Raw genomic sequence first — 72,089 nt, 5'->3', positions numbered from 1 at the left:
AAAAGGTAAAATTACCGATCAAAGTTGGTCGGTTTTTTTAAATGACCCGCCGAATTAACCGACCAATTTTGGTCGGTTTTTTAATATTAATTTTTATTTATATTAATTAAAAAACCGACCAAAGTTGGTCGGTTTCTTGAAACATAAATTTCGCGGGACTCAAAAATAGTTTCCCGCATTTTTGCGCCAAAGAAAACCGACCAAAGTAGGTCGGTTTCGTAAAAAAATAAAAAAAATAAAAAATATTTTGAAAAACCGACCAACTTTGGTCAGTTTTTTGGTCGGTTTTTTTACCGACCAAAATTGGTCGGTCGACCTTGGTCGGTTTTTGCCGAATTTCTAGTAGTGAGCTACTTTAAAAAAAACATTCCCTTCTTATTCGAAGCTTTTCAAGTCCGCAAAATGAAGAAAAATAAATTTGGAATTCAAAATTTTTATGCAGTTCTCTAGCTATGATGGCCACTACCAGGTTAATTTCTGGAATTTTTTGGTTGTTGGGATTTAGTAGGCATAATTATTTTAACAGAAAAGAAAAGAGAAAAAAGAAGTGCCCGCAAAAATTGAGAAAAACCCCAACACAATTGTGAAGAAGATGGCCAGAGAGTTACACCAGTTTAATGCTGTACGTCCTTTTTCCAATCTTGGAGGATGGAACAACCCTCCTCTCTTTACACAACTCACCCAGAACCTAACCCTTCTCATGCGATTCAACAGCTCTTAAGTTTTTTTTCAAATCCCCCCAACTTAACTAACTGTATAACATTGCCATAACTAAACCTATCAACCCTTATACCCTAATTCATTGCTTCAGGAAGAACTTCATGTTGAGGTTTTTGTTATTTAAGATGAAATAGTCTTAAAATGAGGGTGAATGAGAAATGGAGGGAAAAATAAAATTTTTGAGTAAAATTTTAAGTTTCCCTCTCTTGACAATGAAACATTGTCCCATATTGGAAGAGGAAAAGATTTTTGGTGGGTATATATATAATTGCTCTTCTTGTAGCTCTTAAAGAGTTAAGAAGAAAGCAAGCCTCGCGCCGTCGTCGTCGTCGATCGCTCTGCTCGGCTTCGGCTTCGGCATTGATTGATTAATTTTTTGGACCAAATTTATTTGTTAATAGTAAATATTAACGTAAGATTATCCGTATTTGTAACGGATATGTTCCAATCCGTGTATTGACCACCAGCTGCAATAGCAGCCGCCTAATGCTCTTCCCACCATGGCCAAGTGCTTGCTCCACAAACAAGCTAGTGCATGCTCCACCATGAAGGGTGGAGGGTCGTTCATCTTCAAAGCTGACTGCTATAAATATGTGCAGCAGTTGTTGAAGAAAGATACACCAAAACTGAAAACGCTCAACTTTGGCTATACATTGCACTCCTTCCTCTCAGTATTTTCATACGATTTTCTAAGTTTCTACTCCTTTGTTCTGCATTGTTTTAACTTCAAACAAAGCAACTGTAAGTGTGATTTGCTACCGAACTTTGTATTCGCTGAAACACTGGGGTTTGAAGTACCGCTATACCAGTGTGTGATTCGTTCTATCCTGGGAGAAAATAATCCATAACCTTGGGTACTAGGAGGGGATTAAATTTCTTAAAGAAACACTGTGAATTCAGTGGGCTCGAATTAATTACTGTTTTATTACGATAACTTATATTTCCCAGAATTATTATTTACAAATACAGCAATATTGGCGGGACTAACAATCTTAAGGAATTTAATATTTATTTCTGTATTTGTATTATTCTTATTATTCTGCAAACTAAAACCTTTGTGGTTTTGTGTACTCCCGTTTTGGAGAGTAAAGCCTTCGTGGCGTTTTATTGGAGATTAAAATCTACGTGATTTTTACTCCAATTTGAAAACGTTTATTAAACGTTTGTTTGTGTCATTCCTTTACAGAAAAAATGATGACTGAAAGCGAAAACCAAGCTGTTCCGATGGTGACTGCCAACGCATCGACAAGCCGAACACCAGCGTTGGCACGGGCAGAAAAGCCCAAAAATTTTTCCGGGATTGATTTCAAGCGCTGGCAACAGAAGATGTTCTTCTACTTAACTACGTTATGTCTACAGAAGTTCATCAAGGAAGATGTTCCTGATCTGCCATATAAAACTCCAGAGAATGAACGCTTTGTCGTGATTGAAACGTGGAAGCTTTCTGATTTTTCATGCAAGAATTATATTCTTAGTGGACTGGATGATAATCTGTATAATGTATACAGTGGCGTGGAGACGTCAAAAGAATTGTGGAATGCGCTTGAAAACAAATATAAAACTGAAGATGCCGGGATGAAAAAATTCATTGCCGCAAAATATTTGGACTACAAAATGGTAGATAGCAAGTCTGTTATTACCCAAGTCCAAGAATTGCAAGTGATTATTCATGATCTACTTGCTGAAGATCTTGTCATCAATGAAGCATTCCAAGTAGCAGCAATGATTGAGAAGTTGCCTCCGTTGTGGAAGGACTTCAAAAATTATTTGAAACACAAACAAAAGGAAATGTCCCTTGAAGATCTCATTGTTCGGTTGAGAATCGAAGAGGACAATAAAGCTGCTGAAAGGAGAGGCCGTGGAAATTCAACAATAATGGGAGCAAATATTGTTGAAGATAACAAAAAGAGGAAGAAGGCTTCTGTTCCGAAATACAACCCAAGCAAGAAGGGGTTCAGTGGAAACTGCTACAACTGTGGGAAAATCGGACACAAATCTACGGAGTGTCGTGCTCCGAAGAAAGACAAGAAAAGGGGTCAAGCAAACATGGTAGTAAAGCATGATGATGTTGATAACTTGTGTGACATGCTTTCTGAATGTAACTTGGTGGGAAATCCTAAATAGTGGTGGTTTGATTCTGGAGCCACTTGCCATATTTGTGCAGTTAGAGAAGCTTTTGCTACTTATGCTCCTGCTGGACCCGGAGAGACAGTTTATATGGGAAATGCTTCAACAGCTAAAGTTGAAGGATATGGGAAGATATTTCTGAAAATGACTTCTGGCAAGGTCAAGACTTTGAACAATGTCCTTCATGTTCCCGAAATGAGAAAGAATTTAGTCTCTACTGGACTTCTTGTTAAGCACGGTTTTAAGTGCGTTTTTGTATCCAACAAGGTTGTAATTAGTAAGAATGAAATATTTGTGGGAAAAGGTTACCTCACCGAGGGCCTTTTCAACCTAAATGTAATGGTTGTTGAAAATAATAATAATATTTCAGCTTCTTCTTACTTACTTGAGTCAAATGATTTATGGCATGTACGTTTGGGTCATGTCAATTATAAAACCTTGCGGAAAATGATTAACTTGGAAGTACTGCCCAAGTTTGAATGCGAAAAATCAAAATGTCAAACATGTGTGGAATCTAAGTATGTTAAACATCCTTATAAGTCAGTTGAAAGGAATTCAAATCCTTTAGACTTAATTCACACAGATATTTGTGACATGAAGTCAATACCATCTCGCGGTGGAAAGAAGTATTTCATAACTTTTATTGACGATGGTACTCGATATTGCTATGTTTACTTACTGAATAGTAAAGATGAAGCAATAGACGCATTCAGGCAATACAAAAATGAAGTTGAAACGCAACTTAACAAGAAAGTAAAAATGATAAGAAGTGATAGGGGTGGTGAATATGAATCTCCTTTTGAAGAAATATGTTTAGAATATGGAATTATTCATCAAACAACAGCCCCTTACACGCCCCAATCTAATGGGATTGCGGAAAGAAAGAATCGCACATTAAAGGAGATGATGAATGCGTTGTTGATAAGTTCTGGTTTGCCACAGAACTTGTGGGGGGAAGCCATTCTTACGGCTAATCGAATATTAAATCGAGTGCCCCATAGCAAAACACAATCCATTCCATATGAAAAATGGAAAGGAAGGAAGCCCAACTTGAATTATTTTAAAGTGTGGGGGTGTTTGGCAAAAGTGCAAGTTCCTAAACCCAAAAGGGTAAAGATAGGACCGAAAACCGTTGATTGTGTTTTCATAGGATATGCGACAAATAGTAAAACATATCGATTTCTGGTTCATAAATCAGAAAATCCCGACATTCATAATAATACGGTTATAGAATCAGATAATGCTGAGTTCTTTAAAAATATATATCCGTATAAAAAGGAATGTGAGTCGTTTGGTGAAGGATCTAAATGACCTCGGGAAGAAACAAAAGAAAGTACGTGTAATCAGGAGGATCCAAGACGTAGTAAACGTCAAAGAACTTCTACTTCATTTGGACCAGATTTTGTGACTTTCTTATTGGAGAATGTGCCTCAAACATTTAAAGAAGCTATGACTTCTTCGGAATCATTGTTTTGGAAAGAGGCAGTCAATAGTGAAATAGAATCCATATTGAACAACCATACATGGAAATTGGTTGATCTTCCTCCTGGAAATAAACCTTTGGGTTCTAAATGGATTTTTAAGAGAAAAATCAAAAATGATGGCACTATTGATAAATTCAAGGCAAGACTCGTAGTCAAAGGGTATAGACAACGAGAAGGTCTAGACTACTTTGATACATACTCTCCAGTTATAAGAATTACGTCCATACGGATGTTAGTAGCATTAGTTGCAGTGTATGGTCTTGAAATTCATCAAATGGATGTTAAGACGGCCTTCTTAAATGGAGAGTTGGAGGAAGAAATTTACATGGAACAACCTGAAGGGTTTGTGGTTCCAGGTAAAGAAAAGAAGGTATGTAGACTTGTTAAGTCTCTTTACGGACTAAAACAAGCACCCAAACAATGGCATGCGAAATTTGACCAAACAATATTGTCAAATGGTTTTAAGATAAATGAATGTGATAAATGTGTGTACATTAAAAATGTTCCAAATCACATAGTCATTGTTTGCCTATATGTAGATGATATACTGATAATGAGTAATGACATTGCCAACATAAATGCTACTAAGCGTATGCTCAATAGCAAGTTTGATATGAAAGACTTGGGAGTTGCTGATTTAATTCTGGGAATTAAGATCCATAAGACTCCTCAAGGTCTGGCATTGTCACAATCTCATTATATTAAGACAGTACTTGAAAAATTCAAGCACTTGGGCTTTAAAGTTGCAAAGACTCCAATTGACGTGAATCTTGCATTAGCAAAGAATAAAGGCCAAAGCATATCACAATTGGATTATGCTCGTGTGTTGGGATGCTTAATGTATATCATGAATTGTACACGACCAGATATAGCTTGTGCTATAAGTAAACTGAGTCGATATACGAGCAATCCAGGCCAATCTCATTGGATGGCAATGAAACGAGTTTTGGGATATTTAGAACATACCCAGAACTTTGAATTGCACTACAGTAATTTCCCTGCGGTGATTGAGGGATACTGTGATGCAAATTGGATCACCGGTTCAACTGATTCTAAGTCTACGAGTGGATATGTATTCACTATTGGTGGAGGAGCGGTATCTTGGAAGTCGTCCAAACAAACATGTATTGCCCGCTCTACAATGGAGGCTGAATTCATAGCCTTAGATAAAGCCGGTGAAGAAGCTGAATAGCTTCGGAATTTCTTGGAAGACATTTCATTTTGGCCCAAACCGTTGGCACCAATATGCATACATTGTGATAGTCAAGCGGCAATTGGAAGGGCTGGGAGCGTTATGTATAACGGTAAATCTCGTCATATACGACGAAGACATAAAACCATTAGGCAATTACTCTCTAGAGGAATTATCACGATTGACTATGTAAAGTCAAGTGATAATATGTCGGATCCACTTATAAAAGGCCTAACTAGAGAGGTAGTTGAGAAATCATCAAGGGGAATGGGGCTATGGCCGAGAACAAGTCATTGTGGCGGTAACTCTACCAAGAAGACTGGAGATCCCAAGATCTAGTTCAAGGAGATCAAACAAAGTCATTAATGACGGTTCAACATTGTCAAATAAAATTTTAGTCAATTCTCGTGATGAGACAATGTTCAGTACCAAGGATAAAGCATTAAGGCTTTTTAATGATTTCTAAATTTGATACGGGGTATATCAAATAGTGTATCTACAGGATGACACGTTTAGGAATCACCTATGTAAGTGTGAAGTGTTAGCCGCTTCAAGGAGAACTTTGTAAGGCCAGTTCTCTACGCACTTATGAAACCAGGCGGTGTTCATGGCTGAAACGAACACAATAATGAGAACCAAAGACGGTTAAGGGTTGATTGTGTGACTTATGTTTGTCTAGGTATACACCAAAGATCGACGGTTCAAAGATATCAAATCTACCGATTGACCGAGTATATCCGACATAAGTTCACTACAGAAAGTTCAAAGGGAAACCTACTTATCCAGATGCGATTAATCCCTGCTTGCAAATCACACAGTTTTTCCATGCATACTTCCGTGATATAGCCATTCCCCATTCATGTGGGGGATTGTTGAGGTTTTTGTTATTTAAGATGAAATAGTCTTAAAATGAGGGTGAATGGAAAATGGAGGGAAAAATAAAATTTTTGAGTAAAATTTTAAGTTTTTCCCTCTTGACAATGAGACATTGTCCCATATTGGAAGAGGAAAAGATTTTTGGTGGGTATATATATAATTGCTCTTGTTCTAGCTCTTAAAGAGTTAAGAAGAAAGCAAGCCTCGCGCTGTCGTCGTCGTCGCTCGCTCTGCTCGGCTCGGCTTCGGCTTCGGCTTCGGCTTCAGCTTCGGATTTGGATTTGGATTTGGATTTGGTCAAATGATCGATTGATTTATTAATTTTTTGGACCAAATTTATTTGTTAATAGTAAATATTAACGTAAGATTATCCGTATTTGTAACGGATATGTTTCAATCCGTGTATTGACCACCAGCTGCAATAGTATCCGCCTAATGCTCTTCCCACCATGGCCAAGTGCTTGCTCCACAAACAAGCTAGTGCATGCTCCACCATGGAGGGTGGAGGGTCGTTCATCTTCAAAGCTAACTGCTATAAATATGTGAAGCAGCTGTTGAAGAAAGATACACCAAAACTGAAAACGCTCAACTTTGGCTATACATTGCACTCCTTCCTCTTAGCATGTCCATATGATTTTCTGAGTTTCTACTCCTTTGTTCTGCATTGTTTTAACTTCAAACAAAGCAACTATAAGTGTGATTTGCTACCGAACTTTGTGTTCGCTGAAACACTGGGGTTTGAAGTACCGCTACACCAGCGTGTGATTCGTTCTATCCTGGGAGAAAATAATCCATAACCTTGGGTACTATGAGGGGATTAAATTTCTTAAAGAAATACTGTGAATTCAGTGGGCTCGAATTAATTACTGTTTTATTACAATAACTTATATTTTCCAGAATTATTATTTACAAATACAGCAATATTGGCGGGACTAACAATCTTAAGGAATTTAATATTTATTTCTGTATTTGTGTTATTCTTATTATTCTGCAAGCTAAAACCTTTGTGGTTTTGTGTACTCCCGTTTTGGAGAATAAAGCCTTCGTGGCGTTTTGTTGGAGATTAAAATCTACGTGATTTTTACTCAAGTTTGAAAATATTTATTAAACGTTTGATTTTGTCATTCTTTTACAGAAAAAATGACGACTCAAAGCGAAAACCAAGTTGTTCCGACGGTGACTGCCAACGCATCGACAAGCAGAACACCGGCGTTGGCACCGACAGAAAAACCCGAAAAATTTTCCGGGATTGATTTCAAGCACTGGCAGCAGAAGATGTTCTTCTATTTAACTACGTTATGTCTACAGAAGTTCATCAAGGAAGATGTTCCTGATCTGCCAGATAAAACTCCAGAGAATGAACACTTTGTCGTGATTGAAGCGTGGAAGCATTCTGATTTTTCATGCAAGAATTATATTCTTAGCGGACTGGATGATAATATGTATAATGTGTATAGTGGCGTGGAGATGTCAAAAGAATTGTGGAATGCGCTTGAAAAGAAATATAAAACTAAAGATGCCGGGATGAAGAAATTCGTTGCCGCGAAATTTTTGGACTATAAAATGGTAGATAGCAAGTCTGTTATTACCCAAGTCCAGGAATTACAAGTGATTATACATGATCTACTTGCTGAAGGTCTTGTCATCAATGAAGCATTCCAAGTAGCAGCAATGATTGAGAAGTTGCCTCCGTTATAGAAGGACTTCAAAAATTATTTGAAACACAAACGAAAGGAAATGTCCCTTGAAGATCTCATTGTTCGGTTGAGAATCGAAGAGGACAATAAAGCTGCTGAAAGGAGAGGCCGTGGAAATTTAACAATAATAGGAGCAAATATTGTTGAAGATAACAAAAAGAGGAAGAAGGCTTCTATTCCGAAATACAACCCAAGCAAGAAGCAGTTCAGTGGAAACTGCTACAACTGTGGGAAAATCGGACACAAATCTACGGAGTGTCGTGCTCCGAAGAAAGACAAGAAAAGTGGTCAAGCAAACATGATAGTAAAGCATGATGATGTTGATAACTTGTGTGCCATGCTTTCTGAATGTAACTTGGTGGGAAATCCTAAACAGTGGTGGTTTGATTCTGGAGCCACTCGCCATATTTGTGCAGTTAGAGAAGCTTTTGCTACTTATACTCCTGCTGGACCCGGAGAGACAGTTCATATGGGAAATGCTTCAATAGCTAAAGTTGAAGGATATAGGAAGATATTTCTGAAAATGACTTCTGGCAAGGTCATGACTTTGAACAATGTCCTTCATGTTCCCGAAATGAGAAAGAATTTAGTCTCTACTGGACTTCTTGTTAAGCACGGTTTTAAGTGTTTTTGTGTCCGACAAGCTTGTCATAACTAAGAATAAAATATTTGTAGGAAAAGGTTACCTCACCGAGGGCCTTTTCAATCTAAATGTAATGGTTGTGGAAAACAATAATAATATTTCAGCTTCTTCTTACTTACTTGAGTCAAATGATTTATGGCATGTACGTTTGGGTCATGTCAATTATAAAACCTTGCGGAAAATGATTAACTTGGAAGTACTGCCTAAGTTTGAATGCGAAAAATCAAAATGTCAAACATGTGTGGAATCTAAGTATGTTAAACATCCTTATAAGTCAGTTGAAAGGAATTCAAATCCTTTAGACTTAATTCACACAGATATTTGTGACATGAAGTCAATACCATCTCGCGGTGGAAAGAAGTATTTCATAACTTTTATTGACGATGGTACTCGATATTGCTATGTTTACTTACTGAATAGTAAAGATGAAGCAATAGACGCATTCAGGCAATACAAAAATGAAGTTGAAACGTAACTTAACAAGAAAGTAAAAATGATAAGAAGTGATAGGGGTGGTGAATATAAATCTCCTTTTGAAGAAATATATTTGGAATATGAAATTATTCATCAAATAACAGCCCCTTACACGCCCCAATCTAATGGGATTGCGGAAAGAAAGAATCGCACATTAAAGGAGATGATGAACGCGTTGTTGATAAGTTCTGGTTTGCCACAGAACTTGTGAGGGGAAGCCATTCTTACGGCTAATCGAATATTAAATCGAGTGCCCCATAGCAAAAGACAATCCATTCCATATGAAAAATGGAAAGGAAGGAAGCCCAACTTGAATTATTTTAAAGTGTGGGGGTGTTTGGCAAAAGTGCAAGTTCCTAAACCCAAAAGGGTAAAGATAGGACCGAAAACCGTTGATTGTGTTTTCATAAGATATGCGACAAATAGTAAAGCATATCGATTTCTGGTTCATAAATCAGAGAATCCCGACATTCATAATAATACGGTTATAGAATCAGATAATGCTGAGTTCTTTAAAAATATATATCCGTATAAAAAGGAATGTGAGTCATTTGGTGAAGGATCTAAACGACCTCGGGAAGAAACAAAAGAAAGTACATGTAATCAGGAGGATCCAAGACGTAGTAAACGTCAAAGAACTTCTACTTCATTTGGGCCAGATTTTGTGACTTTCTTATTGGAAAATGAGCCTCAAACATTTAAAGAAGCTATGACTTCTTCGGAATCATTGTTTTGGAAAGAGGCAGTCAATAGTGAAATAGAATCCATATTGAACAACCATACATGGGAATTGGTTGATCTTCCTCGTGGAAATAAACTTTTGGGTTCTAAATGGATTTTTAAGAGAAAAATCAAAAATGATGGCACTATTGATAAATTCAAGGCAAGACTCGTAGTCAAAGGGTATAGACAACGAGAAGGTCTAGACTACTTTGATACATACTCTCCAGTTACAAGAATTACGTCCATACGGATGTTAGTAGCATTAGCTGCAGTGTATGGTCTTGAAATTCATCAAATGGATGTTAAGACGGCCTTCTTAAATGGAGAGTTGGAGGAAGAAATTTACATGGAACAACCTGAAGGGTTTGTGGTTCCAGGTAAAGAAAAGAAGGTATGTAGACTTGTTAAGTCTCTTTACGGACTAAAACAAGCACCCAAACAATGGCATGCGAAATTTGACCAAACAATGTTGTCAAATGGTTTTAAGATAAATGAATGTGATAAATGTGTGTACATTAAAAATGTTCCAAATCACATAGTCATTGTTTGCCTATATGTGGATGATATGCTGATAATGAGTAATGACATTGCCAACATAAATGCTACTAAGCGTATGCTCAATAGCAAGTTTGATATGAAAGACTTGGGAGTTGCTGATTTAATTCTGGGAATTAAGATCCATAAGACTCCTCAAGGTCTGGCATTGTCACAATCTCATTATATTAAGACAGTACTTGAAAAATTCAAGCACTTGGGCTTTAAAGTTGCAAAGACTCCAATTGACGTGAATCTTGCATTAGCAAAGAATAAAGGCCAAAGCATATCACAATTGGATTATGCTCGTGTGTTGGGATGCTTAATGTATATCATGAATTGTACACGACCAGATATAGCTTGTGCTATAAGTAAACTGAGTCGATATACGAGCAATCCAGGCCAATCTCATTGGATGGCAATGAAACGAGTTTCGGGATATTTAGAACATACCCAGAACTTTGACTTGCACTACAATAAATTCCCTGCGGTGATTGAGGGATACTGTGATGCAAATTGGATCACCAGTTCAACTGATTCTAAGTCCACGAGTGGATATGTATTCACTATTGGTGGAGGAGCGGTATCTTGGAAGTCGTCCAAACAAACATGTATTGCCTGCTCTACAATGGAGGCTGAATTTATAGCCTTAGATAAAGCCGGTGAAGAAGCTGAATGGCTTCGAAATTTCTTGGAAGACATTCCATTTTGGCCCAAACTGTTGGCACCAATATGCATACATTGTGATAGTCAAGCGGCAATTGGAAGGGCTGGGAGCGTTATGTATAACGGTAAATCTCGTCATATACGACGAAGACATAAAACCATTAGGCAATTACTCTCTAGAGGAATTATCACGATTGACTATGTAAAGTCAAGTGATAATGTATCGGATCCACTTACAAAAGGCCTAACTAGAGAGGTAGTTGAGAAATCATCAAGGGGAATGGGGCTATGGCCGAGAACAAGTCATTGTGGCGGTAACTCTACCTAGAAGACTGGAGATCCCAAGATCTAGGTTCAAGGAGATCAAACAAAGTCATTAATGACGGTTCAACATTGTCAAATAAAATTTTAGTCCATTCTCGTGATGAGACAATGTTCAGTACCAAGGATAAAGCATTAAGGCTTTTTAATGATTTCTAAATTTGATACGGGGTATATCAAATAGTGTATCTACAGGATGACACGTTTAGGAATCACCTATGTAAGTGTGAAGTGTTAGCCGCTTCAAGGAGAACTTTGTAAGGCCAGTTCTCTACGCACTTATGAAACCAGGCGGTGTTCATGGCTGAAACGAACACAATAATGAGAACCAAAGACGGTTAAGGGTTGATTGTGTGACTTATGTTTGTCTAGGTATACACCAAAGATCGACGGTTCAAAGATATCAAATCTACCGATTGACCGAGTATATCCGACATAAGTTCACTACAGAAAGTTCAAAGGGAAACCTACTTATCCAGATGCGATTAATCCCTGCTTGCAAATCACACAGTTTTTCCATGCATACTTCCGTGATATAGCCATTCCCCATTCATGTGGGGGATTGTTGAGGTTTTTGTTATTTAAGATGAAATAGTCTTAAAATGAGGGTGAATGAAAAATGGAGGGAAAAATTAAATTTTTGAGTAAAATTTTAAGTTTCTCCCTCTTGACAATGAGATATTGTCCTATATTGGAAGAGAAAAAGATTTTTGGTGGGTATATATATAATTGCTCTTCTTGTAGCTCTTAAAGAGTTAAGAAGAAAGCAAGCCTCGCGCCGTCGTCGTCGTCGCTCGCTCTGCTCGGCTCGGCTTCGGATTTGGATTTGGATTTGGATTTAGATTTGGTCAAATGATTCGGATTTGGATTTGGATTTGGTCAAATGATCGATTGATTGATTAATTTTTTGGACCAAATTTATTTTTTAATAGTAAATATTAACGTAAGATTATTCGCATTTATAACGGATATATTCCAATCCGTGTATTGACCACCATCTGCAATAGCAGCCGTCTAATGCTCTTCCCACCATGGCCAAGTGCTTGCTCCACAAACAAGCTAGTGCATGCTCCACCATGGAGGGTGGAGGGTCGTTCATCTTCAAAGCTGACTGCTATAAATATGTGCAGCAGCTGTTGAAGAAAGATACACCAAAACTGAAAACGCTCAACTTTGGCTATACATTGCACTCCTTACTCTCAGCATTTCTATATGATTTTCTGAGTTTCTACTCCTTTGTTCTGTATTGTTTTAACTTCAAATAAAGCAACTGTAAGTGTGATTTGCTACCGAACTTTGTGTTCGCTGAAACACTGGAGTTTGAAGTACCGCTACACCAGTGTGTGATTCGTTCTATCCTGGAAGGAAATAATCCATAACCTTGGGTACTAGGAGGGGATTAAATTTCTTAAAGAAACACTGTGAATTCAGTGGGCTCGAATTAATTACTGTTTTATTACGATAACTTATATTTCCCAGAATTATTATTTACAAATACAGCAATATTGGCGGGACTAACACTTCAAGGGTCTCTTTGTACTGTCTTAAGCTATTTAAAAACTCAAGAAACACGTAATAATACATAAATTGATGTAATATATAATACTATGTCAAATTTGATAACAGAATAACCAACAAACTGGGAATGCAAAATGTAGAGGATTTTGATTTACTGAAATGAGTCCGAAATAATTAACCAGATAAGTAACTGTATGGCTTATCGTTAATGTACTCAACTTGTGTTAGCTTCGCTACTTATATATGCTTCCTGTTTCAGTGACCGGTAAGACTTATTTGACTGCAAGCATTCTCCTATATATGTGTAACACCCTTTACCCTTAAGTGGCCGGTGTAGCGAAAATATTTACTAACTTATGATCGAGTAGTGGGAATAAAGCTAAGAGAATAATTAGCAAGGCCTTCTTGTGATCACAGAAAGTCTAACACGATGTATTTGGTATGTGCAACACTAGATTCATGGTGATGCGTACAGGACTTAGTTATTACAATTAATATAGAGATATAGGCATGATGGAATCAACATACAACTCAAATATAACTAGTTGAGTAAGCCAAAGCACATATAATTGAAACACTTAATGTTTCAAACTATTTGTCCAGCCATCTATATGATGTAAACACAGCAACATCACAACTTATAAGAGGCAAGAAAATAGCAGCATGCACCAAGGAAGAGATTGAGATAAATTAAATAAAAAAGTTCATGACTGGTTTGATAACAAAGAAATCATGACAAGCAACATTGTGTATAAAGAGGAAAACACAAAGCACATTTATTTTGTGATTCATGAATGTTGAGTATTGAGATTTTGATGATTAACAAAGTTTATTTAGATGCAATGTTCAAAGAACCAGGTCCTCAACGTAGCTGCTTAACTGTTCTAAGGACCAACTCCTCAGGGTGATGATTGAATATCTGTGCAAGATAGTAACTTTATCTCAAAGTTATCCAGGTTCGAGTTTGGTAGAAGAAGGCTGCTACATGTGATAAGGGTTGTTGCCCAAGAAGATACAAATAAATCAGTAAGAGACAAGAGTCCCAAAACTTGTGGAGTACTTGGAACAGTAGGAGTCATATCAAACGAGAAGCTAACTATGCATAGGACTCCTAGAAGATCTTGAAGTCCAGGCGTTTAAATACAATATATTTTGGACTTCTGATATCATCCTTTTACAGATCAACTGAAAAATTACATTTTGTACACTCTAGTCGAGTACCAGTATTATGTTCTTCTTGAGTCAGTCTAGTGAATGTGTTTTAGGAAATTAAGTTATAATCAAAGTGTCACAAACAATTAGTGAGTGGAGTGAGTGTTTGCTTTACAAGTTAGAGTAACTTGTAAATCAAATAGTTGTAGTAGTAGTACTGGAGAGTATTGAATTACCATCTTGTAATTGATACATTTTGGCTCATTGTTCTAGTGGAGTTGAAGTTAAAAATCCTACGCAGTAGGTCGTGGTTTATGTACCTTTTGAGCCGAGTGATTTTTCACGTAGAAATCACTATGTTTACTTTGCTGCTTAGTTTACTTCACGTTTAAGTAACACGGTAAAGAACCAAGTTTTTTAGTAATTCATATGGGCATTCAAACTAGCAATTGGTACTAGAGCAGGTTCTCTCAAACACACGACTAACATCTAGAGAGATCTTGGAAGCAAGATGAGTGCTCCACCCTAAATTAATGAAGGACAATCAACTACCAGACCACCCTTATTTAATGGAAAATATTACAGTTGATGGAAAGCAAGAATGGAAGACTTCCTGACAGCAGAAGACTATGAACTATGGACCATAGTGAACCAAGGTACATTGACTCCTACTAAACAAAATGCACAAAATGAAACAGTTCCTAAGGACCCCTCTGAAATTTTGGCAACAGATTTTAGAATGATGGAGAAGAATGCAAAGGCTAAGAAAATCCTTATCTGTGAACTTGGTCCTGATGAGTACAACAGAATTTCTGCGTGCTCTAATGCCAAGGAGATATAAGATGCACTCCAAACTGCTCATGAAGGAATAAACTAAGTGAAGAGATCAAGGATAGGACTACTTATGAGAAACTATAATCTTTTATCCATGAAGGAGTTCGAGCCCATCCAAGAGATGATGACAAGGTTTACCATAATAAATAATGAACTGAAATCACTTGAAAAGGTGTTTACCTCAGAAGAGTTGTTCAGCAAAGTTCTAAAGATCCTTCCAGCTTCATGGGAATCAAAAGTCACAGCAATCCTGAAAGCCAAGGAGCTGGACAAAATCTCACTTGATGAGTTGGTTGGAAATTTAAAGATTCATGAAATAAGAAAGATATAACTGCGCAAGGAAGAACCAAAAAGGGATAAGGCCTTGGTCCTTAAAGAGTCTCAGGAAGATGAATCTGATAGTGATGATCCTGACCTAGCAATGTTTGCTAAGTTCAAGAGGTTTATGAAGAACTTCAAAAATGTATCTAAGAGAGAGACCAGCGGTAAGCCTAAGCAGATTGACAAAGCTAATTATCATGGGTGTATAAGTGTAGCAAGACGGATCATATGGTCAAGGACTGCCCAATGTGGAAAATTGAGTAGAGGAAAGAACGAGCTGAAAAGGAGAAACAGAAGAAGATAAGAGAAAAAGGTTCCAACAAAGGAAAAATCCTAGGTAAAGAATTCACTGAAGCAATGAAGCAGGCCTTCTTAGAAACATATGAGGATGGTGGAAGTGATAAAGAGGAAGAAAATGAGGATTAGGCTATAAGTCTTTATGCTATAATTGATGAGCATCAGGTAGTGGAGACAGAGCCTCCAGTACAGCTTGGAATGCACATTGGAAGACCTCCTCCATTTGATGGAACTCACTATGGTGAATAGAAGGTACGTATGGAAACGTTCCTTCAGGCCACTAACTTTGACCTATGGGTAATTGTCAGTCATGGACCGATTCTCCCAACCAAAATGGATGGTGAAGGTAACAAGTGCAACAAGATAGAAGAGGAATGCGATGATGAAGATCGTCAGCTAGTCCAGAAAAATGCTAAAGCAAAGGACATGCTTTACAGAAGCTTGCCCAGAAATATTATCTATAAATAGAAATATTATCTATAAAGTGTCCTCTTGTATCTCTGCCCATGATATATGGAGGACCTTGGAAGCTGACTTTGGAGATGAAAACATCGAAGTGGCACTGATAGCGATTGAAGAAAGCCAAACAGAAGAAGAAGTGATTGGAATGATGGTCATGAGTGATTCAGAAAGTGAAGATGAAACAAATCAGGTAAGTATCTCTAACTTAAAAGAAAACATTCATGTTATGTCTAAAAAAATAACTGATGGCCATAATTGTGACCATGATGAGTGAAATGGATAAAATGAGTGCTGGAAATGATCAGTTAATAAGCAATCTTTCATGTGTCAAACTTGATCTCAAAGAGCTTGAATCTAATCTGGAAGGACAGGTCAAAGATCTTAAGAACCATGTTCTTGAGCTCACTTCTAAAAATGAGAAGTCCTCTGATATACATGGTAAGGGAAAAATGAGTGATCTAAAGGATAAGCTTGAAGAAGAATTAAAAAGGGGATAAAGATAATTTTTGTGACGTTGAATGTAGGAATAAAGTCCTGCAAGGAAATCTAGAAAAGACTAATTATGAACTATCTAGATTAAGCAAATGGCATAGATCTTCAGATGCCTTGAATTGGCTTAATAAAAATTGCAGCTCTAACAAATCAGGAATTGGCTTCCCAAGTTTGATCCAAAGTATGTGGGAATTTCTGATAATAAAATGTGCACTCGTTGTGGAAAGGTAGGATACTTTAGAGATACTTGTCCTGCCTTAATTCATGCTCAGTTTAGAAAAACCTTTGGTCTTGCTAAAAATGTGAAGAAGAAAGAGGAACCAAAAGCAAAGCCTTTTATCCATACTAAGTGGATTAAGGTTAATAAGAAAATAGCTTCTAACCTCTTCCCTTTTGAGCAAGAAGAGAATTGATTCATCCTTTTTTCCAATAAAAAGGGACCCAAGCTTGTCTGGGTTTCCAAGACTAACTTGTAATTTTTGGTGCAGGCTAAAGTGAGAGGGAACAATCAAAACTGGTATCTAGACGGTGGATGCTCAAGACATATGACTGGAGAAAAGAAAAACTTCCTCTCACTGACAGCCTTCCAAGGAGGGAGTGTGTCATTTGGAAATGGAAAAAGGGGACAGATAACAGGATAAAGGCTATGACATAGGACTCACTGGTGATGGAGCTCCTAAGGAATCTGAACCTCAATCTGAAGATGGATCCGGAGACCACAAGGAAATTGACAGTGATCATGAGGAACAAGAAGAAGAGAGAACTACTTTGACTGCTAACCAGACTGATGAAGCCATACCTACTGAACCAGTTCATTTGGGTCACTCCTTGGGTGAATCATCTTTGGGTATGTAGATCAGGACATGGAAACGTCAAAGTTCGCATCCTATTGAGAACATCATCTTGAGAACATCATCTCTGATCCAAATGCAGGAGTGCAAACCAGGTCATCTTTGAGAAATCTATGTGCACTCACAGCATTTCTCTCACAGGTTAAACCTAAGACCACCAAGGAAGCTCTAAAGGATCCAGATTGGATTATATCCATGCAAGAGGAGCTAACTTCCTGTTGTGGTGGAGTTCTATGCAAATTTCCAATTTGATGAAAAGTGGTCCAAAGTAAGGTAAGGGGATTTGAAATGGAATTTGATGCTGAGGAGCTGGGAATGCTTCTGAATATTTCCTCTTTAGGATTTGATAATTACTTGAAGAAAAAGTGGTCAGCCATAGACAATGATGTTGACACAGGAATTGTGGTCACAAGAAAGTTCTCCCAAAAGTTTGAACTGGATTCTCCCCAGAAGGTGTACAAGACTGATATGACCCCCTTCCACCAGCTGTTGTTTCACTTTGTCAATTCCTGCATTCTGCAGAGATTTGAGAGAAAGCATGAGGCTACTCTATTAGACATGGATGTAATGGAACTGCTTGAAACTGATAGACCTATCAATCTCCCTAGCCTGATGATTCAGCATATGGCAAGAGCTGCAGACACTTTCAAGCCTAAGCATGCTATGCCTTATAGCTTCATGTTGGCTGAGCTGTTTGACAAACTCAATATTGCCTTGCCTGAGTTTAAGTATGGAAATCACAATGATATTTTTGATGTTGTTACCCTCAAGCAATGTGGTTATGGAGAGATCAAGGCTAGAGGACCAACAGGATTCGCTATTCTACCTGGAAGCAGCAGGGCAGCAGAGCTCAGTAAGAGGTTGGAGTTGGTTGTTGAGAAGAATGCCAAGCTTCGAGAAGACAATAATGAGCTGAGAAAAGAAACCAGGAAGCTTAGGGAAGATCTCAGAAGAGATAGGGAAGCTCATGCCCAACAGATTAGCCACTCTTGTGAAAGCATTGACCACATCTACTTCTCATCATGAACATGTTCCTTCCCAGTGTCCTTAGTCTCTTTTTCTATCCCAGTGATGCTTTAATCTTTTTTCTCTTTCTGTTCTAGTCTGAGTAGGTTGCATTATGTTTGGTGTATTTTGTTCTAATGGTTTAAGACGAGGCCCTGGGCTTATTTTGGCACTACTAAATGACTTCTCTTATTCTATTTTAATTCTTTGTACAGTATTGGATCATCAGCCTAGAGTATTTGCTTTGATAATTTTTGAGCTTGTGATGTAGCCTGTATGGCCTTGAATCTTAAATTAAATGTGCTTAATATATCTAACATCTTTTTTTTTCGATGATGCCAAAAGAGGGAAGATAAGGTTGGGGTATTGTTGTGAATATATTTGTCTATGGTGTAATGTGCATGTTGATTGATTGCGACTTGTTGTGATTACCTGGTTCTAGTGTGTACAAAGTTTTTCATCATCAAAAAGGGGGAATTTGTTGAGTATTGAGATTTTGATGATTAAAAAAGTTTATTTAGATGCAATGTTCAAAGAACCAGGTCCTCAACGTAGCTGCTTAACTGTTCTAAGAACCAGCTCCTCAGGGTAAAGGACTAGCTCCTCAGGTTGATGATTGAACGTCTGTGCAAGACAGTAACTTTATCTCAAAGTTACCCAGGTCTGAGTTTGGTGGAAGAAGGCTGCTACATGTGATAAGAGTTGTTGCCCAAGAAGATACGAATAAATCAATAAGAGACAAGAGTCCCAAAACTTGTGGAGTCCTTGGAACAGTAGGAGCCCTATCAAACGAGAAGTTGACTCTGCATAGGACTCCTAGAAGATCTTGAAGTCCAGACGTTTAAATATTATCTATTTTGGACTTCTGATATCATCTTTTTATAGATCAACTGAAGAACTACATTTTGTACACTCTAGTCGAGTACCAGTGTTGTGTTCTTCTTGAGTCAGTCTAGTGAATGTATTTTGAAAAATTAATTGTAATCAAAGTGTCACAAATAATTAGTGAGCGAAGTGAGTGTTTGCTTTACAAGTTAGAGTAACTTGTAAATCAAATAGTTGTAGTAGGAGTACTGGAGAGTATTGAATTACAGTCTTGTAATTGATACATTTTGGCTCATTGTTCTAGTGGAGTTGAAGTTGAAAATCCTATGTAGTAGGTCGTGATTTTTGCACATTTTGAGCTGGGTGATTTTTCACGTAAAAATCGTTGTGTTTACTTTACTGCTTATTTTACTTCACGTTTAAAGAACACGGTAAAGAACCAAGTTCTTTAGTAATTAATACGGGCACTCAAACTAACAATGAAATTTCAAAATATTAGACCATTATTTACCTTTTCGTTTTTGCTCTACCCAAGTCACACTTAAATGGTTGGAGTCTGCAGAAATCAGAATCCTTGTCACTTCACTTCAATTTATCAATTGTATTTATCATTGGATCAATTAGTAATCTAACGCTTTGTTCTATATTCTTGATAGAAAAACTCAATTTGCTACATTACCTAAAATACCTCAATATAATACTCCCTACTCTTCAGAAGTTTTACCTTCATGCCTTCATTAAAAAAAAATCCTTCTCTAAATTTTAAACGAACAAAAACTAATACTTTCTCATTAGTTAAGCCTAAATATGATATTCTATCTAACAACTGTACTATTCACATTTTTCTTCTCTAAGGACTCAAACTGATATAAATTAAGGTTACATTATATTCATTCAGTTGTTAGATATTTTTTTTTTAATCTAACCACTCTCCTTATTGAGATTTTAGACTATTAGTTAACCACTTATTTAGTTTTAATAAAAAAATCTATCACAACTTCCTTCTCTTAATCACTATCCTAGTCATAAGAGGCAAGTTTTACATGTTTGGAGATTGATATTAAAAAAATGCATAGTAAACCATATCTCACCATTCAACAAACATGCAGAGTTAAGAATTTAGAAGCCAGTTATTCAGTCAACCAAAAATTAGAAAATGAACACAATTATCAACAACAACAACCAAAAACTAAAAAATAGACGTTAGCATTACTGCATTAGCAGTAGCAGTACCAGAATTCTGATTAGAAGAAAATTTATTTAGGCACACCGATATCAGAGAAGCGGTATTGCACTTCATTATAGAGTGTTAGAAAATGTATTGCTGGTTGTGGTTGTGGAAGTCTTGCTATCATCTCCATTCCCTGTTCACTACCTAATATTCAAAAATAAATGTTTGGAGAAGCAAACCAATGTAAGACTAAATCAATACCTTCGGTTCAGAATTATTCCCACAAAGCTTGTTAGAGTTACAACCTCAGAAGAGGAACAAAAGTTAGATTGAGAGGATGGCCGTATGAGGCTCAGATTTTTGCTTATTTAATCAGTAAAATCCGCCACCGTTGCAAACATCTTTAATGTTTTTTCTCCTTCTCCTTCACAGATCATCCATGTTAGACACAAAGTGTTTTTTGCAAACCAGACTTACGAAGCATTGGCTTCTTTTGCCAAGCGTTAGGTATTTGTTTTTAAGGCATATATGAAGCGTTATCTTCTTTTCCTAGGCGTTAGGTCTTTTTTTCATATAAACAGGATAGGCATATGAAGCGTTGCCTTCTTTTCCTATGGGTTATTAAATAAAATACTTGGGTTAATAGGAGGGACATTTAATTAATTTAACTTTGAACTTTTGGGGTTCTCTTTTTTAATATAGTACTAGTATCTATGAACATGCGTTGCACGTTAATAATGACATGTGATGATTTAAACATTTATTGATATGAAGGAACAATAAAATTTAATTAATGAGAGAAATTTTATGTATAATAATACAACAATTATCTAAATGCCGAAAAATATTATTATATTAGCATAATAGATGAATTTAAAATAAAATGACATCATCAAAACTTACACAAATGATCAATTTTGTCATGTTAGTTAGATAATTATATATTATAGTTTAAAAGTATTTAATGTGATGGTATCTTAACGAACACTTTTTTGTCTAAATATGAAAATATATTATCGTGGGGATATTTTATTTTATCAATTCTAATGTTTTATGCATTCCATTTAACATTACTTTATTTTTTCTTGGTATTGGACATTATGGAATGGTAACCTATTGCTAATACAGAGGATTCTTATGAAATTGATTTTATTAAACTTTCGTACATATTTTTAATAAGAATTTAATAGATAAATTTGTATAATGTTAAAATCTCAAATATTAAAAAAATTAACATACAAGGTATTGCAGTCCAAAAAATAGGTTATTATATTTATGTCCATTCCCTATTAGTTCTTCTAATTAATATTTTAGTCTATCAATATATGTATTCGTACTTTTATAATAATATATATAGGCTCTCTTTTTTCTAAATGAATTTGAACAATATAATACATTCTCAAATTAAATTAGGAATAGGATATTATAATACGTTTTCAAATTAAATTAGAAATAGAAATTTTTAAGCACCCAACGTGTTTCTAAATGTATTAGATTTACATGCTAACATGTAGTATTATATATTTATGCCCAAAAATAATTATACTAATAGAATTCCCAAAGGTAATCATGTAAGATTCCCATCATGTAATATATGTCCTAAAACTAATAAGATTATAAAGCTAATGTCTATTCCAATTATATCCTTTTATTGTGAGTTATGACACTTAATATTATAAGGTTATTTTTGTGATCCAATATTATATTCATACTTTTATAATAATATAGATAGATATAGATAGATACAAGTCTAAATATAGACAAATAGATATAAATAAATATAAACAGAATAAATTGACAACTATTTCAATAACAGAAGGAACAGGATTTGCTTTAAAAGAAATGCTAAAGAATAAGCAAAAACAAACAAATGCTTACAGACCAACCCATTGGGATAACAAATCTTATAACCAACTAAAATTATAAATTAAAACTACTAACAAACTGTATGGTACCATATATCCTTCTATTTGACTCATAAATTAAGCATCACTATCATTTTTTTCTTCATCATCCCCAGCCTCAGGGTCATCCCCTTCTTCCTCATCACTCATGTTATTTATTACATCAGTGATTATAGCCTTCACCTCTGCTTTTTTATGCATCAAATCTACACCGAAATGGCTACCTGAAATGAACCCCAGCTACGTGATCACCAAATAAAAGAGCACAACCATTAATAACAAGCAACGAGTGTTTCCTAAGACATACCTAGTTTCCGGATGATATCAGATAAGGTTGCCTGCATTTTGAAGAGAGCAAGTCTGATTAGTAAGAACAGTTCGTGTATGTATTAAATGCAATGGCAAGATATCACTTACAGAGTTAAAGTCCACTTCTTTCAGAATATTTACTGCTGCTGCATGAATTTCTTCGTTGCTGGGGTCTGTTTTGGCCTTCTTGGCGCTTTTTCCTTTTCCTATTCCAGAAGATTTTGAAACAACAGTCAAAAACATGTACATTTTCCTACTCAGAATTGTTCCTTTTCCTGTTCAGAATTGTTCTGTGATAATTAACTTGTACATTTATCCCTGAATCCTAAACATTATAGAATGATCACCGACATATTAAAAGAAGTTCAATAGAATGGCATATCACAGGTAGTTGAGTGAAGATACTGAAGGGCCACTGCATATTGTATGATGAAACACCATTCCTCAAACCAATATCTCAAAAATGAAGACCAAAAATAATGATTTTTTTCTCAATAAAAGAGGAATAAAACCACATATATATCACCAACAAATAAATAGAAAGTTACTCACCCTCCTTTTCAGAAACCTTAGCAGGAGACTTGGTTGATTGTTTCTTGTTTGAATCATTTTCTTCTTTTTGACTTTTCTTTTCTACTTTTTGTTTCTTAGATTCAGCTAGTGAATCAGCACTGGAAGCACCTCTTTTGGAAGCTTTGCTTGAAGACACTTTGGAAGAAATTTTTGAGCTTTTGGGAGATTTAGCAGGGGTATCCTTTTTCTCAGCCTTGGATTTCTCCGTAGCTTTTTTTCTTGAATCCTTCTTTGAGGAAATCATCCCATTAGATTTCTTTATCTTTGGTTTCTCTTCCTCTTCCTCTTCCTCTTCCTCTTCCTTTTCCTCTGAACCACTCTCTTCTTGATCACTTCCTACTTCATGAGCCTCCTCATCGTCATTGTCACTTCCTACTTCTTTAGCAGGGTTATCCTTTTTCACGGCCTTGGGTTTCTCTTTAGCTTTTCTTCCAGAATCCTCCTTTAAAGAAATCTTCCCATTAGACTTCTTTGGTTCCTCTTCCACTTCTTCCTCTTCGCCTTTCTCTGAACCACTCTCTTCTTCATCACTTCCTACTACATGAGCTTCCTCATCATCATTGTCATCCCCCGATTCATCTCTGGTATTTGACGGTTCATCATCAGCTTCTTCTTCCTCCATTTCTTCTGACTGCTTCCGCTTCTTCCCAACTTCAGACTTCTGCTGCAAACAATAAAGAAGAATCACACTTTCAGCAAAATAAGGCAGGAAAAACATCAGCTAAATGAAAAGGAAGAGATAGAGAGGCATTCAAGTTTTGCTAGCAACGAGCAGCCAGAGTCCATTTACATAAAGAAAAACTACAGCATAATTTGTCATGTAACAGTAATACCAGCACTGAACTCCAAGTTCATCCCTTTGCAAATATTGGATCCATCACAAATTTAACTAGCCAAAGGCCATAGATTCTGTTTCTAACATAGTTCAAAGGAAGCTATAAAACACTCTTTCACTCATTGTATGTGTAAATAAGTTTCCTCAACTCAATAGACTCCACACTAATTTGATTAAAGTATGAATGTAAGCTCGCTGAAACCCTACCACAAATAATTACTTTTTGGGATAAAAATGATGGCAAATAATTAAGAATAGGATGTGATTGAGTAAGAGCCCAAACTTTTTTAAGCAGATTATAGTTGAGTAGGCTCTATGTGCCAGGAGTTAGAATTGACAAATTGATCAACACATAACAGTTATTCCATCATACATGCATTTAGTTTTTCAAATATTGACGCAAAGCACTTATTGCTGCTTACAGAACATGTGAATTCAAGCAACCAACAAAGCTTGTATTAACAAATAAGGCAGAACTCAATAGTAAGCCAAGTAGGCTACATTCTTGTCTTATTGCTTTTACATATTTTACATTTTGCAGTTCTGTTATGTAGTTATGTAGCAGTAGCTGAGGCAATTGCAAAACATGGGTCCATAGATCACCCCAGAACCAAGAAAAAAACATTTGTAAGTTTGAATAAGGTAATGCCATGATTGCAATTGAGGCTATAATGTTATGATGAACAGCCTTAACCTAGCCTAGCCTTGCAATAAAGAGGGAAGACAACTTTGAAAAAAAAACATTTCCTGATGGACAAGCTGAGTAATCACACTAGTAATGCGAATTAAATAGAGATAACAGGCAACATTCAGAAACCAATAGTTGCGGAGAGAAAAGACTCCCGTAATTGTGACATTGTGTAAATGCAGCCAGATCCCTTAACATATCAAGACAGGACTATTAACATAAAGAGAATGATATAAACCATTACTTATTTGAAGTTCAAGTAATATTATTGCAGAACCAATAACTATTGCAGTATCAGGCCGTCATTTCCTTTGAAGAGAAAGGAGAGAATAAAAAAAAGTTAACCTTTGCGGATTTTCCTGTAGCTTTATCCAATGAACCTTTGCTTTTGGAAGTTGTGCCCTTCCTTTTTAGCTTCTTACTTTTCTGAGATCAAAATGAAACACAATAATGAGAATACCTACATTAGATAAACATATAGCAAAAAAATACCAAAGTCAAAACAAAAGGCAACACTATTGAGTAAGAGAAAGCAGAAAATGCAGGATCGGCTATACCTGTTCCTTATCAGCAAGCAACGAGTCAGTCGTACTATGAGGAGATTCCAGGAAGTCTACTAACTTCACAGAGAGTTCATCCTGCGAATTGAAACATGCAACAACAATGATTAGCAAAACATATATTTACTGTAGGGAATCACACAGCAAACGGTGAAGCCATTGATAATACATGCCTTCTTTGCTGCAGATCTACTGACTGGGATATTGAGTATATCACAAAAAACCAGTAGCTTTTCTTTGACACACTTGTCAAGCTTCTCTTTCACTTTTGACCTATGTTTTTCCTGCTTGAGAAAGAAGGGGAAAATACTCAAGATACATATGTCATTCACAGATCATAAAGTCACTGGATAAAGATGTTAACACTTGTGTATTCCATGCCCATATGTCACATTACCGAAAAAAGAACAATGATGCAATCACAAGATTTAGAAAGGAGAGAGACTAACTACCTCATTTTCAACCCAAACATATCCAGAAAACTGCCCTATGTTTTTCTTCAGATTATGTGCCTGCAAAGGCAAGGACTTTGTTTAAGACTTGCAAGGTTAAGAAGCAAAACCAACTGCCAAACACACTATCATAACCCAAAAAGTACATGATAATGAATTGAAGAGAGACGGAAAGTGTGCACGAGCAGGGGAATTAATTTTTAGGGATTAAACGATTTTAGTGTGAGAAGACTTTACCTTTGTTCTCTTGCCATAAAGAATACTGTGAAGTATTTGCAGGTTGTCATCCGGTTTTCTCTTGGACAACTTATATGCCACTGAAATATTTCAAAACACCATAGCTGTCAATGGAATTATTTTCACACAATGTAAGTTCTACAAATTTACTCAACCAAAAGAAAGGCAAAGGAAGATAAAACGTATATAAAGTAACCACAAAATAAATTCCATGAGCACAACTCAAAGACAAAATACTTAAAATTTGCTAGTACATAATACAAATAAGTAGACTACAAGGGGGAAGTAAACCTAAATCATTTAGCAGCTCTAACCACTCCTTTCCCATTTTGTTTAATAGATCCTTTAGTATTTGTAGGTAAGTTATATTGACGAATCCTTTTCTAGAACCAAGTACCAAGAAAGGACAAAGGCATAAAAAGAAGACTAAAGACAATGATAGTATGAGACAACAGATTATGAAGAATGTTGGATATCAAGTATGACAATTTTGCAGTTACTAGTCAGTCAATCTGAGCATTAGCTGGTAACCAAGCAGTATGCAGTATGAGTTGACAGATACACAAATATAAATTCTTTATAAGATCATACCTCATTATTTTTTGATAACCAAGATCATACCTAGTTAATTGAAAAGGGGAAAAAAACAAGCTGTTGTAATTGAGCTAGGTTATTCATCATTCCAGTGAGTCAAGTGGAATTTGTCAAGCAAATCTATGCTAACTGTCCTATGCTCTTATGGATATTAGAAACAGTAAAGGTACAACAAATGCATTTAAATACTTAACCAGGCTCATCGGTTCCTTTCCTCCTCAAAAGAAATGGTCTTGTCAGGGATAAATAAAACAAAGCACCAGTAACCTAGCAAAGTTCATTACTGATCAAAGTTTTTTTTTTTTAAAAAACAAGCTACTGCTGCAAAATCTAATTAGCCACCAGGCATCAACAGAATGAAAGTACAAGAAACAAACACAAGGATTTTTGTTGGCAAGAGAAGCATATTTTTTATTACAGTATCAGTGCATATTTTTCAAGTAATATTAAGCAAACCTTGTTTGTTTCTCTAAGGGAATAAACTTGATGTAATATAACATAAAAGCAAGCAAAGAAAAGGCTGAATCCAATAAAGGGAGAAAGTGATTCAGCAAAAGAAAAAAGGTACCATTTGGGATATCCTTCAGTTGAGTACCTCTACCCTGCATTTGACACCAAAATAATAAGAGGGATTCCAAAACATGACAAAAGCTAGCATTAATGGTAAAAATCAAAATAAGACATTTCAGTAGCATTTATTCACTACTCGGAAATAAGAAACTTGGAAAAGAATGCCAAATAAATTGTCTAGTCCCCTTTGTCCAATTTCTTAGTTGAAGCAATACAAAAAACGGACAGGAGACCAACCGTCAACAAATTGAAAAGGTGTAGGGATAGTGGCAATAATATCAAAAATGAATGTTATGAGGAATTTGGTCAGTTTCTCCTTTTCTCTTTCTATGCCCAAATTACCTTAGACATCAAGATGGAAGATGAATTGATGTAACAACCTCTGGACCCTGGGCAGTTAGAACATAAAAGGGAGTTCACTATGGAACTTACCTTAGGCGTTGGAAGGGGAAAGTTAGGAACCATATGAGGGAGAGTTCGGGATTCGACAAAGAAGGCACCTCTTAGGTTAAGCCCAAAGAGACAAAACTGTGAGACCCAAAACCTTTGAGGTGGCTCAGAGGGGCCAGGTCAAACAAACAATACCTTAGGAATTGGGCATCAACCATGACAGGTGGTATCAAAGCCGATACATCCCTGATATGATTGTGAGTCAAACCCAATGAAGACCTGAGTCCCTAAGAGAGATGAGTGCAACAACCCAAAGACTGCTGGCAGTTGAATTCAGGCAAATTGAACAACAGAATGAGAGGGAAAGTTCGAGACCATATAAGGGCTATTCAGGATTTAACAGTTGATGCATTTTTTAGGTTAAAGCCCATGGGGACAAAACTATAAGGTCGAAAAGCCTGAGAACATTAAAAAGGTCAGACCAAAGCGAACAATTGGGCCTGGGTTGTAACAAGTTATATAAAACCATGAGACGCAAAAGCCTTGTAGTGGGCCAACGGGGTAGAGCAAAAGCAATCAATACCTTGGCAGTAGGTCTTAACCATGACAGGTGGCATCAAAGCCTGATTTTGCAACATGATAGTGGGACAAACTTCAACAAGAACGCTAAGTCCATAAATAGGGGTGTATGTGACACCCATGACGTAGGCAAACTGACAAGAACAAGTCAAAGAGAAAGACTAACAAAATTCTAGCCTAATAAGCTTCCAATGAAGGGGTGCATATGACACCTTAAGCAAATTTCAAATCAGAAAGGGAGAGAAAAGCAAAGTCCACATAGCATATGACACCTTAGACAAATCCCAAATTAGAAAGAGATAGAAAAGTGAAGTGTTATACAAGAATAATGTGCACATAGTACACACACTTTTGGGCTTGATGACTGCATAGCCCAAGGAATAAATCTATGAGGTCTCTCCGGCCAACACATGCCATGGCATTTCATAAGTTAGATAACTATTTGAGAAATTTGAACGTTTAGTGGATGACATGGCATGCCATGTCTTTTTTCCAGTATTGAAAATCGATCTTCTGGCTGAAATGATTTTCTGGGAGGGTCGGGTTAAGCAGGATAATTTCACAGTGACCAAAAAAGTGATTTTACTCCGTTCATGGCTTAGGCTAAATGACCAATTGAGAAATTAACTCTAATTAGAACTTAATGTACCACCTTTTTCCATCTTCCTCAACAAAGCAACAAAAACCAAACTTGACAAGGAAAATGTAAAATGAATCAACAAAACCCGAAAGATAACAGAGGCAGGTTACTAAAAATAGACATTCAACTGGTCACGAATATAAAAAATGCTCATATTTCTAGTTAGCTTGACTCTTGGATTTGGCAACCATAAGACACAGGCAGTTTCAGATTGAAGTATAATTGATTGAATAAAACTAGAAATGAAATGAATTTCTAAAAGGAAATATTTTTGAATTATACCTTCTCAATAGACAAGGGCTTAGTTGCAGAACCTCTAGCAGCCAAAGACTCAGAAAACCTCTCCACTGTTTTCCTTTCCCTCGATGGCCTTGAACCTGGTGTTGTGGGCGAATCCATATTATCCCTTTTCCCTTCCTCCTTTTTCCTTGCACCTCTATCTTTTCCCTTCTTCACAACTTTTTCCTTTTCCTCAGATTCTTCCTGTTCCTCTTGTTTGTCTACTTCCATTTCCCCTGCACCCTCTCTGTCTTCTCCTATTTCATCCTTATCATCATCAGTTATTCTTTCTTCACTGTTCTGTTTTTCCTTTTCTTCTTGCTCGTTTGTTTCTTTTTCTTGTTTCTTCTCTTCTAGGGTTTCTTTCTCGGAAGCCATGGTAGTGATCTGTAGGTTTTGTCAGTGTGTTGAAGAGAGAATTATTTTTAAGCAAAACTGTTGCAAATGAGGGAAGTTAAGTGTTGGATCCATATTTGTCAGATCCGGAATTGAATACTAGTAAAGATCGCGGGAATTTTCTTTTGGAAAGGGCGGGTATATTTGGAGCTAAAAAAGTTGGGGAAATTTTCGATTGGGTTTCAAAAAATTGTGCTAAAGAGAATTTGCGGATCCGGATTCGGAAACATCAATTTTCCCGCCATGCCTCTTGTCAGCTCTATTTTTTTTTTTCCAACAAACAACTTTACTAGAGTATATTATTAGGACTACTAATAGCAAGGGGTTAATTCGTGGATAAAATCATCTCCTATGCTCACTTACGAATATAAATTCGTATTTTGTATTAAACTTTTATTGATTAAGTATAAAAATATTACTCCTATATAACTAAAATAACACATATAATTATAAAAATGAATCTCTCGATTTACCCTTAAATGAAGGAGTTGGTCCAACCAAATTAATTCAATCTAGCCATAATTATGGACGCGAACTGAGCCTGATGAGATAAACTAAACCTATTCTAGTGCCGAGATGAATTTAATTTGAGCTTTAATCTAATCAAGCTTCTTACAATACTTTGAATCTAATCAATCTTCTTATAATATTGAGTTGAGTCGAGTCCCAGTGACTTTTACCATAATTTAATAGTCAAATTTGGTAGTTCGTCTCTAATTGTTTCCGCATAATGAGAAACACTTCTAGGGAGTTTTCATTTATTGATACAGCAATTCAATAATAAACAATGAAATTAGAAGAGAGTTTCTTCAAATTACTACTAACTTACAATAGGTTTGACTTCCTTTACTTTGCTAAAAGGACCAAAGAAAAAAAAAAGGATGCGCCTGCGTAAGTGTCATATTGCTAAGGTTATGTTTCTATTATCTACATCCTGATAAGTTGTAACATCCCATATGCTGATTTATAAAAAAAACAAACCACTCTTTGCAACAAACTGAAACATCCTTTTATTTATAGCTACACTACAACTAGCACAGATCTAAAAAGTCCGAAACACAGATGTACAAGTACAACACACACTTCACAGCTATAACAACTCAGAATAATTTTACTAGTGGGGTTTGAGGAGGGTAGTGTATACGCAGACCTTATCCCTACCCTGGAGTAGAGAGGCTATTTCCGATAGACCCTCCCCAGAATAATTTTACTAGTTGGGTTTGAGGAGGGTAGTGTATACGCAGCCAGAATAATTTTATTAGTGGGGTTTGAGGAGGGTAGTGTATACGCAGACCTTATCCCTACCCTGGAGTAGAGAGGTTATTTCCGATAGACCCTCCCCAGAATAATTTTACTAGTTGGGTTTGAGGAGGGTAGTGTATACGCAGCCAGAATAATTTTACTAGTGGGGCTTGAGGAGGGTAGTGTATACGCAGACCTTATCCCTACCCTGGAGTAGAGAGGCTATTTCCGATAGACCCTCCCCAGAATAATTTTACTAGTTGGGTTTGAGGAGGGTAGTGTATACGCAGACCTTACCCCTACTCTGGAGTAGAGAGGCTATTTCCGATAGACCCTCGGCTCTCTCCCTCCAAGAACTCCTCACCTTGCTCTTGGGGTGACTAGAACTCACAACCTCTTAGTTGGAAGTCGATGGTGCTCACCACTACAGCAACTCACTATTGTGACGAAGTTAATACAAAACTTTTGATTAGTCGGTCTTTATATCTGCATTTCTGATAGTCTCTGGGTATAAGACATTTTGTCTCCGGGCCAGTCAGATGAAAAGGAGTAACATAATTCTTTGCAAAGGCAAATGATGGAACATTAACCTTAACCCAAAAAGTTATTAAACCAATAAATTACTGAGGAAACATGCTCCCTGCTCTGCCCATTTTCTATGACTGCTTTAGCTGGTCAAAATTTCAGCAATTTCAGTTCAAATTACTACTATCAATTAGTCTAATTCATATTTTAATTTGGATTTGATAAATTAACATCATCCACTCTACATATATAGAGAGAGAAACTGAGCCATGATAGCAGTTGTTAAAAATTAACTACGAGAAGCCGTTTCACATACAACACATGTGAGATCATTGCTTGCTGCAAAAAGGAAAACTTAAATAAATAAATACACTAGTACTAGACTAGTCTTTTAAAAGGTGTAATTAACTAATTACATGTACTAATCACCATGTAAATAATTTTTACGCCGTCAACATTTGACACATGTTATGGCCGACTAAAACGATTCTTTACTACCTTTGTGTAGTTCAGCAAATTAATAAGATTTACTACTCACGGTAAAGCTAGTTAATAACTGCCGCACATTAAAATGTAGAAACAAGGCAAAAAGGGCACAAAGAGAAAAACTTGCATCCCTCATTCCTTGATCAACCTCTACATCGCCACCCTTAGCAATGTATTTGCCTTGCGTGAGTTCAGATTCAACAAAGCCAGGTGTTAACAGAGTTATCTTGATATCCTGCCCCAACTCAATCCTTAATGTCTCAAAGAATTGAGATATTGCTGCTTTGCTTGCCTAAATTTGGTGTGGGTTGGTACTTGGTCAGTATCAACTATTGTCATTCCCATAAAGGGAACAATAAAAGCAGATAGAGTTCGTAATTACATTGTAAAAGCTTGATCTTGGAGCAGGCAGCCAAGAAGCAGATGAAGAAAGCACACTGATCCTCCCCCCACAATATCTAAGATAGGGGATAGCAAATCGGGTCATATAAACAGAACCCCAGAAGTTGATGTCCTGCAAAATGCCATGATACACAATTTTGAGTTTAATTTCTACACACGGAAACAACAAAATTTATCATAGTATTAGGTAATGTGAAATCAGTATCTCAAAAATAAGGCAACTAACCGACCCTTCACGTATTTATTACACTATCAGTGCGATCCCCATTTATCAGGCACAGGCACGACAAACTAGCGACTAAGCAACTCTTCCATCGCGCTTCGGGCATTATAAAAAGCTGACTCGAAAATTTTCAAGTTTGGATTTGGTAAAGCTCTTTGTATACTGTCGAAATCGGATACCCGATTTCGTTGGCAGAGGAGTTGCCTCGAGGGTAACCTCATAATAGATCGGGCTCGAGCTCGAAGATAGAACATCAAGCCTGGAGATCGAAGTGTTAATTGAGATCGAGGCCAATAACAATCGAGATCAAGCATGACTGACTTCAAGTAAGGCGTAATAACGGAATGGCGAGATATCAATAACCGGTCGAAGGTCACGGCGGAAATCCTAGAACAAATCAAATCAAAGTGGTTATTAGTGCCAATCATAGGATCTACTTCCGTTATTAGTGTTGTACCTTATTTAGGATTCCTCTATTATATAAAGAGGGATCACATTCACTTGTGATAGGGACAATCATTATTCACTGATAAGAATATACACATATGCTGCTTTCTTTGTTTTACTTACTGTTCATCGCTGTTTGTTCCATCCTTCTTATTAACTAACCTCGAGACTATCTCGAATCGAAGTCGAGGCATTGTTTGCAAACCGGTTTAATTATTTTATTGTCCAATTTATCTATTTAATTCGTTGTTTATCAAGTGATACTAGTTTAAATCACATATCCTTAAGACCACAATATAAGTTTAATTGTTACTCAATTTTTAGGGTAAACAGTTTGGCACCCACCGTGGGACTAAGAATAATAGTGATTGTTCAGTATTGATTCTGGTAAAACACACTATTTTACGCTTATTCTTATCAAGTATCTTTGCTTTCAAGTTAAAACATGTCAAAATCACAAAACGCATCCACACACGGTGACAATGGCCTCGGATTCCACGGTGAAAAAAAAAATGTGATTGCTCTAGGAGTTGAGGTGCCACAAGCTAATCTCGGGGGAGCACCGGTTGCCAACCCAGTCAATGTCAGTTCGCACGTTGCTCTAAACGCGGACCTAGGCGCAGATCTCATGGGAGTGTACACAGAGAAGGCCGATCTAGTGGCCAAGAAACACTGGGCAGAAGAGACGAAGGAGTCAATCTCCAAGTGATATTAGAGATGCTTCAGGCTCAGCAAGCCGCTATTACTCAGTTACAAAATCAACATAGAGCTTCGAATAGGGTCAAGCCAGAAATTACTCGCCGTACCGAGCCAATACCGGAAAGGTCGAATGGTAGTGAATCGGGGACTGATCCTATGGTAATGAAAATGCTCGAGGAGCTCACCAAAATAATTGAATCAGAGGAGAAGAGAATCGAAGCCGACGATAAAAAAATGGAGACATACAACTCTCGAGTTGATCAGATACCGGGGGCACCGCTAATCTTGAAAGGGATGGATTCGAAGAAGTTTGTACAAAAGTCGTTTCCTCCAAGTGCGGCTCCGAAGCCTATTCCAAAGAAGTTTCGTATGATAGACATACCGAAATATAATGGGACCACCGATCCCAACGAGCGTGTTACTTCATATGCATGCGCCATCAAGGGTAACGATTTAGAAGATGATGAAATCGAATATGTGTTGTTGAAAATATTCGGAGAGACCCTTTCGAAGGGAGCAATGATTTGGTATCACAACTTGCCACCAAATTTCATCGACTCATTTACCATATTAGCAGATTCTTTCGTAAAGGCACACGCCGAGGCCATAAAGATCGCAACGAGGAAATCAGACCTTTTCAAGGTAAGACAAAGGGATAATGAAATGCTGAGGGAGTTCGTGTCCCGATTTCAAATGGAACGCATGGAGTTGCCACCGGTCACAGATGATTGGGCCGTTCAAGCTTTCACCCAAGGGTTGAACGAGCGATGTTCGATAGCATCACGTCAGTTAAAACAAAATTTGATCGAGTATCCAGTTGTAACTTGGGCAGATGTGCACAATCGATATCAATCGAAGATCAGGGTCGAGGATGACCAATTAGGAGCCCCTTCCGGTTCAGTACATCCAAACAGGTCGACAGTTAAAAACCAGAGAGACGTCGACATGGAGGCAAGGTCGACCAGAGACCGATATCAACCATATACCGCAGATCGAAGGAACAATAGTTCAGGATGCAATTTCGCCCGGGAAGATCGAAGAAGTGATCGAGGACAGAATTCTCGGGGACTTATGAGCAAAAGTGGTTTTTACAAGTATGCTGATCCCACAGAGGCACCTCAGTTATCGGAGTATAACTTTAGCATCGATGAATTGTATCGACAATCGGAAGGATCAGAGATACTAGGTGGCCCAGACCCATACAAACCGATCCTTCCCAAAGAAACCCAAATTTGATATGCAAGTATCATGGCACGCATGGTCACAAGACCGAGGATTGCCTGAAATTAAGGGAGGAGGTAGCCCGTCTATTCAATGAGGGCCACTTTCGAGAGTTCCTCAGTGATCGAGCCAAGAATTATTTCAGAGAAAGGGATGCCAACAGGAAAAATGAACATGAGGAACCCCAACATGTCATTCATATGATCGTCTGTGGGGTCGACATTCCACAGGGACCCATATTCAAACGCACTAAGGTATCAATCATTAGGGAAAAACGAACCTGAGATTATGTGCCCGAAGGCACTTTATCATTCAACAACGAAGAAGGATAAAGCATTTCTCAGCCCCACAATGACGCTCTGCTAATTTTTATCTTATTAAATAAATTTCAAGTTAAGCGTGTTTTAGTGGATCCAGGTAGCTCGGCGAATATCATCCAATCAAGGGTCGTGGAGCAGCTCGGCCCACAAAATAAAATCGTGCCCGCAGCTCGGGCCTTAAACGGCTTCAATATTGCCAGTGAAACAACTAAAGGGGAGATTATTCTACTGGTGAACGTGGCTGGAACCATTCAAGATACCAAGTTCCACGTAATCGAGGGTGACATGAGGTACAATTCCCTGCTCGGAAGGCCTTGGATCCACAATATGAGGGTAGTCCCTTCGACTCTCCACCAAATGATGAAATTTCCGACGTCGGACGGTGTAAAAACAGTATACGGGGAGCAGCATGCTGCAAAGAAAATATTTGCGGTCGATGAGGTAACATCGATTTCGACACTATCAACCTCGGAAAGGTCGAGCATCAAAGGTAAACAGGAAGTCAAATAGTAATCACAGCCACCGGCCTCGACCGAATCGGGGAAGCAGGAGATAGAAGAAGAAGAAGAGGAGGATTTTCTGACCCCTCGAACTTTTATTGTTCCCGAAGATTCTGACGCCACCAAATCAACGGTCGAAGAACTGGAACGGTTTATATTGATCGAGTATCTGCCTGAGCAAAAGGTATACCTGGGAACGGGATTAACCTTCAAACTCAGGAAAAATCTTATTCAATTTTTTATTGATAACATATATTGTTTTGCTTGGTCCCATTTAGACATGAAATGGATCCCACCGGAGATAATGACGCATCGGCTAAGCCTGGACCCTAGGTTCAAATCGGTGAAGGAAAAGAGAAGACCCCAGTCCGAGGTAAAGCACGCATTCATAAAGACGGGGTAACTAAACTTCTCAAAATAGGGTCCATTCAGGAGGTGAAATATCCCGAATGGTTAGCCAATGTAGTTGTAGTCCCTAAAAAGGCGAACAAACTTAGAATATGTGTAGATTATAATGATTTAAACAAGGCGTGCCCCAAAGATTCTTTTCTACTGCCTAACATCGATCGCATGATCGATGCCACGGCCGGCCACGAGATCCTTACTTTTATCTATGCCTATTCCGGGTACAATCAAATCCAAATGAACCCGGAGGATCGAGAGAAAGACTTCATTTATCACCAAGTGTGGAACATATTGTTATAATGTAATGCCCTTCGGGCTAAAAAAAAGGAGCTACTTACCAATGCCTAGTAAATAAAATGTTCGAAGAACAAATAGGTAAATCAATGGAAGTTTATATTAATGACATGCTAGTTAAGTCCCTGCGCGCAGAGGACCATTTGGCTCATTTGCAGGAAACGTTCGAGATTTTAAGGAAATACAATATGAAGATCAACCCTGAGAAATGTGCTTTCGGGTGCCATGGTATCGAATCGGGGGATCGAGATCAACCCCGATAAAATCAAGGCCAACGTAAACATTACCGTCGTGGACAGTGTAAAAGCCGTGCAGAGGCTAACTGGACGGATAGATGCCTTAGGCCGATTCATTTCGAGGTCGTCGGATCGAAGCCACAATTTTTTCTCTCCACTCAAAAAGAAGAACGATTTTGCCTGGACCCCAGAATGCCAACAAGCATTAGAGGAATTGAAGCGATACCTATAGAGCCCACCACTGCTTCACACTCCAAAGGCAGATGAGAAACTTTACTTGTACTTGGCAGTATCGGAAATCATGGTAAGTGGTGTCCTAGTTCGAGAAGAGCAAGGTACATAATTTCCCATTTATTATGTAAGTCGAACCTTAGGAGAAGCAGAAACTAGATATCCACACTTGGAGAAATTGGCACTTGCACTGATAAGCGCCTCTAGAAAGTTAAGACCATACTTTCAATGTCACCCCATATGCGTATTAACCACTTACCCACTTCGTAATATTTTGCACAAGCCCAAACTATCGGGCCGATTGGCTAAATGGGCCATCGAACTTAGTGGGTACGATATCGAATATCAACCCCGGACGGCCATCGAGTCTCAAATTTTAGCAGACTTCATGGCCGATTTTACGCCAACCCTCGTACCCGAAGTTGAAAAGGAACTCTTGTTAAAATCGGGTACATCATCGGGGGTATGGACCCTCTTCACAGACGGTGCTTCGAATGTGAAGAGGTCCGGGATAGACATCGTTTTAAAGCCGCCCACGAGTAGCACTATTAGGCAACCTATCAAAACTTCTAAGTTGACTAACAATGAGGCCAAGTACGAGGCCATGATTGCAGGTCTCGAGCTAGCTAAAAGCTTGGGAGCAGAAGTCATTGAAGCCAAGTGTGATTCTTTACTAGTGGTGAACCAAGTAAACAAAACCTTCGAAATTCGAGAGGATAGAATGCAAAGGTATTTGGACAAACTGCAGGTAACTTTGCACCGTTTCAAGGAATGGACTTTGCAGCATATACCTCGAGAACAAAATAGTGAGGCCGATGCACTTGCAAATTTGGGGTCATCGGTCAAGGAAGATGAGATCGGCTCGGGGACTGTCGTTCAACTTTCGAGATCCGTGATCGAGGAAGGTCATGTCGAGATAAACTCTACAAGCTTAACCTGGGATTGGAGGAATAAATATATTGAATACTTGAAGAACGGAAAGCTCCCATCGGATCCTAAAAAGTTGAGGGCCCTACAAACCAAAGCTGCTCGATTCACATAGGCTGAAGATGGAACATTATACAGAAGGACATTCAATGGACCATTGGCAGTATGCTTAGGACCAGGAGACACCGATTATGTTTTACGAGTGGTCCATAAAGGCACTTGTGGGAACCACTCCGGCGCTGAATCACTGATTCACAAAATCATTATAGCAGGATACTACTGGGATAGCATGGAAAAGGACACTAAGGAGTTTATTCAAAAATATGATAAATGTCAAAGGTTTGCACCGATGATCCATCAGCCCGGAGAACAACTTCATTCAGTCCTATCCCCATGGCCATTCATGGAATGGGGAATAAATATCGCCGGCCCTCTGCCATCGGCCCCAGGTAAAGATAATTCATTTTATTTATTTATGACTATTTCTCTAAATGGGTTGAAGCACATGCGTTCGAGAAAGTGAGAGAGAAAGAGCTTATAGACTTCATCTGGGATCACACATCGAACGTGAGAGAGAAAGAGCTTATAGACTTCATCTGGGATCACACCATATGTCGATTTGGGATACCCGCCGAAATAGTGTGTGATAATGGAAAATAATTTATCGACAGCAAAGTGACGAAATTCCTCGAAGATCACAAAATAAAAAGGATATTATCAACGCCGTATCACCCTAGTGGAAACGGATAGGCCAAATCGACGAACAAGACTATCATTCAAAACCTAAAGAAAAGGTTGAACGACGCTAAGGGGAGATGGAGAGAAATTCTACCCGAAGTTCTTTGGGCATATCGAACAACATCAAAGTCCAATACGGGGGCAACCCCATTCTCCTTAGTATATGGCTCCGAAGCCTTGATTCCAGTTGAAGTCGGGGAACCCAGTGCCAGGTTTCGACATACAACAGAAGAGTCAAATCACGAGGCTATGAATACTAGCCTCGAATTATTGGATGAAAAACAAGAAGCCACACTCGTTCGAATGGCTGCACAAAAGCAACGAATCGAAAGATACTACTATAGGAGAACCAACCTTCGCCACTTCAGAGTCGAGGACTTAGTCCCGAGGAAAGTCACCATCAACACTCGAGATCCTCGAGATCCTAATGAAGGGAAGCTCGGCCCAAATTGGGAGGTACCCTACCAAGTCCTCGACATCGTCAGAAAGGGATCTTATAAGCTCGGCACGATAGACGACGAACAACTGCCAAATAATTGGAACATATCACTTCTCAAACGGTATTATTGCTAAGGTATGACTTTATCCCTTTTTTCATTTATATATTCGACGCTAACTCACTGTAGGTGTTCGATCGAAGACATTGAGACCTCAGGTTTTAAAGCACGTGTTGCACTCTTTTTCACTTAGATCGGTTTTTGTCCCAAGTGGGTTTTTCTGGCGAGGTTTTTAACGAAGCAACAATTATGTGCTACCTGAGGACAATTCAAAAGTATCCAAGGCTTCTTTACAATCAACCTCGAATACTGAGGGGCATCACCCTCGGATGTTACACTTTCGAGAAAAATACTTCGTGTCAAATGGTCTCGATAGAGAAACTTTGTAATTGGCCAAATGGTCGAATGAACCGTATCCGTATAGATTAGTCGAGTCCCGATGAAAAAACATGTACGCATGTATAAATTATACAAATAAGCATTCTTTCTATATCAAACATCTTGTGTCTCAAAGAAAATTTTCTACTATACAAGCTCCATACTTATGATTTTGTGAGAAATGGCTCAAAGGCCAAGTGCAAATATACCTCATACACTCGGGGACTGCCGTCGACGATCGACATATTCGAGTAATATAAACTCAAATTCATAAGACCTCAAAGAGGCACCCCTCGATCTATAGGCCAAGGACATCACTCTCGGGGACTAACACTTTGAACAAGTTTGAAGTGTTATTGGGAAATAAGCCCAAGAGGCATACCCAAAGGCTACGACCAAATTAAGGCGTCTCGGAGACGTCCGAATCCCACAATAATAATAGGCCTTCGAATTCTTTGAAAAATCGGTTAAAAAAGGCTACCCTCGGCAAGTAATCAAAAGGGCTTCGATGAAATCAGCCCTCGAAAAACCTTAAGAGGTATCAAATTATCTTAACACAAATGTACTAAGGCAAAAAAAGCAAAGGGGTTTCAATCGACATCGAACCCTAAAAAACCCAATGGGTAAAAAATATGTGTTAAGGCATAAAGAATTTTTTTACTAAGTCTTCTAAGCTGAAAAGGGGAAAAAATAGCCATCTTTTAGAGGCCATATCGACCCTATCTAAAGAGCCTAAGGGCCAATACACTTAGAGTTCGAGATTTTGTTCTCACTCAATTCGGACCTAAGGGTTCCACTATTCCGAGCTCAAATAAAACTGACTTGAATATAGCTCGAGGATTCATTATTATTTGATATAAAACCTTAAGGGGTCTGTTACTGTGAGTTGAAACTTACTCGAACTCGACAATAAAAATAGTACAATTACGGCTTCGATCAAGCCATCCGAAATCAAAATCCCGAACATATTGTTGAGCTCGGGGACTCGCCCTCGCTTAACTAAAAAACCTAAGAGGTTTGTTCTACTTTGTGTTCGAGCTATTGCTCACTCGATTATAGAGGCTACAACAACCCGATTGCAATAAAGTTTTCACAAGGCAAAAGCAAAACAGAATTTATCATAAATCAGAAATCGGAGACGAAACGGAAAGAAAAGGAATCTTTCATATATGCAAAGTATTTACAAAGACCAGACAGGGTCTTACACAAGGAGAAAAAATCCTAAGTGCCTAGTCCGCCTCGGGAGCCGTATCTTCGGGAGCTTCATCTTCATCTCCTCCGTTCTCGGATCCACTCGTAGAGTCTTCATCATCGGAAAGCAAAGCTCCGGCCTCGTCCTCCAAAACCTTCACACTCTCGATATCAATCGCGAGGTCAAAGTCACGAGCATGTACCTCCTCAAGAGTCTCTCTCCGAGACGGGCGCCTAGCATGCTCGGCAACAGGGACAATCTAACCTCAGCATCATCAGAAATTTCCTTTGCCCGAGTGTTAGCGACTTCAGCGTTGGCTTGGTAGGAGGCCACGAGCGCCTTTGCCTCGGATGTGGCCCTTGCAGGCTTGCAAGCTTAGCAGCCAACCGAGTCTCGAGATCTTCAACCTTCTAGGCTTGGGCCAAGTTCTCCTCCTTCACACTTTAGAGTTGACGCTCAACCGAAGATAGTTGGGCCCGAACTGCATCTTTCTCCGAGGCGAGACGGTCCATGTTCTGCTTCCACCCCAAAATCTCTGCCTCTTTCATCTTGGCCTCCTCACGAAGCTGCTCAACCAATTTGGCCTTCTGCTGAACCTGCAGGATCAGAGTGTTAGTCACCAATACCAAGTTAATACATAACAAGCTCCCAAAAATTTACATTACCCATTCAATGAGCTCGGTCTGATCTTGATGAGCTCTTGTCATCTCGGCTCGAATACTCATGATATTCTCTTCTTTTTGCACATAGAGGAGTTTGGGGCATCTCTCTCCTCTGTAAGCTTTTTGAGATCAGCCTCACATCGGTCCAGCTCAGCTCGGTATTTGGAGGAGGCTTCTCTATGGAGCATCGTAGCCTGTACAAAAAAGAAGGAAATCACACTTAGAGAAATAAGAACAAATGCAAGCATGGTAACATGGGCTAAAACTCACTTGATTCAGAAGCCGCTGAGCCTCATAAAAAATGAGTGATGTGTCCAGGTCGTAAACATCATCGACCCCCCCGAAGCAGCCGCGAAATATATCATTCCCTTCGGGGGCCGTCCCCCCTATCGTGGGCCCCCATGGACCGAGCATCCCAAAACTGCCCTTCAGAGAACGTGGGGTCGGACGGCGAATCATCAATGTTAATTGCACCGAGCGAGTCACTTGGGGCATTCTCTTCTCTTTGAAGGTCCTCAAAATCTCATCACAGCAGGAGGCATCATTAATACCCGATGACTCGGGGACTCTGCTCTGACATTCCTCCGAGATCACCTCGGTCTGCGGTTGAACCTCCCCGACCGTCACTGGCTCAGTAGTTTTCGAAGCTTCGATGCTTTCCCTCTTCCGAGCCACTAGCAGGCAGTCGACATCTTCTCTATACTCATCTTCATCTCATAACGTTTGGACTACAATGGCAGACAGAACGGCGGGATCAGTCTTCGACTTTCGAGTCCTACTTTTCCTGGGCTTTGGGGTATCTGGAGGCGAGGACCTTCTCCTTTTCTTGTCTTTGGTTGGCTTCGGGACCTCCTCTTCCCCGGGGGAGGCTGCCTCATGAAGACATTATCTTCAAGTCTTGTATAAGAAGAAATCAAGTTATAAAGAAGTATTTCACAGGAAATCATCAAACACGGACATGGGAACTTACCATAATTTTTGGCCTCCCATCGACCCTTGGCCAAATCGCGCCACGAGTGCTTAGCATACGAAGAGGTTGAAACGAGTTGTCGAACCCAACCTGCAAGGTCCGGGACTGCACCAGGAAACCAGGGGGAACCTGCACCATAAAGAAGAATATAGATGAGAAGAGGTAAAGGAAACATAACAAGTAATCAAACGTTATCAGTGAGGTTCTACTTACACTTCATGTTCCATTCTTCGGGGAATGACATCTTCTCGGCGGGGATTAAGTCGGAGGTCCTGACTCGGAAAAATCGGCCCATCCATCCTCAGTTCTTGTCCTCGTCTATGCTCGAGAACAACACCTTCGTGGCCCAGCGTTGAAGCCTTATCAGTTCGCCCCGATAAATACGAGAGTTGTATAACCTAATGAGATGATCGATGGTGAAAGACATCCCCTCGACCTTGCTCGAGAAGAATCTGAGCAAAATGACAATGTGCCAAAAAGAGGGGTAGATCTGGCCTAGGGTTACCCGGTATTGGCGACAGAAGTCGATTATGACCGGATCGACGGAATCCAGTGTGAAAGGGTAAGTATACACACTTAAGAACCCTTTCACATGAGTGGTGATGTCCTCCTTGGGGGTAGGAATCACCACCTCTTTATTCTCCCAGTGGCACTCTTTTTTCACATGCTCAAGATCGCCTTCGGATATCGAACAGATGTATCTAGACATGGGCTCGCATCGGCCAGGAACCGAAGAGGGTTTTTCGACTTTAAAGTAGGAAGTAAGTTCACATGGCCCGGGGATGCACTCTTCAATACGTGGCTCCACCGGTGTTTTGTCACCGACCGTCCGCGATGAGGAGTCCTTTTCTTCTTGAGGAACGGTCTTTGATGTTTTTGCCATTGCTATATGAGGTTTAAGGAAGAAGAAGACGGAATTTGTGTTTTAATAAGAGATTGGCAAACGAAAACCGGCAAAGTTGATGTACTTGAAGAGAATAGAAGAGCTTTTGAAGATTAGAAGAAGTTTGAAAGTAAAATTTGAGAAGATTATGAAGGTGGTCTATTTATAATAGACACTTTGATGGTTTGAAAGCACTGGTGGCCGACCATCAATTGGCGTTAATTAATGACCTTGGGAACTGTGCAGACGTGATGCTTTAATCGCTTCTGTCGCTTACGTCACGATGTTGACGTCATAATTGATCGAGGTTGTAACACCCCGGAAACTTTTGAAGTACTTGAGCGCTAGTAAGAAAGTTGATGTGCGCTAATTATATTATTTTGTATGTAGACAAGGACTATTATATGAATGATATCAATTGATCATGATAATATATGTATGAAGTGCATTAAGAATGGTTTATGGTTTAAGAAGATCCCCAAGGCTAAGGCAAAGTTGAAAATTTCATGATAGAATAAAGTTTCAAGTGAGTTCGCACAAGACATAACTTTAAATGAGCATACCTATCTGGATATGAAGAGTTATATAGTGTATTACCTATAAAATTAAATCTCTTTGAGTCTAGTTTCCAACGCTTCAAACCGTTCATCATTTGGACATTCCTACAAGAAGTTATGACCAAATTACCAAAGGCTGACAGAATGCGATTATGCGACCATTATGCGATCGCAAAATGGTTATGTGACCCCAAACTGGTCGCAGAATGGACCAGAACAGCCCAGTTCTGGGCACCAATTTATGCGACTATTGTGCGACCCGCACACCAATTGTGTGGTCCATTGTGCGACCGCATAGCTTAGTTCGGAGGGTTAATTTTCCTCTTTTCATAACCCGACCCCATTTTGATAAATAGGCTTTGGGGCTTATTTTACGGTATTTTTATAAGGGTTTAAGAGAGAGGTAAGAGAATTTTAGAGAGAAAGGGAGGGAACCTAATATTATAATCATCCAATCTTGCACCAATGTTCAAGAATCAAGGAAGTTAATCACAAGATCTTCATCTAAGAGGTAAGATTCAAACCCTTAATCTTCAATTTCGAGATTGGGGTAAAAGTTTGGTGATTGGGAGTATGATTCTTGGGTGTAAGAGTATTATGTATATATGCTTGTACCAATAAGGTTTGTGGGAATATTGTTGAGCTCAAATAAGTAAATATTGAGTTATGGAGTGAAGGAAATCTTGTAGAAGAACCTTGTAGTTAAATTTGCACACCTAGTGTTTGATAAAATCTCAAACGAGTTGAGACCATGAATATCTTCCTAATTATGGTTCAATTTTGTTATGTCTCAAAACAGATTGGGATTGCTAGAATTTCCAGAATGTTGTAGTAATTTAAGAAAAGCTCAAAGCGAGGTATATTGGCTAAATTTCTTTCATAGAATTGAATTTCATGATGCTCTTGTAAGTCCCGAGTTATTCTTTATGAATCAATTATTCCAAATAAGCTTTGTGTTAAAAGGTATATATTCAAAATGTATTTCGGATACTCTTATCATATGATGTTATCCTTTGGGAATGTATTCAAAGCATGAGTTGAGTATAAAAATATTATGACTCCAAGTAGCGTTTCAAGTGAAGGTTATTATGCCAAATTGTGTAAGAAGTCTCAATGTACATAAGACTCTTATTTGCTCATGGGTGTACTAAAATTCGTGATTTGAGATTCTTTGTTGTCGATAATTTATAAAGATGCTTAAAAGTGAAAGTAGTGAGTTAGGGATATAAAGTGTAGACACCGTGCCAATAATGAAAGTTATGATTGTGGCCAATAGAGCCAATGAAATAAAATGATGTGTGAAATATGATGATGAGTATTGAAAGTAATGAAATGAAAGTATGGAATATAAGATACGACCATCGTGCCATGAATAAAGAATAATATGTATGTCAAGAAGGGAACCAATAAAATAATGATGTTGTATGTAATTGAAAGTACTAATGAAGTGATAGTATGAAGATGAAATGTGGTTGTTCGCCTAAATGAGAATTATGAGGTGTTGTATGTCCCAATGGTTTCAACTATAGTTGTATGCTTCTGAAATAATGCATGTAAATGACTTCGATGTTAAGTCCTCAAGAATCATGAACTTAGCTAATGACCTCAAGATGTCAAGTGGGTAAATAACGAGATGGAAGAGAGATGTCCTATGTTAAATGATGATGAACCTTAAGAAAGGAAATTGGGCTTATGTGCCATTGAAATTGACTTATTGATTCACCATGCATGTGCTAATGTAATGTTCTATGTTTCTCCATGATGGGCATGAACATGAAGTGTTCCAATGATCCGGGAACTTACGACCTTAATGTAATGTTAATCATGTCGCTTTGAGTTTATACATGGTTATATGCATAATGATGTGTTATGAACCCTATGGATGGTCTATGAAATGCATAGGTATATCGTGTTATGAAATCCTATGGACGGTCTATGAAACGCACAAGTGTATTGTGTAAGTAAACATTGTTAACGATCTATGAAATGCACAGGTATATCGTATGGTATATGTGAATCCTGTGGACGGTCTATGAAACGCATATGTGTATAATATGATATGTGAACACTGTGAACGGTCTATGAAACGCACATGTGTATTGTGTAAGTAAACACTGTGAACGGTCTATGAAACGCACAGTTGTATTGTGTAAGTAAACACTGTGAATGGTTTATGAAATGCACACGTGTATCGTATGGTATATGTGAATCATGCGGACGATCTATAAAACACATATGTGTATAATATGATATATGAACACTGTGAACAGTCTATGAAACGTACATGTGTATTGTGTAAGTAAATACTGTGAACGGTCTATGAAACACACAGGTGTATTGTGTAAGTAAACACTGTGTATGGTCTATGAAACGCACATGTGTATTGTATGGTATATGTGAATCCTGTGGACGGTCTATGAAACACACAGGTGTATTGTATAAGTAAACACTGTGAACGGTCTATGAAACGCACAGATGTATTGTGTAAGTAAACACTGTGAACGGTCTATGAAACGCACAGGTGTATCGTATGGTATATGTGAATCCTGTGGACGGTCTATGAAATGCATATGTGTATAATATGATATGTAAACACTGTGAACGGTCTATGAAATGCACATGTGTATTGTGTAAGTAAACATTGTGAACGGTCTATGAAATGCACAGGTGTATCGTATGGTATATGTGAATCCTGTGGACAGTCTATGAAACACATATGTGTATAATATGATATGTGAACACTGTGAATGGTCTATGAAACGCACATGTATATTGTGTAAGTAAACACTGTGAACGGTCTATGAAACGCACAGGTGTATTGTGTAAGTAAACACGGTGTTTACGGTCTATAAAACACACAAGTGTATCATATGGTATATGTGAATCCTATGAACGGTCTATGAAACGCATAGGTGTATTGTGTATGAAATCCTATGAATGGTCTATGAAACGCATAGGTGTATAATATGATATGTGAACACTAGGGACGGTCTATGAAATGCATAGGGGTAAGATAAGAGAGGGATATGGACGGTCAAATAAGATGCATTGTCAACGCAGATATTATGAGCCATTTTAATTGGCCTTGTTTGTACATGTTGTTTCAATTATTTTATATTATGTGTTCCGCGTATAGATCATATGGCTCTCAGTTGACCCTAAAAGAAGTTTAGAATGATGCAAGTATAATAAGGCTTGATATTTCAACCTACGCGATGTTTTTATAGTCTTTTGATGTACTTTAATAAAAGAAATATGAAATGCTATGATTGATATAAAAACAAAGGGTTTGATGTCTCGAATAAGATAACCTAGCCGATCGGGTCGTGATCGGACTCCGTATTGAGAGGACGGTGGTATTAGTATTGTGAATAATGGTATTGTGAACAATGGTATATTGGTGCTAAGACTCACTAATCTGAAATTATGGGAATTTACGTGACACTTGATGTTTTTGTATTGTTCGAGACTTTCATTGATTTTGTGATTATTCCTCCTTGTAATATTAATTGTTCTATTGAGAGGGTGTTTAGTTATACATACTAGTACTATTCGACAGTACTAACGTCCCTTTTGCCGGGGGCGCTACATCTTTTAATGGATGCAGGTATACTTCTACAGGATGATATGGATCTTTCGTAGGGATCTTCTGCGCATCAGATTATGGTGAGCCTACTACAATTCCAGTGGGCACTCGAGTCTAGTTGGTATTATGTAGTTAGGTATCTATTGTCATAGAAGCTCCATGTACACTGTGGGTCATGTACTTAAGTTTTGAGTTTCGTCATGTATTTATATTCACAGATATTTATGAAGCTATGTACCCATGACGAGTGAAAAAGAAAAAAAAATATGGGCCATTGAGCCAAATGTATTCAATATGAAAGTCATGATCTAATTATGTTTTGAAAAATCATGCATGAGTTATGATGGGAGGTTGATGTAACGTAGACTTGCTCGACTGGGTTCACTCGGTTGAGCGCCGGTCGCGCTACTCGAGTTTGGGGCGTGACAGAGGTATTAAATCGAAGTCTCGAATTCGTTTCTTCTCGTTACACTCCAAAAAACGAGGGGAGTATCTGTATACGGTCGAAATTGGGCATACTCGATTTCGTTGATAGGGGAGTTGCCTTGAGGGTAATCTCATAATAGATCGGGCTCGAGCTCGAAGATAGAACATCAAGCCTGGAGATCGAAGTGTTCATTGAGATCGAGGCCAACAACAATCGAGATCAAGCATGACTGACTTCGAGTGAGGCGTAATAACGGAATGGCGAGATATCAGTAACCGGTCGAAGATCACGGCGGAAATCCCGAAACAGATCAAATTAAAGTACTTATTAGTGCCAATCATGGGATCTACTTCCGTTATTAAAGTTGTACCTTATTTAGGATTCCTCTATTATATAAAGAGGGATCCCATTCACTTGTGATGGGGACAATTATTATTCACTGATAAGAATATACACATACGCTGCTTTCTTTGTTTTACCTATTGTTCATCGCTGTTTGTTCCATTCTTTACTGTTCTTATTAACTAACCTCGAGACTATCTCGAATCGAGGTCGAAGCATTGTTTGCAGACCGGTTTGATTTATTTTATTATCCAATTTATCTATTTAATTCGTTGTTTATCAATTGGTACTGGTTTAAGTCACATATCCTTAAGATTATAATATAAGTTTAATTATTACTCAATTTTTAGGGTAAACACTCTTGTTCTAGTCCAGCTTATGAAATTAAATACCCGTAAAAAGAATTTGTTACAGAATTTGTAATATGGACATTCTTACAAACACCATTTGCAAAATTGTAGATATCATAATCATGAGTTTCTATTTTACCATGACAGATCTAAAATCAGTGACATCATCTATATCTTCAAAGAGAGTAATTGCGTGCACTCCAGCGTTGTTAACCAGGTGGTCCACTGCAAACATAAAAACACAATTACAAACAAAATCTCTAATTAATTAGTATGGGAAATAATCAAATGATCTTACACCGGCCAAAGTGAGTCATGGTTTGGTCAACAATCCTTCTACAGTCAACTTTTGAAACAACAGCATGAACTGTTATAACATCTGGAAAACCTAGTTCACGCGCCCTATCGGCTACTGGCTGCAAGGGTCAAACATGCTTATCTCTTCGCGTACTCATAGGCCAGATACTGCAAAATGACAAACTTATTTCTGTATCGCTATTTCGGTATAAGATACTGGATAACTAATATTCGTTTAACTTATAATACATTATATTGGTTCGGTTTCTGCGGATGTTAAACTCGCGCATAACTTAATACCAGAAAGAGTTTATACAAAAATCTATGAATATTTTATTACTAATTTATAATTAAATATTGTATAATAGAATGTGAAATGAAGTAGACAGATAAAATAGGCACATTAGCATACTAAAATACTTGGGCTATAACTACATAAACGATCCATGTACTAGTATTATTTAGGCATCTTATGCATGTTCATCGCATAAACAGTATCCCTGCCCTGTGTCATAATGCCCGCATAACAATTAACATATATAGGAGTAAATAGACTGTGAACTAAATGACACAGTAATAATTAATTAAACATGTTTTGGTAGTAGAAATGAATATTCAACACTAAAATGCTTGAAAATATAACCTCGCCGACGCCGGAGGAAGCGCCGGTGATGATGACGACCTTTCCAGCAACATCTTCGCTAAATAGGGTTCCCAAAATTGAGAGAAAGAAGTTGAAAAATTGGAAAGGTGGCAAGAAAAGCAACAGGCTGAAGAAGGTAAACGGAGGGGCTACTAAGTTGAGAATTTTATGAATTAGATCCACCAACATGGCTTATATATGTCTTGTGGCTTTAGCTAGCGTTGCTCAGACACAAGTGAAACTATGTGGACTCAAACCTTTATTTTAATTTACTACAGGACATACAATGGTAGTATATATGAAGAACAGGGACAGAAAGATTTAGAGCGATCCTTTCCTTCATAATAAAACAAAAAAGAAAGATATATTACTACTATACATAAAGGAAAGCCAAGCAGCTTCCCGTCATCGTGCGTGCTTGCGTTTAACAGGAGCTAAAGTTCAATTATTAGTTTTCCATGTGTGCTTCTGTCTGAAGAGCTTATGTGGTGAATTGAGATTTTAATGGCCAACACCCGTGACTTTATGGCCCAACACCTGTGACTTTATTTGCACAACTCGAACTAGGGTAGATATTTATATTGTCTATGTGCCAGTTTTGTCCTTGAAAAAAAAGGTAAGGAACACTTTATGCTGAGGACTTACTGGACATTTCTCATCAACTAAACGGTGGCCTTGTATTCTTATCTTCCAGCAATTTAACATGAAACTTTCCATTGCATTTTTTCTCAGAAACATTCTTTGAATCTTTTTTCTACGTCTGTGTTATTCGCTTCACTTTCAGTTTCAGCTGTTGTGCCTCTGTGACGTTTTTGCCTTTTGGTGAGCACACTTGTTCTCTGGCTGTTGCACTTATTATTTTTTTCCCTCTTTATTTCTCTGCTCTGCTTGATTAATTTCTTCTGCGCCTCACCAAACAATACCTCTTTAAAACTTTCAACTCGCGAGACATGCTCTGTAATTTCAAAATTTTGCTATGGATTTCGGTCAATTTGTAATAGATACTAATTTTGCTCCAGCAACATTGATTTAGGAAGATAGGGTTATTGATGTCTCCATTTTACTGTTGTTATTTGCTTATTTTTGTACTTTAGAATATTTACTCTCTCTTTTGCATGTGGTGGATATTGATTCTTATCAAACTCGGCCTCAAGTACAAATAATTAGAGGTAGAAACTACATTGAAACAGATGCATTCTCAGAATAAAAACAGTTCTTCCTACTTGGCAGAACGAAACGCAGAAATGAATTTCAGACGGCGTGAGAAATATAAGCAAATGGCATCCACCGAAAAACAGGCTCTACTGCTAAAACGCCGACTACGAGCAAAAAAATCTACCGCATCTGTAGTGTCATCTGAAAGAGGTTAGAATAGTAAGCATATGTGTTTTCTGCCTTTGTGTAGAATTTTCTACATGTTCGTATCTATCTGCTGATAAATACGCTTACTTCGTCAAGCTTATTTGGTTATTCTTTGACATTAGCCACATTTTGTATTGCAATTATTAGCTATTATGCATCGCGCCACTACGTTGGCAGGCCACTATGACAGGGCAACAAATTCTGCCCACCCATCCTCAATATTTGAAGTAGGCAAGTACAATCCTCTACGTAAAAAGTTTTTACCATTTTTAACTGAGAAAATATTTACTTATATTTATCCTAAAATTATCTGCTACTAGGGTCAATGTCTGGTACGGCTAATGAACAAAATCAGAATTCTTACACTATTCTGAATAAAGGTTGTGTATATTGCAGCATTATTTCTTGCCAATCTGGCTTTGCTTCTCCCTTCATTCATTTTGACGTTTTGGTAGTTGCAATCATTAGCCAAATGTGATCAGAATATGTCCCACTAAAACTATTTTTCCGTTGTAAGTTCTGTCTGAGCTAAGAAATTTCAGTTTGAACCTCCTACATTTTGTTGTCACAATGGTTCAGTTAGCTTAACTACACACAAAATGCCCACAAAATTGCAGAATTTATATGTAGGAAATACTGAGGAATCTAAACGCTTTCGCACATATATTAGAACATACAATAATATCTTTGCATTTACATCACTTAGTGTGAGCTACTACAAAGATTTAGCGAGAGGAAATCATGGTATTTATACTTTTAGAGTTCAAGGACAAATGTATCATTTCATAGATGATCTATTTCCTGCGAACGAAAAGGCAAAAAATTTGCAATTATACTTCTATGACAATGATAATGAAGTAGCAAACATAATGGCTTGTTCCGATAGGATTGATGAAAGTATAGTTAGAAATCTGATGGACTTGCTGAGAAATAATCCATATTCTATTTTTTTAAGATCGTTGACTGATGTTTCAAACCTGCCGATCTTCTATATTGTGCTTAAATGTGATGCAGTCTTGAATCAACGAATATATAATCTCCATATTGCATCAGAAGTTGATGCAATATGGGTTGAAGAAAATAGTAGTAATGTTGTTCAAGCACCTCATATTCGAATTTATACTAGTAGTAACAGATCACAATTAGTAAATTATTATTATGGATATTATGATCTTTTACAGTATCCATTACTATTTCCATATGGTCAAGGGGGATGACATTGTAAAATTAAAAAAATTATGCCTGCGACTAAAGCTCATACACAAACTATTTCTTATCAAAATGAAGAGTTACCAAATATTAGAAATATGTATTCAATTGATGGATATCTTGAAATGGAAGAGCAGGTGCTTCAACGAAAAAAACAAAAAAAGGCAATGTTTCTATTCGTGAGTATTATTGTTACAAACTTCAAATGAGAAATGACGATGAAGATGATATTTTACACACAGGAAGACTATTTCAGCAATACTCTATAGATGAGTATATAAAACTTGAAACACAAAGATTAGACTTTATGTCATTTAATCCAGACTTGTTCAGAGTCGATATGTTACAGGGAATTGTTGATGCTTTACGGCTTGGTGAGAGAGAAGCTGCTAACATTGGAAGGCAAAATTTCCTCCCCGTTACATTTATAGGTGGACCAAGAGATAGGCGTCGACGATATATGGATGCTATAGTGTTAGTGCAACGATTTGAAAAACCTGATATATTTTTAACTATGACATGCAACAAATCCTGGTCAGAAATAAAAGAATATTTGTTGTCAATCGATGAAGTTCAAAATAGACATGACTTAATTAGTAAAGTATTTAGATCCAAAGTAGAAGAATTGAAAAAGGATATACTAAAATGAAACATATTTGGAAAAGTTGCCGCTTTTATGTATACCGTGGAATTTCAAAAGCGAGGTTTTCTGTACGCTCATTTTCTTATCATATTGACTAACAAGTATAAATTACTGATATCTGACTCTTATGATAATATCATCAGTGCTGAAATACCCAATGAAGATACAGAACCATATCTTTATTCACTTGTTCTTCAACATATGATGCATGGTCCCTGTGGAGAACTAAATCCTACGAATTCATGCATGAAAAAAAGGATTGTTGTAAATTTGAATATCCAAAATAGTACACTGATCAAACGTCGAAGGGAAAAAACTCATACCCAGTTTATAGGAGAAGAAATACCGGAGAAAAGGTAAAAGTCAGAGGATACGTTTTAGACAATTCTTGGGTTGTTCCCTATAATCCTTATTTACTTGGTAAGTTCAATTGTCACATGAATGTTGAAATATGTTCAGATATCAAAGTCGTCAAGTATCTTTACAAAAATTACATTTTCTGTACACAATGACACAACTATAGAAATAAATAAAATAAAAGAATATCGGTCAGCTAGATGGGTGTCCCCTCCTGAAGCTATGTGGCGTTTATTTGGTTTCTCTATAAGTGAAACGAATCCAAGTGTTTACCATCTTCAGTTACATCTTGACGGAAAATAATTTGTTTCTTTTAAAAGCACTGCAAATATAGTCACAGTGGTAAACAACCCAATAATTAGAAAAACTATGTTAACTGAATTTTTCTATACGAATTAAACAAATGATGATGCTATTGAGCTTAACTTATTATATAAAGAATTCCCAGAACACTTTGTGTGATCAGTAACTGAGAAAATGTGGAGTCGCCGCAAACTTTAATGTACTATTGGACGTGTGGTAACGTGTCACCCTACTGAAGGAGAAAAATATTATTTTAGATTATTATTAATGAATATAAGAGGTCCAAAATTATATGAAGATATACGAACAGTGAATGGAGTATGCTGTGATACATTTAGAGAGGCCGCAGAGAAAAGAGGATTACTACATTGTGATAGTAATTTGATTGATTGTATGTCAGAGGCGGTGAGCTATCAGATCCTTTACAGTCTAAGACGCCTATTTGCTACACTGTTGGTACATTGTTGTCCTACTAATCCAAAAGACTTATGGGAAAAGTTTGAAGATTCGATGTCAGAAGACTTTAAGATTTTTCCAGATCTTCCCGCGAAAGATATTCGACATAAAGTTTTGAGTCATATTAACGAAATTTTACATTCGATGGGACACAATGTTAATGAGTACAACCTTATTTATGAAATTATACAGATTTCTAGAGAAGCAAAAGAAGCAAGAGAAGTTCACTTTGAAAGAACAATTACTGTTTATGAGGCTGATATATTGTTAGAGAAAAGGCTGAATATTGAACAACGAAGAGCATACAATGTAATTATTGGCAGAATATTTTCAGATAGAGGGGGAGCATTCTTTATTGACGGTCCTGGAGGAACAGGTAAATTTTTTTATACCGTGCTTTGTTAGCTACCGTGCGATCTAAAGAATTCATTGCGCTAGCAACATCAAGCTCAGGTGTTGCAGCTTCTATCCTTCCTGTAGGACGAATTGCTCATTCACGTTTTAAAATTCCTATTGATGTTGATCAAAACTTCAGTTGTAACATTAGTAAACAAAGTTCACTAACATATTTAATTCGAGATGCAAAGCTAATCGTATGGGATGAAGTATCAATGGTGAAGAGTAAGATGATTAAAGTCTTTGATTTTCTTTTGAAAGATATTATGGATTCACATGCACTATTTGGTGGGAAAGTAGTTGTGTTTGGAGGTGATTTTAGACAAACCCTTCATGTAGTTCGAAATAGAAAAAAGGAAGACTTTATCCGCGAAAGCTTGTTATATTGTAATAATTGGAACCTACTTGAAAAATTATAGTTATCTGAAAATATGCGTTCCAAATCTGATCACGCTTTTTGTAAATATTTGATGAGAATTGGAAATGGAACAGAAAAAGTTAATTGTGATAACAAAATTGAAATTCGAGATTCTATAGTTATTCCTTTTACATCTGAAGAAGAATCTTTAGATGAATTATTTAAGATCATATTTCCAAATGTAAGTATATTTTTTTCTGATTCATTTTCAGTAACTTCTCGTATTATTTTAACAACAAAAAATGGCTTTGTTGATGAGTTAAATGATATGCTTATTGCTAAATTTCCGTTTACATCAAAGACATATGTTGCTATTGATGAAACTGTTGAACGTACTGATCAAAGTCAGTTCGGAGATTTTCTACATACTTTAAACCCTTCTGGCTTGCCTCCGTACAAGTTAACTCTAAAAAATAAATTGTCCAGTTATATTACTACAAAATCTGAATCCTTGTGAAGGGTTATGTAACGGCACACGATTAACATGCTGTGATTTCAAAACGCATGCTGTAAGTGCTAAAATTGCCACGAGTGATTTTAAGGGTACACATGTATTTATTCCTAAAATACCACTGATATCGTCAGATGATGAAAAAGTCCCTATTCCATTCAAAAGATTACAGTTTCCTTTACGATTATGTTTTGCAATGACTATAAATAAAGTACAAGGTCAAACATTAGATTTTGTTGGTATTTATTTACGTGAGCCTGTTTTTTCGCATGGTCAACTCTACGCTGCATTATCGAGAGCTAAAAATTCAGAGTGTATCAGATTGTTGATTCGACCACCTACATCAGATAATGATGATGACCATTCTACATATAATGTAGTTTACAATGAAGTTATTCGAAAAGCATTTTCATGAATTTAGTAACCTAATAGAAAAGTAACATGTTTATGACATACAAAATAAAGATGCTACTTTAACTCTACACTACAGATTTGATGTAAACGATCAAGGGCATTTTGAAGTACGATACATGTATTTACTATCTCCTCCTTTGTATTTTGTTTTGAATAAATTTTTTTACTTCGCTTAAGTGTTATTTTTGTGCGAGAGAAGCACATTGTATTAAAAGACTATTCTATAACATATTACTAAAATAGGCAATGTTGGGCTTATTCGACAACTCCATACTTTTATCTTCGGCTGTTGTCTAAGTCAATCTTTATTTCAGGCGAATAACCCTTGCATAAAAAAACAGATAGTGTGTCTGATAACTTCTTTGTCATCAATCTTTAAAAAATATTTTTAACTCCGGCTGTGTTTGAGTTATACTATAACACAACCGATCCCAAGTTTGGTTAAAGGAACAAGATTTACTGTCTATTAGATGTTAGTTCTCTAACTGCCTCATTTTTATTTCTTGATGATTTTATTTGTCTTGAATTTGTTCTTCTCCGTTATATAATAGAGTTGCCTCTTATCCATCTGTCACATCCCAAAAATCACCAGTCGTGATGGCACCTAACTCGACCCGCTAGGTAAGCCAACTAACAGTCAATACAATCCAATTAAAATTTGTAGAAAAAATAAGAAGAATTATCTGAACTTTTACAAATTAACCCAAGAACTGGTAGTACAAATCATGAGCATCTAGGACTTAGAATTAGGAAAAGGAATGTAACTTCAACTAACTAGCATGGTGGAGGCATGAAGATAGATATAACAAACAAGAAAGGGGACACATGATCTTTATAAGTTAACAAGTAGAGACATGAATGACTAACATGGAAGAAGACCTGTACCTAAGTGCAACAAAACAGATATGTCATGGATGCAATTATAATAGCAGGAAGTAGGCATGATATTTACAAGTTAAGCAAGTAGAAGGCATGGGCAACACAACAACAATTGAGATAGAGAATAAAGACAGAACAGTGATGACAAGTCATATAAGAACCGTAAGTACGACAATAACAATTCAAGGTAAGGACATGAAGATATCTCCAGGAAAAAGATATCATAACATAATGCATGTTCTTCGTCCTCACTTGCACGGAAATACCCTTCGTGCCATGAACTCGCAATAACATAAAAACATGATAATATAAATACAATGTCATGGCATCACCCTTCGTGCTTTTACTCACATAACATGGCACGACATTACCCTTCGTACTTTTACTCACAAATGATATGGCACGACATCACCCTTCGTGCTATTACTCTCAGATAATATGGCACAGTATCACCCTTCGTGCTTTACACTCTCCCTCACATGATAATGTATAAACAATGGCACGGCATCACCCTTCGTGCTTTATACTCTTCCTTACCAAGCATATATATATCAATGACAAATAAGGCAGGAAGCATAAATAATGTCAAGGAGAGTATTTAAACGAATATTCCAAATGAATCCCAATCACAACTTTTCAAGCCAACAATAATTCAATAAACCCGTAAGAACCTTATTATTCAAGTATTCCAACAAATCTCACAAATGATCTACAACACAAGTGTAAAATCTAGTATCTCAAGAATATCGGCCGTAACAATGTATTAATGATTATGCATAATGATGACCGAGTGAAACACATCAATGTAATCTCAGAATTCCATCGAATTTGATCAAGTCATAATGAACTAAGTCTTAGTTTCCAACATTTAATACTATATTCTTAGTATCTTGGAATCAAGTAAGGCATGAAGCAAGAAGATCACGTGAATGTACAAGACACAATTCATAACATAATTTACCCCCGAGCATGGTTAACCCTGTCACATGCATATGTGATCGTCACCCCATATATGTATCATCCCCGCATGTAGCAAACAATGTCAAATAGTAAGGAAAATTTTCTCAACAAAGTTAGGCAAGACACTTACCTCAATTCGGCTAATTCAATACTCAATTTAGCTTTTCCTTTATAAGATGCACCTCCGCTCGGTTCAATCTAGCCAAAGATGACTTCAATACATCATACAATGCAAGGGAAATCAATTTTAATTAATAAAGATGTGATTTTTATTCAATTTCTAAAAGGTCAACAAAAGTCAACTCCCAGGACCGCCCGGTCAAAACCCGAGTCTAAGGGTAGGTCTTGACTACCCATAGCCTCACGAGTCCAAATATGTATTTTGTTTCCAAATCCGAGTCCTATTCGACTCTCAAATTTCCATTTTCAAAGTTTTGACAAAATTCCCAAAATTTTCCCTAGATTTCTCATGAATTTGATGTTAAATTTTGTGTAAAATCATGAAATGTAGTTGAGAATTGATTATAGGCACTTACCCAATGATTTGGTATGAAAATCCCTTCCTAAAATCGCCTCCAATCGAAGCTAGGGTTCAAAATATATCAAAATGAAGCTAAGTCTTAGAATTCGTCGCAAATACGATAGGGGGTTCGCATTGCAAATGCGAACAAAATATCGCAATTGCGAACTGGAGACTTTACTGCTAAGGTCGCATTTGCGACCAAAAGCTTCGCAAATGCGAAAAAGGGACCATCGCAAATGCAAGATATTCTTCGCAAAAGCGAACTCCAGCCCAGCAGCCCAGGTTCGCAAATGCGAGGCTGCTTCGCAAATGCGAGGCTGCTTCGCAAATGCGATTAAACAAGAACCAGCACTTAAAACTTTAACAAAAACAATATGAAACCAATCCGAAACTCACCCGAGCCCCCGGGGCCCCAAACTAAATACCCACAAAAGTCCAAAAACATCACACGAACTCGCTCGAGCAATCGAAACATCAAAATAACCTCTAGAATCACGAATCGGATGCCAAAACGCATGAAGATCAAAGGAAACTTCAAACACTTCTAGAATCGCAGCCAAGCGTCCGAACCATATCAAATCAACTCCAAATGGCGCCATGTCACGACCCAAACCAACCCTGTCGTGATGGCGCCTATCGTGGAACTAGGTAAGCCGACTCATTTCCAAAACAAACCGATATTTTCATTTCAAAGATAATTTCAAGGCTATTTAACATAAAAACCTTCGTAAAGGAGCTCAAGTCAAAACAAAAGTGCGGAAAGAAAAGCCCGACATCGGGGTGTCACTAGTCATGAGCATCTACTACAATTTGTTTGACAATATCGAGACTAACATAGTCTGGAAAATATCTAAATACAACTAAATGAAGATAAGAGGGAGAAGAGCAGGGCTGCGATCGCCAGGCAGCTACCTTGCTATCCACGAGAAGATTTGCAACCAGAATAGTCAACAGCCGCTACCGTGTCCAGCTACACCTCGATCTGCACATAAGGTGCAGGGGGTAACGTGAGTACGCCAACTCAGTAAGTAACAACAGTAAATAAAGACTGAGCAGTAGTGACGAGCAACAAAGCATATAAAGTTCATATCATGAAATCTCGGTAAAATACAACATGCTTTAAAAATCAGTCTTTGAATCGAATCATCTCGTTTAAAACCCAGTTCCAGTAAAAAAAATCACTTAAAGAAATTTTTCAACAATTTCAAACAGAGGCTTAATGCAAAGGTGAGCAAAAATGATGAAATCATAAACAGCCCCTCGAGCAAAACATCACTCATATACAGCCTCTCGGGCAAACCTCATAGTCACTCATACCTCTCAGCCATACCTCACAATCACTCATTCCACTCGGGCATACCTCACAATCACTCATGCCTCCCAGTCATTCAGCACTCGACACTGGCACTCAGTAGGTACCTGCACTCACTGGGGGTGTGTACTGACTCCGGAGGGGCTCCTTCAGCCCAAGCGCTATATCAAGCCAAATCATGGCATAAATCACTCAAGCCCTCGGCCTATATCAAACATGCTACGACGTGTAGCCCGATCCCATAAATATCCTCACAAATCAGGCCCTCGGCCTCACTCAGTCGTAAACTTCTCAAGCCACTCAGGCTCTCAGTAAAATAGGGTACTCAGCCCAAAACAACATTTATATGCATCAAAATAGAGTAATAAAACTGAGTTATGCAGTAAACAGGTATAACCATGACTGAGTATAGATTTTCAATCGAAAACAGTGAGATGATAGTAAGAAAAAGGCCCCTAAGGGTCCTAACAGCGCTGGCACAAGGCCCAAATATGGCATTCAACCCAATTTACAGAAACTCTTTTCTAAAACTCATAAGTATCATATAGTTTCAACAAAATATGCAAATTTACAGTTGTTATGGGACAAACCAAGTCACAATTCCCAGCGGTGCACGCCCACATGCCCGTGACCTAGCATGTGCGTCACCTCAAAATAGTAAATGATACGAAATCCGGGGTTTCATACCCTCAGGACTAGATTTACAATCGTTACTTACCTCAATCCGGTCAAATCTCTACCCCGCAATGCTTTTGCCTCTCAACTCGGCCTCTAAATGCTCCGAATCTATTCACAATCAGTACAATACCATCAATATATGCTAATGGAATGAATTCCACAAGAAAAACTACCAATTTAGACTAAAAATCCAAAATTCACTCACGAGTCCATACATACAAAACTAGAAAGCCCATTCACTCACGAGTCCATACATACAAAATTCATCAAAATCTGACCTCATTTGGTCCCTCAAATCCTTAAATCAAACTCTCCAAAATCCCAAGCCCTAACCCCTCATTTCACTTCAAAAATTCTACTAATTAATGATGAACAAAGCCATAGATTCACGAAGTTTATAGCATTATGGGTTAGAATCACCTACCCCAATGTTGCTCCTTGAAAACCTTCATAAAATCGCCCTTCTCCCGAGTTCCTCAAGCCCAAAATTGAAAATTAAAGACAAAACCACGAGCTGGAGGTTTTCTGCCCAGCACTATCGCACATGCGGCCTCTGTTTCTGCTTCTGCGATGCCGCACCTGCGGAAATTTCCATCGCAGGTGCGGAACTCACTAAAGAGCCCAGCTTCCGCATCTGCGGCCCAAATCGTGCGCCTGTGCTTGCGCACATGCGCGTAACACTTTGCATCTGCGAAGCCAGCCCAACATCCTTCTCTCCGCATCTGTACCCCAGGCCTCGCACCTGCGGGCTCGTAGATGCGACCTAACATACACACCTGCGGACCCAGCCTACCTCGACACTGTCCGCACCTGCGAACTTCCACGTGCACCAGCGACCTCGCACCTGCGGTTCTCCCCTCCGCAGGTGCGGAAATATCAGTAGCAGCAGCTTCAGCTGCATTTTCCAACTTCAAACAATCCGTTTAACCACCCGGAATCACCCCGAGGCCCTCGGGACCTCAACCAAAACTACCAACAAGTCATATATCAACATACAAACTTAGTCGAACCTTCGAATCACTCAAAACAATATCAAATCACCAAATTACCCTCGGATTCAAACCTAAGAACTTCTAAACTTCAAAATTAGACAATCAATGCCGAAACCAACCAAACCACGTCCGAATGACCTCCAATTTTGCACACACTTCACAAATGACACTACGAACCTACTCCAACTTCCGGAATTCCATTTCGACCCCGATATCAAATGTTTCCACTGCCTACCAAAATCGCCAAATTTCCAACTTTCGCCAATTCAAGCCTAATTCTACCACGGACCTCCAAATCACATTCCGGACGCACTCCTAAGTCCAAAATCACCTAACGGAGCTAACGGAACTTTAAATATTCAAATCCTAGATTGTTTACACATAGGTCAACATCCGGTTGACTTTTCCAACTTAAGCTTCTACTTTAGAGACTAAGTGTCTCATTTCACTCCGAAACCACTCCGGACCCAAACGAACCAACCCGATATAACACAATATAGCTAAATAACACATAAAGAAGCAGAAATGGGGGAAACGGGGCTATAACTCTGGAAACGACCGTTCGGGTCGTTACTTCCTCCCCCTCTTAAATAATCGTTTGTCCTCGAACGGGTTTAGAAACATACCCGGAGTCTCGGATAGGCGTGGATATCTGCTCCGCATCTCTCGCTCGGTCTCCCAGGTGGCCTCCTCCACAGGCTGACCTCTCCACTGCACCTTCACCGAAGCTATATCCTTTGACCTCAACTTCCGAATCTGCTGATCCAAAATGGCCACCGGCTCCACATCATAAGTCATATCACCCTCCAACTGAACCGTGCTGAAATCCAAAACATGAGACGGATCTCTAATATACCCAGATCATGGAAACATGAAACACCGGGTGCACGCTCGATAAACTGGGCGGCAAGGCAAGCTTATAAGCCACCTCCCCTATCCTCTAAAGCACCTCAAAAGGCCCAATAAACCGGGGGCTCAACTTGCCCCTCTTCCCAAACCTCATAACACCCTTCATGGGTGATACCTTCAGCAAAACCTTCTCCCCAACCATGAAAGATACATCACGGACCTTCTTGTCCGCACAGCTCTTCTACCTAGACTGCGCCGTGCGAAGCCGCTCCTGAATCAATTTCACCTTATCTAATGCATCCTTGACCAAGTATGTACCCAAGATTTTAGCCTCACCCGGATCAAACCATCCAATCGGAGATCTACACCTCTTCCCATATAAAGCCTCGTACGGAGCCATCTGAATACTCGACTGATAATTGTTGTTATATGCAAACTCCGAGAGTGGCAGAAACTGGTTCCATGAACCGCCAAAGTCAATGACACAAGCGCGCAACATGTCCTCCAATATCTGAATAGTGCGCTCGGACTGCCCGTCTGTCTGAGGGTGAAAAACTGTGCTCAACTCAACCTGAGTACCCAACTCTCACTGGACGACCCTCCAAAACTGCGATGTGAACTGAGTCCCCCTATCTGAAATGATGGAAACTGGGACACCATACAGGCGAACAATTTCTCGGATGTAAATCTCAGCCAACCGCTCTGAAGAGTAAGTAGTGCCCACTGGAATGAAGTGCGCGGACTTGGTCAGCCGATCCACGATAACCCAAATAGCATCGAACTTCCTTGAAGTCCGTGGGAGCCCAACTACGAAGTCCATGGTGATCTGCTCCCACTTTCACTCTGGGATCTCTAATCTCTGAAGCAATCCACCCGGTCTCTGATGTTCATACTTAACCTGCTGACAGTTGAGACACCGAGCTACAAACCGCACTATATCTTTTTTCATCCGCCTCCACCAATAGTGCTGCCTCAAATCCTGGTACATCTTTGCGACACTCGGATGGATGGAATACCGCAAACTGTGGGCCTCCTCAAGAGTCAACTCCCGAAGCCCATCTACATTAGGCACACATATCCGGACCTGCATCCTCAACACACCGTCATCACCAATAGTCACATCCCTAGAATCACCTCTCCGAACCCTGTTCTGAAGAACGAGTAAGTGGGGGTCATCAAACTGACGCTCCCTGATACGGTCATAAAGAGAAGACAAGAGACCACGCAAGCCAATACCCGACTCTGCTCCGAAATATCCAATCTCACAAGCTGGCCCACTAAGGTCTGAACATCCAATGCCGAAGGTCTCTCTGCTGCTGGAAGATATGCTAAACTCCCCAAACTCTCCGCCCCGCGACTCAAAGCATCGGCCACCACATTGGCCTTCCCCGGATGGTACAAAATAGTGATATCATAGTCCTTAAGAAGCTCCAACCATCTCTGCTGACGCAAATTAAGATCCTTCTGCTTAAACAGATGCTGCAGACTTCGGTGATCAGTATAGATCTCACAATGAACCCCATACAAATAATGGCGCCAAATCTTCAAGGCGTGAACAATGGCTGCTAACTCAAGATCATGGACAGGATAGTTCTTCTCATGGGTCTTCAACTGGTGCGAGGCATAGGCAATCACCCTACCCTCATGCATCAAAACACAACCAATGTCTATCCTCAAGGCATCACAATACACAGTGTAAGAACCTGAAGCTGATGGCAGAACTAATACTGGAGCTGTGGTCAAAGCGGTCTTGAGCTTCTGAAAGCTCTCCTCACACTCGTCCGACCACCTGAATGGAGCACCCTTTTGGGTCGATTTGGTCAGGGCGAAGCAATATATGAAAATCCCTCCACAAAGCGACGGTAGTAACCCTCCAAACCAAGAAAGCTCCTAATCTCCGTCGATGAGGACGGTCTAGGCCAACTCTGCACTGCCTCTATTTTCTTCGTATCCACCTGAATACCCTCACTGGACACCACGTGTCCCAATAATGCTACTGAACTGAGCCAAAACTCACACTTGGAGAACATCGCATAAAGCTTCTCCTCCCTCAATCTCTATAATACAATCCTCAAATGCTGAGCGTGCTCCTCCTGGCTACGAGAGTACACCAGGATGTCATCAATGAATACAACAACGAATGAGTTTAAATAGGGTTGGAATACACTGTTCATCAAATGCATGAACGCTGCTGGGGCATTGGTCAGCCCAAAAGACATCACTAAGAACTCATAATGGCCATAACGGGTCCTGAAAGCTGTCTTAAGAATATCCGAATCCCGAATCTTCAGCTGATGATAATCGGACCTCAAATCAATCTTGGAGAACACCCTCTCTCCCTGAAGCTGGTCAAATAAATCATCAATACGAGGCAAAGGATACTTGTTCTTGACCATGACCTTGTTCAACTGCCTGTAATCTATACACATTCTCATGGAACCATCCTTCTTTTTCACAAATAGAACCGGTGCACCCCAAGGTGACACACTAGGCTGAATAAACCCTTTATTAAGGAGTTCCCGAAGCTGTTCTTTCAATTCCTTCAACTCCGCTGGTGCCATACGATATGGTGGAACAGAAATGGACTGAGTGCCCGACACCAAATCAATACCAAAGTTAATATCCTTGTCAGGCGGCATGCCCAGTAGGTCTGCAGGAAACACATTCGGAAAATCACGTACCACCGGAACATAATCAATGGTAGCAATCTCTGCACTAACATCCCTCACAAAAGTCAAATAAGATAGGCAACCCTTCTCAACCATACGCTGAGCCTTCAAATATGAAGTCACCCTACTAGGTACATAATCTACAGAACTGCTCCACTCAACCCTCGAAAATCCCGGCATTGCCAAGGTCACGATCTTAGCGTGACAATCTAGAACAACATGACATGGATATAACCAATCCATACCCAATATAAATCGAAGTCAACCATACTGAGCAGCAAAAGGCCCACTTGGGTCTCCAGAGCCCCAATAGTCACCACACATGACCGATATATATGGTCCACAACAATAGTATCGCCCACAGGAGTAGATACATGAATAGATAAAACTAAAGACTCACGGGGCATATCCAGAAAATGGGCGAAATACGAGGAAAAATATGAATACGTGGGACCAAGGTTAAATAATACTGTGGCATCTCTGTGACAAACTGAGACAATACCTGTAATCATAGCATTTGAAGCAATAGCATCTGGTCTGGCAGGGAGGGCATAGAAATGGGCCTGGCCACCCCCTGATCTACCTCCCCCTCTAGGGCGACCCCTAGCTGACTGACCCCCACCCCGAGCTGACTGGGCGGGTGGTGAAGTAACTGGTGCTGAAGTTGAAGGCTGACTCCTCTGCTGAGATAGACCTCCATGACGACGAGGACACTGCCTCCATATATGCCCAAACTCCGCACACTCAAAACAACTCCCTGTTGCTGGTGGCAGGAACTGAAGGGAACCCCTAGCACCCGGATAACTGGTAGAAGAACCTAGCATGGAGGAGCTCTGAACTGGTGGAGCACGGGATGAACTTTGGGCTGGAAGGGCACCGAATGATGAGTGGCACTGATGAGAACTGTGAGAACCATGGCCAGATGATGCACCACGGTGAAATGGCCGAGCTGACTGAGCCTGTCTGAAATGATGACCTCTACCATACTGGAACTGACCCCCAAAAGAAGCACCGCTGAATCCACCCTGACCACAAGGCTTCTTGGCCTCCCTCTCAACCCTCTCCTGACTGCGAACCATCTCAATCTGTCGAGCAATGTCGACAACCTTATCAAAGGTAGCACCAGACACCCTCTCTCTGGTCATAAGCAACTGTAGCTGAAAAGTGAGACCATTAATAAACCTCATGATCCTTTCCCTATCAGTGGGAACCAACCAGATAGAATGACGGGCCAACTCCGAGAATCGCATCTCATACTGCGTCATAGACATATCACTTTGGCGAAGCCGCTCAAGCTGTCTGCGCAAATCTTCTCTGCGGGATCGAGGCACGAACTTCTCCAAAAAGACCACGGAGAACTGTTGGCAAGTAAGGGGTGCTGCGCCAACATACCTACGCCTCTTGTAAGTCTCCCACCATCTGAGTGCAGCCCCAGAAAACTGAAAAGTAGTGAATGAGACCCCACAAGTCTCCAGAATACCAGCAATACGGAGTATCCTCTGACACCTGTCCAAGAAGTCCTGGGCATCCTCTCTCTCTGTGCCACTGAAAGGTAGAGGCAGGAGTCTCCCAAACCTCTCCAACCTACGTTGATCATCCTCAGGCATAGCAGGAACCACATAATCCTGTGCAGCTGCAACCGGCTGGGCTGGTGGTGCCCGATATTTTCATTTCAAACATAATTTCAAGGGTATTTAACATAAAAACCTTCGTAAAGGAGCTCAAGTCTAAACAAAAGTGTGGAAAGAAAAGTCCGACATCGGGGTGTCACTAATCATGAGTATCTACTACAATTTTTCTGACAATATCGAGACTAACATAATCTAGAAAATAGCTAAATACAACTAAATGAAGATAAGAGGGAGAAGAGCAGGGCTGCGATCGCCAGGCAGCTACCTTCCTATCCACGAGAAAATTTGCAACCGGAATAGTCAATAGCCACTACCGTGTCCAGCTACACCTCGATCTACACACAAAGTACACGGAGTAACGTGAGTACGCCAACTCAGTAAGTAACAACAGTAAATAAAGACTGAGCAGTAGTGACGAGCAACAAAGCATGTAAAGTTCATATCATGAAATCTCGGTAAAATATCATGAAATCTCGGTAAAATACAACATGCTTTAAAAATCAGTGTTTGAATCAAATCATCTCGTTTAAAACCCAGTTTCAGTAAAAAAATCATTTAAAGATATTTTTCAATAGTTTCAAACAAAGGCTCAATGCAAAGGTGAGCGAAAATGATGAAATCATAAACAGCCCCTCGGGCAAAACATCACTCATATACAGCCCCTCGGGAAAACCTCACTGTCACTCATGCCTCTCGGGCATACCTCACAATCACTCATGTCACTCGGGCATATCTCACAATCACTCATGCCTCCCAGTTACTCAGTACTCGGCACTCAGTAGGTACCTGCGCTCACTGGGGGTGTGTAAAGACTCATGATGGACTCCTTCAACCCAAGCGCTATATCAAGCCAAGTCATGGCATAAATCACTCAGGCCCTCGGCCTATATCAAACATGCTACGGCGTGTAGCCCGATCCCTTAAATATAGTCACAAATCAGGCCCTGGGCCTCACTCAGTCGTAAACCTCTCAAGCCACTCAGGCTCTCAGTAAAATCGGGTTCTCAGCCTAAAACAACATTTATATGCATCAAAACAGAGTAATAAAATTGAGTTATGCAGTAAACAAGTATAACCATGACTGAGTATAGATTTTCAATCGAAAATAGTGAGAGGATAGTAAGAAAAAGGCCCCTAAGGGTCCTAACAACGCTGACACAAGGTCCAAACATGGCATTCAACCTAATTTACAGAAACTCTTTTCTAAAACTCATAAGTATCATATAGTTTCAACAAAATATGCAACTTTACCGTTTTTACGGGACGGACCAAGTCACAATCCCCTGCGGTACACGCACACACGCCCGTCACCTAGCATGTGCGTCACCTCAAAATAGTAAATGATACGAAATTCGGGGTTTCATACCCTCAAGACTAGATTTACAATCGTTACTTACTTCAATCCGGTCAAATTTCTACCCCTCGATGCTCTTGCCTCCCGACTCGGCCTCCAAATGCTTAGAATCTATTCACAATCAGTACAATACCACCAATATACGCTAATGGAATGAATTCCACAAGAAAAACTACCAATTAAGACCAAAAACCCGAAATTCACTCAAACCCGGCCCCCGATCCCACGTCTCAAAATCCGACAAAATTTACAAAACTAGAAAGCCCATTCACTCACGAGTCCATACATACAAAATTCATCAAAATCCGACCTCATTTGGTCCCTCAAATCCTTAAATCAAACTCTCCAAAATCCCAAGCCCTAACCCCTCATTTCACTTCAAAAATCCTACTAATTAATGATGAACAAAGCGATAGATTCACAAAATTTATACCATTATGGGTTAGAATCACTTACCCGAACGTTGATCCTTGAAAACCTTCGAAATATCGCCCCTCTCCCGAGTTCCTCAAGCCCAAAATTGAAAATGAAAGACAAAACTACGAGCTGGAGGTTTTCTGCCCAGCACTATCGCACCTGCGGCCTCAGTTTCTGCTTCTGCGACGCCGCACCTGCAGAAATTTCCATCGCAAGAGTGGAACTCACTAAAGAGCCCAAATTTCGCATTTGCAGACCAAATCGCGCGCCTGCGCTTGCGCACCTGCGCTTAACACTTCGCATCTGCGAAGCCAACCCAACATCCCCCTCTCCGCATTTGCACCCCAGGCCTCGCACCTGCGGGCTCGCAAATACGACCTCACTTACGCACCTGCGGACCCAGCATACCTCGACACTGTCCGCACTTGTGTACTCCCACGCGCACCAGCGACCTCGCACCTGCAGTTCTCCCCTCCGCAGGTGCGGAAATATCAGTAGCAGCAACTTCAGCTGCATTTTCCAACTTCAAACAATCCGTTAACCACTCGGAATCACCCCGAGGCCCTCGGGACCTCAAACAAAAATACCAACAAATCATATATTAACATACAAACTTAGTCGAACCTTCGAATCACTCAAAACAACATCAAATCACATAATTACCCTCGGATTCAAGCCTGAGAACTTCTAAACTTTCAAATTTGACAACCGATGCCGAAACTGACCAAACCACGTCCGAATGACCTCAAATTTTGCACACACGTCACAAATGATATTAAGAACCTACTCCTACTTCCGAAATTCCATTCCGACCCCGATATCAAAATTTTCCACTGTTGACCAAAATTCAACTTTCGCCAATTCAAGCCTAATTCTACCACGGACCTCCAAATCACATTCCGGACGCACTCCTAAGTCCAAAATCACCTAACGGAGCTAACAAAACCATAAAAATTTAAATCCGAGATCGTTTACACATAGGTCAATATCCGGTTGACTTTTCCACCTTAAGCTTTTACTTTAGAGACTAAGTGTCTCATTCCACTCCGAAACCACTCCAGACCCGAACCAACCAACCCGATACAACATAATACAGCTAAATAACATATAAAGAAGCAGAAATGGGGGAAACGGGGCTATAACTCTCGAAATGACCGGCCGGGTCGTTACACAATTTTGCAGACAAGTTCCATGTGACAAAACGAACCTACTCGGGACTTCAACTCATGCATAACAACCTCGAAATGACGAATCACACCTCAAGTCAAAGTCAATAAACTTTGAAATTTTAACTTCTACAACCGATGCCGAAACCTATCAAAACACGTCCGATTTACCTCAAATTTTGCACACACGTCACATTTGATATTACGGACCTATTCCAACATCTGGAATTAGAATCCGACTCCGATATCAAAAAGTTCACTTTCGGTCAAACTTCCCAAAAATTTAACTTCCGCCATTTCAAGACTAATTCGACTACGGACCTCCAACTAATAATCCGAACGCGTTCCTAAGTCCAAAATCACCCAACGGAGCTAACAGAACTCGCAGAATTCTATTCTGAGATCCAATAATAAAAGGTCAAACTTGGTCAACTCTTCCAACTCAAGGCTTAAATCTTGAAGTTCATTCTTCCAAATCAATTCCGGATAACTTGAAAACCAACACCGACGATTTACGCAAATCATAATACATCACGCGGGAGATTCTCGAGCGCTCAAACTACCAAAAAAGTACAATTGCTCAAAACGACCAGTCGGGTTGTTACACCATCACAGTTCTTTCATGTTTAGTAGTAATAACTTTACTACAAATTTTGCTAATTGCTGCTATTGTTTTCTTCTGCATCTTGAAGTGAAATAGCTACATATAAGACATTTTTTTTTGATAATGACTACATTTACGACATTCTTAAGGATGTACTTTTATTAGCAAACTAAACTGCACTGTAGGTGGAAGTATAGCACTGCTTAAATGAGTCAGCCAATATACATATTGAGTAACTGTAAAAAAATGGTAATCTGCTCCTTCTTAGTATTATTCAGTTGTAAGGTACCTTTTGTTGATGCTAAATGCCAAGTAAAAGTGTTGCCTTTTTATTACTTTATGCATGCTCTTGTAATTTTTGGTATTGCTGCCTAGAGATATACTTTCTATTTGTATTGATGTGTTTCATTGTAGATCCTTCTCCCTTTCCATTCAAACACAACATCAAAGCAATAATCTATATTCATATCATACACAGGTTTGATCGAAACTGATCCTGAAGGAGTACTTGAGGGTTTTGCTGAAGTAGTACGTATGGAACCTGAGAAGGCAGAGTGGTAAGGACTTGAAAATGTGTAAATTTTCCAGTTATTCCTGGTAACTTTTTAGTGTGCTGCCCTGGGTGGTGTTTGGATAAAATTATTAACAAGTGTACCATATATTTGTGAAATCAATTATATTCTCAGTGACTGGTGGATAATGATGCCTATGTCGCACACATATATAGGAAGCAGAATATCATTGGCATATTGAACTGACATTCACATAAAAGTTATTTTTCTACTATAGTAAACTATCAACCGGGAGAAGTGATAGTTCAAAAGGCTTGCAAATTCAGAGCCCGATATTGAAACTCACGTGGGGCCAAATTTCAGCAAAGGCTTTGAGAAGACACTGATGTTTTCGTCCATTCAAGACAAATATACACAAAAAAATTATTCTTAAAGGTATTCTGATCGCGTTAGAACTTATGATTAATACACTTAGTAATATTATGAATTAAAATGTTTAACACTTTAAATTTCACGTATTTCATAAGTACATCAATAGCAAATCGAGGATACAAGGTAGTTTTCTTGTCATTAATGGTTTCCTTTTCAGGCATACCATTTAACTATTATGGTAGATTTAATCATTTTTTTTCTACTACATTATATTGTCTTCGTTGTTTACCTTGATAATTTTTGTGTGTTTACATACTAGAAAAGTGGAAATTGCTCTGGTATTTCTATTTATTGATCCTTGTAGAGTGAAATTGAACCAGAAAATCATTTAGTAGCTGACTGTCCTTTTCCTTACCCATTGTAGGTTGTCTACCTGGAGTGATGACTTACTCTAAAGATAATGGGTTTTTGAATACAAGGATGACTTAAAATTGTGATTTTAACGAATATGTAAAGTTGTATTTGTCTGTTGACGCAGTAGATACTTTGGCTTGATTCAATAAATGGATTAATGTTTCTCTATGCTTAAACCTTCAAATATGAAACACTTAGTGTCTAAGATAAGAATTCTCATGGCTTGCAGTTTTCACTATGAATGGGTTTGAAGTTTCTTTGATTGAGTGAAGTTATACAATTAAGTATTCTTTCTAAAAACAATATAATCTCCTTCGCTTACACAAGATGAATCTCTCGAACCTCTCGCATTATGTGCACCCAGTCGTGACTAGTTGGTAACACGCAGAGAGATTTGAATATGATATTTACTTAGTATAAACAGAATTTAATCTGATGTTCAGGTTGTTTGGATGAAGTCTTAACTGCTCAAATTTATGTATAGGGTATCTTGAAGGGAATTGATAAGGGGGATGTTCTGAGTAGTGGAGCTCCGCACATTACTAGAGATAGAATATTAGATCGAAGCTTTCAAGATAGTTGGTTTGTGCAAAGGTTTTGATTCTCATCGTTGTTTTCTTCAAATACTTAGGTAGCAGAGAAGATTTATCACCTGATGATTCAAGAGAAGAAAGTATTGACAATACCAAAGGTGGTTATTCGAATATGTTTTCCTGCATATTACAGATACATTGCCTTTAGATTTCATCTTCTGCAATTTCAAGATGCTATTTCTTCTTTTAGGCTTCCACTGATTGTTCCATTGTATTTTCTTGTAAATGTGTTCTTCCTTCATATGAATATTCATGGAAACGACAAATTGGATACAACCTTGCCACTTTCTGTGCTCTCAGGTTTACACAGTGTTTATTAGTTGGCACAAACCTTCACAATTTTGATAATTTCTATCCTCTTCTTCTGTGAACTTCATGAATTCATCTTAGTAGACTGCTGAAAGTGGAGAAAAGAATATATCTTATCTTTGGTAACAACACTAGCAGAATGTTAGATTTAGTTGCTACTTCTGCTATTTGTTTTGATAATTCCAATGGACATGAAAATGTTAGTAAATCTGTTAACATGAAGTTTCACTCTAGCTGTTGGGCTCGGGCTTAGCCGGGGCATCATCTCACTAGTAGAGATAGAAATGAAGGGGAAGCGGTACGATGTTGTATTTAGATCGGTGTCACCACTGCATGGAAGCAACACGACACGTATTCCAAGTCAAAGCGGTCGTGATGTAAGACACCCTCTAATTAAATATTGAGACACTATACAAATACTTTTCTGTTATGAAAATAATTATAATGTGGATGTCCATTTATTACTCCGCTATCGATAATTTTCTTGGAAAAGATTATCCATTTGGTACTCTATTGAAGTTTATCTACAAGCAGCTGATGCAGGCGGGTTGCAAGCAACTCAATGAAATGATTTGCAGCAGCTTCTATTAAACAGGCAGGTTGCAAGCAGCTCATTCAGACAGTTCAAGAAAAATCTCGCAGCTGCTTCCTGAAAAGCCTCACAGCTGCTTTCTTTCTTCTATAAATAGAGAAGTTTTCAGTTCATTATGTACAACAGTTTGAAGTTGAATAATATATCAATATCTCTCTAAACTTGTCTTCGGTTTCTTTACTT

General features: G+C 38.7%; 4 protein-coding genes and 1 long non-coding RNA gene across 10 annotated transcripts; 3 read left to right on the top strand and 2 right to left on the bottom strand.

Moving 5' to 3' along the window:
• The first annotated feature begins 1,911 nt into the window (after positions 1-1,911).
• Positions 1,912-8,754, top strand: LOC138894126 (uncharacterized). Its single transcript, XM_070178806.1, has 3 exons — positions 1,912-2,348; positions 7,824-8,035; positions 8,513-8,754. Exons 1-3 carry the CDS (start codon positions 1,912-1,914, stop codon positions 8,752-8,754), a joined length of 891 nt encoding a protein of 296 aa, XP_070034907.1.
• Positions 8,755-22,142: 13,388 nt separating this feature from the next.
• On the bottom strand, positions 22,143-29,641 carry LOC104104411 (DEK domain-containing chromatin-associated protein 1-like). 5 transcript variants are annotated; one of them, XM_070177434.1, is made up of 12 exons: positions 28,999-29,641; positions 27,106-27,139; positions 25,944-26,023; positions 25,707-25,766; positions 25,428-25,541; positions 25,252-25,332; positions 25,040-25,120; positions 23,719-23,835; positions 23,151-23,520; positions 22,707-22,804; positions 22,597-22,627; positions 22,143-22,513 (listed from the first exon to the last, which is right to left on the bottom strand). In XM_070177434.1, exons 1-12 carry the CDS (start codon positions 29,371-29,373, stop codon positions 22,368-22,370), a joined length of 1,587 nt encoding a protein of 528 aa, XP_070033535.1. In that variant the 5' UTR covers positions 29,374-29,641; the 3' UTR covers positions 22,143-22,367. The 5 variants fall into 5 exon arrangements, with proteins under 5 accessions (XP_070033535.1, XP_009610785.1, XP_009610802.1 ...); XM_009612490.4 differs by having other exon boundaries at positions 23,151-23,835; positions 28,999-29,638; XM_009612507.4 differs by having other exon boundaries at positions 23,151-23,832; positions 28,999-29,638.
• Positions 29,642-31,336: 1,695 nt separating this feature from the next.
• Positions 31,337-49,444, bottom strand: LOC104104406 (11-beta-hydroxysteroid dehydrogenase A-like). Its single transcript, XM_018773490.3, is given in 7 exon segments — positions 31,337-31,397; positions 31,480-31,936; positions 32,027-32,158; positions 48,271-48,356; positions 48,430-48,545; positions 48,547-48,596; positions 49,072-49,444. Coding segments are annotated over 6 exon segments (834 nt in total). The 5' UTR covers positions 49,261-49,444; the 3' UTR covers positions 31,337-31,397; positions 31,480-31,675.
• Positions 49,445-49,704: 260 nt separating this feature from the next.
• On the top strand, positions 49,705-51,974 carry LOC117278781 (uncharacterized). Of its 2 annotated transcripts, XR_011408619.1 has the most exons (3): positions 49,774-49,893; positions 50,226-50,436; positions 50,581-51,974. It is a non-coding gene; the product is annotated as an uncharacterized lncRNA (long non-coding RNA). The 2 variants fall into 2 exon arrangements; XR_011408618.1 differs by having other exon boundaries at positions 49,705-49,893; positions 50,226-51,974.
• Positions 51,975-53,212: 1,238 nt separating this feature from the next.
• Positions 53,213-55,081, top strand: LOC138894125 (uncharacterized). The gene is made up of 4 exons (XM_070178805.1): positions 53,213-53,777; positions 53,882-54,109; positions 54,428-54,559; positions 54,675-55,081. Exons 1-4 carry the CDS (start codon positions 53,213-53,215, stop codon positions 55,079-55,081), a joined length of 1,332 nt encoding a protein of 443 aa, XP_070034906.1.
• Positions 55,082-72,089: the final 17,008 nt, after the last annotated feature.

Source organism: Nicotiana tomentosiformis, chromosome 6, assembly GCF_000390325.3.
Source record: "Nicotiana tomentosiformis chromosome 6, ASM39032v3, whole genome shotgun sequence".
NCBI classification, from domain to species: Eukaryota; Viridiplantae; Streptophyta; class Magnoliopsida; order Solanales; family Solanaceae; genus Nicotiana; species Nicotiana tomentosiformis.
The sequence above is the reverse complement of the archived record's forward strand: the minus strand, read 5'-3'. Positions and strand labels throughout refer to the sequence as shown.

Excerpts from the sequence above, each read along its gene's own strand:
- LOC104104411 (XM_009612490.4), bottom strand. The coding sequence starts at position 29,373 with ATGGCTTCCGAGAAAGAAACCCTAGAAGAGAAGAAACAAGAAAAAGAA. Across the intron at positions 26,024-27,105 it reads ACTGAAGGATATCCCAAATG|TGGCATATAAGTTGTCCAAG; the intron begins GTACCTTTTTTC and ends GAAATATTTCAG. Across the intron at positions 25,542-25,706 it reads ATGTTTGGGTTGAAAATGAG|CAGGAAAAACATAGGTCAAA; the intron begins GTAGTTAGTCTC and ends TTCTTTCTCAAG.
- LOC138894125 (XM_070178805.1), top strand. The coding sequence starts at position 53,213 with ATGAATATAAGAGGTCCAAAATTATATGAAGATATACGAACAGTGAAT. Across the intron at positions 53,778-53,881 it reads TGACGGTCCTGGAGGAACAG|GACGAATTGCTCATTCACGT; the intron begins GTAAATTTTTTT and ends TCCTTCCTGTAG. Across the intron at positions 54,560-54,674 it reads TGTTGAACGTACTGATCAAA|GGTTATGTAACGGCACACGA; the intron begins GTCAGTTCGGAG and ends ATCCTTGTGAAG.
- LOC138894126 (XM_070178806.1), top strand. The coding sequence starts at position 1,912 with ATGATGACTGAAAGCGAAAACCAAGCTGTTCCGATGGTGACTGCCAAC. Across the intron at positions 2,349-7,823 it reads TACAAAATGGTAGATAGCAA|CGGACTGGATGATAATATGT; the intron begins GTCTGTTATTAC and ends TTATATTCTTAG. Across the intron at positions 8,036-8,512 it reads ACATGATCTACTTGCTGAAG|TTAGAGAAGCTTTTGCTACT; the intron begins GTCTTGTCATCA and ends ATATTTGTGCAG.